The sequence below is a fragment of the Triticum aestivum genome, chromosome 1D (assembly GCF_018294505.1).
Source record: "Triticum aestivum cultivar Chinese Spring chromosome 1D, IWGSC CS RefSeq v2.1, whole genome shotgun sequence".
Classification (NCBI taxonomy): domain Eukaryota; kingdom Viridiplantae; phylum Streptophyta; class Magnoliopsida; order Poales; family Poaceae; genus Triticum; species Triticum aestivum.
This window is the reverse complement of record NC_057796.1, coordinates 496,452,678-496,524,766: the sequence shown is the minus strand read 5'-3', so window position 1 is coordinate 496,524,766 and position 72,089 is coordinate 496,452,678. Positions and strand designations below refer to the sequence as shown.

The following is a 72,089-nucleotide window of genomic DNA, read 5'->3' as shown; positions in this document are numbered from 1 at the left end:
TAGACATGCTTCGTTTATCTGAATTATGCAATGCCATCTTGTTTAGCCAGGCATCATATATGTGAATTTTGCAATGCCATCGTGCTTAGCCAGTCATCTTATATGTGAATTATATCAGGCCATCCTTTTTTCCGTTACGTATTACATTTGTCAACAATGTTAGTACATTGAACTACTCTTCGTGTGCATCAACCATTTGACACGGTGATGGAAATTTTAGAGTGAAAACAAGGTCTTCAGAGAAGACTATGCTATCTGACGAAGCGCATATCTCGCTGGTTACGGATAGCTCCTCAGAGGAGGATTCTGAGACAGATGACCAGTCCTATTTCCCCCCGAGGTGTATGCTCTAACTTGGCAGGGTTATGTTGCTCATATCGTGCGTATTGTGTCTTGCATTGCTATGTCATTTGATTAGTTTAGACATGCTTTGTGTGAACGTCACCTGTTTAGTGTCTAATTACCATATATATGAACTATGCATTGCCATCTTGTTGCAATACATTATATATGTGAATTATGCAATGCTATCTTGTTGCAAAGGCATTATATATGTGAATCATGCAATGCCATGCTATTGAGCCAATCATCATGTATGTGAATTATATCATGCTATCATTGTTTTGTATTACGTGTTCCATTTGTCGACAATGTTTGTATATTCAACTACTCTTCCTGTGCATCAGCCATTTGAAGCGGTGATGGAAGTATCTGGAGTGAAAACAAGGTATTCAGAGAAGACAATGCTACCTGCTGAAGCAGACATCTTGCTGGATACAGAGAGCTCCTCAAAGGAGGATTCAGAGACTGATGACCAATCCTATTTCCCCCATGAGGTCTATGCTCAAACTTGGCAGGGTTATATTACCCATGTCATGCATGTTGTCTTGCATTGCTTAGTTTTTACATCATATATGGATTGCCATCTGCTTACTTGCTTACTATATAAATCATATATTTGAATTATATAATGCATCATGTTTACATACACATCATCTATCTGAATTATGGCATGGCAACCCATTTAATAAAGACATCATATAGTTATATCATCTCATCCTGTTTAGTGTTTACAGTCATCATATTTTGAATTATGTCATTCTATCCGGGAATTATATCATGCTATCATGTTTCCATAGGCGGCATGTATGTGAATTATGGCATGCCAACCTATTTAATAAACACATTATATAGTTATATCATGTCATCTTGTTTACATAGTCATCATATTTTGAACTATGTCTTTCCATCTTTTTTAGTTAGCCATCATAATGTGAAATTGTGTCATGCTATCCTGTTTAGTTAGCCATCATATATGTGAAATTGTGTCATGCTATCCTGTTTGGTTAGACAACATAAATGTGAATTATTTCATGCCCTCTTTTATCCCCACTATCCATTGCACTTGTCTATCATACAATGTCTGTACATTCAATTACTTTTCTTGTTTATCAGCCATTTGAATTGGAGGTGGTGATGGCAGTATCTAAGGGAGTAACAACACGGTCTTCAGAAAAGATAGTGCTACCAGTTGATGCAGATAGAACCACGGTTGTACTTGCCCAAGAACCAGCCCCACCACACATAACCCAGACTCTTGCAGATTGTACCCCTACCCAGTTGGACAGAGAACCAGCTACACCCCTTCTAACCCCAACCCCAGCAGATAGTAACCCAGTTCCAGTTGACACAGCACCTTCTCCACCACAGAGCACCCAAACACGAGCAGTTAGTAAGGGAACTGCAGTGCCCAAAGCATGAGGACCACCACTCCGAATCCCAACTCAACGCTTAAAGGAGAAGAAGAATTGTTCTCAGGTTAGGTTCTGTAGCTATGGTTCATACTCCTTTGCTCTTGCATCACTGTATTTACTCAGACCAACTATTTTCAAAATTGAAGGATGGAATTGAAACTCCAATGGCGCAACAGGTATGTTTTAAACCTGTTTCTTTAACTGGTTTGCTGTTGTAACTTGCTCTATGTTGATTTCAGTTTCAATTGAATAAACAGTTATGTTCTTATGTCACGCACATTACAAGTGTTGTTATTGCTCTATAGTTTCCCACACTTATATTCTGTCTATTCTGCTTTGTCTTGAACAAATATTATTTGAACTATGTCTCTATCTTGATTTGGCAACAAAAACTAGAATGATATAGACCATAAAGTGACCATGGTAGATAGATATATGTTTGTTTCATGTTGTTATCATGTGCACTTTACTACTGAACTGATTTACCAAAATGAGTTTCGTATACAACATGGTAAACCTGTTATGTGTCTGCTTGTTTCTCTTTTAGAATGCGGACAAAATATTGGAGAACGGTACCCCGTTATGCAATGGTAAAGGAAGTAATGCAGATAAGGTTCAAGATAGTGAGACATCCCTGTTGGTCTCCAAGAAAGCTGATAAAAACTACCTTGACGACAGTGAGAGAACCCAAAAGTCCTGTCTTGATGTAGTGTTCGAGTTACTGGCCACTACTACTGGCACAAGCTCTTCGAACTTGCTGCCTGAATCAGTTCATCTTCTTGGGTCTCAGCTTCAAGTGGAAAGACATCGATCAGATGTGCCGCGACAGGAAGCTGAAGGACTGAGGAAGTCCCTGTAGAATTCAGATGCATACTTTCTGGTGCAACAACAAGCGCTGGAGGATTTAAGCGCCAAGCAAGAGAAAGTTAATAAGCGTGCTAAGCATCTTTCCAGCATTATGGGTACCCAGGATATTGTTTCTTGAGATCTTCTGAAGTGGTTTCAGTTCTGGACTTGTTTTGCTACGACGTTTATTTGCACTGGTCGCCAACTTTGACAACCAGTGTATATGATATGCTGCTTTGTTCCCTATATTTGCACTGGTGGCGAACTTTGATGCCCAGTGGATGTAATATGTGTAATAGCCATGATAGCCTAGCGTAAGTTGCTTGCTTATTTATTTCCTTGTTGTTTTGTTTATTTGTTTGCTTGTAGTCAATGTTGTTCTTTTTCCGCGGTTTGCTAGTGGCCGCAATAACCTATTTTTTAAAAGTAGGCCACAATAACCATGGGCTACATATTTACTGTAGTGATACTGGGCCTTCTACAGGCCGTAGAAACAATGGGCCTTCTACGGGGCGTAGAAACAATGGGCCTTCTACGGGCCGTATCATCAATGGGACTTCTACGGGCCGTATCATCAATGGGCCTTCTATGGGCCGTATGATCGATTGCCCAAACATGGGCCAATAACATACCACATTATGGCCGTAAACGGGCTAGAGTTGGAATCGTCCGTTCATGGGCCGACCATAACGGGCCATCGTTAATCAGCCATATTTGATGACGCTATGAATCCGATCCAACGTATTAACGGGCCACAGACAGGCCGACTGTAACCACGGTCAGAATTCGGCCCACAAGCAGAAAATGACAGTAACGGGTCGTAAGTAACTGAATGCTGGAAATGAGCCCAAGAATAAATGGGCCCTGAGAAGGCCAAAAGATAACATGGGCTGGAAACAGCCCAACGGTATAATGGGCCGCTAATGGGTATAAAGTGATACAGTGTTCATTACGGGCCAGTTTCACCACGGGCCGTTAATGGGCCAAGAGTTACAAAGGGCCTCATATGGGCCGACAGACTTCATGGGCTATACATGGGCCGGAAGTTAAAATGGGCTGGAATCATATTGGACGGCCCAGATGACGCTACTGGGCCTAACTCGGATAGGTCGTAACGGGCCCTGGGTTAGCGGGCTGTAAATGGCTATATGCGAACAGGCCATTAACAGGCTTTCCGTGGGCCGACCCGCCACCTTTTGACCAAGTCAAATGGGCTGGCCTTTTCACAGGAATGGGCCTCTGTTGGGCCGTGCCACGTGTCGATGTATCATAGGCGCCTTCGGTCCAACGAGTGGATGACATCTGTCCCAACGGTGAGCCGACACGTGTTTCCTCCAGCCAATGATGATTTTACACATGGAAAATCCCCATTGGTCAGGGCTGTTAACGGGTCATCGGATCCAAAACCAGACCTGATAGCGTAACGGCGAGCCGTTACGGTGGATGCCATGTGTCGGTCACCCTTGATGAAAGCACTTCTATGACGCGGGATTTATTGTCATGGAAGTGGACACTTCCGTGATGATATTTTTGCTAATGTCATGGAACACTTCTACGACAACACATGTATGACTATCTTGATTATTTCATAAAATCGTCATGGATGTACATGGATGACAGAAAACGTGACCTACTCTGACAAACACGTATCATCATGGAAGTATATTTTTTTGTAGTGAAATATGCCCTAGAGACAATAATAAAGTTGTTATTTTATATTTCCTTATTCATGATAAAAGTTTATTATTCATGCTAGAATTGTATTGATCGGAAACCTTAATACATGTGTGAATACATAAACAAACACCGTGTCCCTACTGAGCTTCTACTAGACTAGCTCATTGGTCAAAGATGGTTAAGGTTTCCTAACCATGGACATGAGTTGTCATTTGATAACGGGATCACATCATTAGGACAATGATGTGATGGACAGGACCCATCGGTTAGCTTACAATAATGATCGTTCAGTTTTATTGCTATTGCTTTCTTCATGTCAAATACATATTCCTTCGGCTATGAGATTATGCAACTCCCGGATACCGGAGGAATGCCATATGTGCTATCAAACGTCACAACGTAACTGGGTAATTATAAAGATGCTCTAGAGGTATCTCCGAAGGTGCTTGTTGAGTTGGCATAGATCGAGATTAGGATTTGTCACTCCGAGTATCGGAGAGGTATCTCTGGACCCTCTCGGTAATACACATCATCAGAAGCCTTGGAAGCAAAGTGACTAATGAATTATTTGCAGGATGATGTATTACGGAACAAGTAAAGAGACTTGCCGGTAACGAGATTGAACTAGGTATGAAGATACCGACGATCGAATCTCGGGCAAGTAACATACCGATGACAAAAGGAATAACAGATGTTGTCATAACGGTTCGACCGATAAAGATCTTTGTAGAATATGTTGGAGCCAATATGAGCATCCAGGTTCCGCTATTGGTTATTGACCGGAGAGGTGTCTCGGTCATGTCTACATAGTTCTCGAACCCGTAGGGTCCGCATGCTTAATGTTCGATGATGATTTAGTATTATATGAGTTATGTGATTTGGTGACGGAATGTTGTTCGGAGTCCTGGATGAGATCACAGACATGACGAGGAGTCTCGAAATAGTCGAGAGTAAAGATTTATATATAGGACGATGGTATTTGGACACCAGAAGTGTTCCGGAGGGTACCAGGTACATATCGGGTCACCGAAAGGGGTTCCGGGCACCCCCGGCAAAAGATATAGGCCTTATGGGCCAAGAGGGGAAACACAGCAGCACGAGGGGCTGCTGCGCCCCCCATATGGGCCACACCAGAGAAGGAAATAGGGGAAGGGAGAAGGAAGGGGGGGGATTCGGCCTCCCCCTTCCTTCCCTCCCCCCTCCTCTTTCCTTCCCCCTCCGTTAAATAAGGAAGGGGGGAGCGCTGGCCATAGGAAGGCCCCAAGTAGGATTTGGCCTACTTGGGCGCCTCCTTGGCTGCCTCCCCTCTCCCCCACCTATATATATGTGGGGGGCGCCTCTAGCACACCTCATACTATTGCATAGCCGTGTGCGGCGCCCCCCTCCACCGTTTACTCCCACGGTCATATCTTCGTAGTGCTTAGGCGAAGCCTTGCGCGGATTACTTCACCCTCACCGTCACCACGCCGTCGTGCTGACGGAACTCATCTGCTTCCTCGACATCTTGCTGGATCAAGAGGACGAGGGACGTCATCGAGCTGAATGTGTGCAGAACTCGAAGGTGCCGTACATTCGGTACTTGATCGGTCAGAGCTAGAAGAAGTTCGAGTACATCAACCGCGTTGTCAAATGCTTCCACTTACGGTCTACGAGGGTATGTAGACACACTCTCCCCCTCTCGTTGCTATGCATCTCCTAGATAGATCTTGCGTGAACGTAGGTTTTTTTTTTGAAATTGCATGCTACGTTTCCCAATCGTGGCATCCGAGCCAGGTCTATGCGTTGATGATATGCACGTGTAGAACACAAAGAGTTGTGGCCGGTGATAGTCATACTGCTTACCACCAACGTCTTATTTTGATTCAGCGGTATTGTTGGATGAAGCGCCCCGGACCAACCTTACATGACCACATTCATCAGACCGGTTCCATCGACAGACATGCAACTAGTTTTGCATAAAGGTGGCTGGCGGGTGTCTGTTTCTCCTACTTTAGTTGAATTGAATTTTACTGCGGCCGATCCTTGTTGAAGGTTAAAACAGCAAACTTGACGAAACACCGTTGTGGTTTTGATGCGTAAGTAAGAACCGTTCTTGCTAGAAGCCCGTAGCAGCCACATAAAACTTGCAACAACAAAGTAGAGGATGTCCAACTTGTTTTTGCAGGGCATGTTGTGATGTGATATGGTCAAGGCATGATGTGATATACGTTATTGTATGAGATGATCATGTTTTGTAAAAATCATCGGCAACCGGCAGGAGCCTTATGGTTGTCTCTTTATTGTATGAAATGCAAACGTCATGTAATTGCTTTACTTTATCACTATGCGTTAGCGATAGTTGTAGAAGCAATAGTTGGCAAGACAACCACGATGCTACGATGGAGATCAAGGTGTCGAGCCGGTGATGATGGAGATCATGACGATGCTTTGGAGATGGAGATCAAAAGCACAAGATGATGATGGCCATATCATGTCACATATTTTTATTGCATGTGATGTTTATCTTTTATGCATCTTATTTTGCTTAGTACAGCGGTAGCATTATAAGATGATCCCTTCACTAAATTTCAAGGTAAAAGTGTTCTCCCTGGATATCATAATCACTTGACTCAGCTGGGAGTTAAACTTCCAGAGGATAGTGTTATTGACAGAGTTCTCCAATCACTGCCACCAAGCTATAAAGGCTTCGTGATGAACTATAATATGCAAGGGATGGAGAAGACAATTCCCTAGCTCTTCGCAATGCTCAAAGCCGCGGAGGTAGAAATCAAGAAGGAGCATCAAGTGTTGATGGTTAACAAGACCACTAGTTTCAGGAAAAAGGGCAAGGCAAAGAAGGGAAACTTCAAGAAGAATGGCAAGCAAGTTGCCACCCCCGGGAAGAAACCCAAAGCTGGACCCAAGCCAGAAGGTGAGTGCTTCTACTGCAAAGGGACTGGTCACTGGAAGCGGAACTGCCCCAAGTATTTGGCGGATAAGAAGGATGGCAAAGTGAACAAAGGTATATTTGATACACATGTTATTGATGTGTACCTTACTAATGCTTGTAGTAGCGCCTGGGTATTTGATACTGGTTCGGTTGCTCATATTTGTAACTCGAAACAGGGGCTACGGATTAAACGAAGATTGGCTAAGGACGAGGTGACGATGCACGTCGGAAATGGTTCCAAGGTCGATGTGATCGCCGTCAGCACGCTACCTCTACATCTACCTTCGGGATTAGTTTTAGACCTGAATAATTGTTATTTGGTGCCAGCGTTGAGCATGAACATTATATCTAGATCTTGTTTGATGCGAGACGGTTATTCATTTAAATCAGAGCATAATGGTTGTTCTATTTATATGAGTAATATCTTTTATGGTCATGCACCCTTTAAGAGTGGTCTATTTTTGTTGAATCTCGATTGTTGTGATACACATATTCATAATATTGATGCCAAAAGATGAAAAGTTGATAATGATAGTGCAACATATTTGTTGCACTGCTGTTTAGGTCATATTGGTGTAAAATGCATGAAGAAACTCCATGCAGATGGACTTTTGGAATCACTTGATTATGAATCATTTGATACTTGCGAACCATGCCTCATGGGCAAAATGGCTAAAACTCCGTTCTCTGGAACAATGGAGCGAGCCAATGAGTTATTGGAAATAATACATACTGATGTATGTGGTCCGATGAGTGTTGAGACTTGCAACAGGTATCGTTATTTTCTAACCTTCACAGATGATTTGAGCAGATATGGGTATATCTACTTAATGAAACACAAGTCTAAAACATTTGAAAAGTTCAAAGAATTTCAGACTGAAGTGGAGAATCATCGTAACAAGAAAATAAAGTTTCTACGATCTGATCGCGGAGGCGAATATTTGAGTTACGAGTTTGGCCTTCATTTAAAACAATGTGGAATAGTTTGACAACTCACGCCACCTGGAATACCATAGCGTAATGGTGTGTCCGAATGTCGTAACCGCACTTTATTAGATATGGTGCGATCTATGATGTCCCTTATTGATTTACCACTATCGTTGTGGGGTTATGCATTAGAGACAGCCACATTCACGTTAAATAGGGCACCATCTAAATCCGTTGAGACGACACCGTATGAACTGTGGTTTGGCAAGAAACCTAAGCTCTCGTTTCTTAAAGTTTGGGGTTGCGACACTTATGTAAAAAGGCTTCAGCCTGATAAGATCGAACCCAAATCGGAGAAGTGTGTCTTCATTGGATACCCTAAAGAAACAATTGGGTACACGTTCTACCACAAATCCGAAGGTAAGATCTTTGTTGCCAAGACCGGAAACTTTCTAGAGAAGGAGTTTCTCTCAAAAGAAGTGAGTGGGAGGAAAGTAGAACTTGATGAGGTAATTGTACCTTCTCTCGAATTGGAAAGTAGGTCATCACAGAAAACCGTTCCAGTGATGCTACACCAACTATAGAGGAAGCTAATGATGATGATCATGAAACTTCAAATCAAGTTACTACTGAGCCTTGTAGGTCAACCAGAGCACGACCCGCACCAGAGTGGTACGACAATATTCCTGTTCTGGAAGTCATGTTACTAGACCATGGCGAAACTACAAACTATGAAGAAGCTATGATGAGCCCAGATTCCGCTAAATGGCTTGAGGCCATGAAATCTGAGATAGGATCCATGTATGAGAACAAATTGTGGACTTTGGTGGACTTGCCCGATGATTGGCAAGCCATAGAGAATAAATGGATCTTCAAGAAGAAGACTGACGCTAATGGTCTACAAAGCTCGACTTGTCGTGAAAGGTTTTCGACAAGTTCAAGGAGTTGACTACGATGAGACTTTCTCAACCATAGCGATGCTTAAGTCTGTCCGAATCATGTTAGCAATTGCCGCATTTTATGATTATGAAATCTGGCAAATGGACGTCAAAACTGCATTCCTTAATGGATATCTCAAAGAAGAGTTGTATATGATGCAACCAGAAGGTTTTGTCGATCCTAAAGGTGCTAACAAAGTGTGCAAGCTCCAAGCAATCCATCTATGGACTGGTGCAAGCATCTCGGAGTTGGAATGTATGCTTTGATGAGGTGATCAAAGCATATGGTTTTATACAGACTTTCGGCGAAGCCTGTATTTACAAGAAAGTGAGTGGGAGCTCTGTAGCATTTCTGATATTATATGTGGATGACATATTGTTGATTGGAAATTATATAGAATTTCTGGAGAGCATAATACGATACTTGAGTAAGAATTTTTCAATAAAAGACCTCGGTAAAGCAACTTATGTATTCGGCATCAAGATTTATAGAGATAGATCGAGACGCTTAATAGGACTTTCACAATGCACATACCTTGGCAAAGTTTTGAAGAAGTTCAAAATAGATTAGTCAAAGAAAGGGTTCTTGGCTGTGTTGCGAGGTGTCAAGTTGAGTAAGACTCAAAGCCTGACCACGGCAGAAGATAGAGAGAATGAAAGTCATTCCCTATGCCTCAGCCATAGGTTCTGTAAAGTATGCCAGGCTGTGTACCAAACCTGTTATGTACATTGCCATAAGTTTGGCAAGGGGTACAATAGTGATCCAGGAGTAGATCACTAGACAACGGTCAAAATTGTCCTTAGAGGAATAAGGAAATGTTTCTCGGTTATGGAGGTGATAAAGAGTTAATCGTAAAGGGTTACGTCGATGCAAGCTTTGACACCAATCCAGATGACTCTAAGTCTCAATCTGGATACATAATTGAAAGTGGGAGCAATTAGCTAGAGTAGCTCAATGTAGAGCATTATAGACATAGAAATTTGCAAAATACATACGGATCTGAATGAGACAGACCCGTTGACTAAACTTCTCTCAGAAGCAAAACATGACCACACCTTAGTACTCTTGGGTGTTAATCACATATCGATGTGAACTAGATTATTGAGTCTAGTAAACTCTTTGGGTCTTGGTCACATGGCAATGTGAACTATGGGTGTTAATCACATGGCGATGTGAACTAGATTATTAACTCTAGTGCAAGTGGGAGACTGAAGGAAATATGCCCTAGAGGCAATAATAAAGTTGTTATTTTATATTTCCTTATTCATGATGAAAGTTTATTATTCATGTTATAATTGTATTGATCGGAAACCTTAATACATGTGTGAATACATAAACAAACACCGTGTCCCTAGTGAGCCTCTACAAGACTAGCTCGTTGATAAAAGATGGTTAAGGTTTCCTAACCATAGACATGAGTTGTCATTTGATAACAGGATCACATCATTAGGAGAATGATGTGATGGACATGACCCATCCGTTAGCTTAGCGTAATGATCGTTCAGTTTTATTGCTATTGCTTTCTTCATGTCAAATAGATATCCTTCGACTATGAGATTATGCAACTCCCAGATACCAGAGGAATGCCCCGTGTGCTATCAAACATCACAAGGTAACTGGGTAATTATAAAGATGCTCTACAGGTATCTCCGAAGGTGTTTTTTGAGTTGGCATAGATCGAGATTAGGATTTGTCACTCCGAGTATCTGAGAGGTATCTCTGGGCCCTCTCGGTAATACACATCATAAGAAGCCTTGCAAGCAAAGTGACTAATGAGTTAGTTGCAAGATGATGTATTACGGAATGAGTAAAGAGACTTGCCGGTAACGAGATTGAACTAGGTATGAAGATACCGATGATCGAATCTCGAGCAAGTAACATATCGATGACAAAAGGAATAAAGTATGTTGTCATAACGGTTCGACCGATAAGGATCTTTGTAGAATATGTAGGAGCCAATATGAGCATAGAGGTTCTGCTATTGGTTATTGACCGGAGAGGTGTCTCGGTCATGTCTACATAGTTCTCGAACCCGTAGGGTCCGCACGCTTAACGTTCGACGACGATTTAGTATTATATGAGTTATGTGATTTGGTGACGGAATGTTGTTCGGAGTCCCGGATGAGATCATGGACATGACGAGGAGTCTCGAAATGGTCGAGAAGTTAAGATTTATATATAGGACGATGGTATTCGGACATCGGAAGTGTTCCGGAGGGTACTAGGTACATATCGGATCACCGGAAGGGGTTCCGGGCACACCCGGCAAAAGATATGGGCCTTATGGGACAAGAGGGGAAACACAGCAGCCACCAGCGGCAGCTGCGCCCCCCATATGGGCTGCACCAGTGGATAAGGAAAGATGGGAAGGGAGAAGGAAAGGGGGGGATTCGGCCTCCCCCTTCCTTCCCTCCTCCCTCCTCTTTCCTTCCTCCTCCGGTAAATAAAGAAGGGGGGCAGCCATAGGAAGGCCCCAAGTAGGATTCGGCCTACTTGGGCGCCTCCTTGGCTTCCTCCCCTCTCCTCCCACCAATATATATATGTGTGGGGCGCCTCTAGCACACCTCAGACTATTGCATAGCCGTGTGCGGCGCCCCCTCCACCATTTACTCCCACGGTCATATCTTCGTAGTGCTTAGGCGAAGCCCTGCGCGGATTACTTCACCATCACTGTCACCATGCCATTGTGCTGACGGAACTCATCTTCTTCCTCGACATCTTGCTGGATCAAGAGGACGAGGGACGTCATCGAGCTGAACGTGTGCAGAACTCGGAGGTGCCATACGTTTGGTACTTGATCGGTCGGAGCTAGAAGAAGTTCGACTACATCAACTACGTTGTCAAATGCTTCCGCTTACAGTCTACGAGGGTACGTAGAGACACTATCCTCCTCTTGTTGCTATGCATCTCCTAGATAGATCTTGCGTGAACGTAGGAATTTTTCTGAAATTGCATGCTACGTTTCCCAACACTTCATTATTAGAGCACTGTCCCATGTGAGGAAAGGATGATGGAGACTATGATTCCCCCACAAGTCGGGATGAGACTCCGGACGAAAAAAAGAGGCCAAAAAAAGAGAGAAGGCCCAAAATAAAAAAATGAGAGAAAAGAGAGAGAGGGCAACATTACTATCCTTTTACCACACTTGTGCTTCAAAGTAGCACCATGATCTTCATGATAGAGAGTCTCCTATGTTGTCACTTTCATATACTAGTGGGAATTTTTCATTATAGAACTTGGCTTGTATATTCCAATGATGGGCTTCCTCAAATTTCCCTAGGTCTTCATGAGCAAGCGAGTTGGATGCACACCCACTTAGTTTCTTTTTGAGCTTTCATAAACTTATAGCTCTAGTGCATCTGTTGCATGGCAATCCCTACTCACTCACATTGATATCTATTGATGGGCATCTCCATAGCCCATTGATACACCTAGTTGATGTGAGACTATCTCCTTCTTTTTGTCTTCTCCACAGCCACCATATTCTATTCCACCTATAGTGCTATGTCCATGGCTCACGCTCATGTATTGCGTGAAAGTTAAAAAAATTCGAGAACATCAAAAGTATGAAACAATTGCTTGGCTTGTCATCGGGGTTGTGCATGATTTGAATACTTTGTGTGATGAAGATGGAGCATAGCCAGACTATATGATTTTGTAGGGATAACTTTCTTTGGCCATGTTATTTTGAGAAGACATGATTGCTTAGTAGTATGCTTGAAGTATTATCGTTTTTATGTCAATATTAAACTTTTGTTTTGAATCTTATGGATCTGAAGATTCATGGCACAATGAATAAAATTACATTGATAAATATGTTAGGTAGCATTCCACATCAAAAATTCTGTTTTTATCATTTACCTACTCGAGGACGAGCGGGAATTAAGCTTGGGGATGCTTGATACGTCTCCAACGTATCTATAATTTTTTATTGTTCCATGCTATTATATTATCCATCTTGGATATTTTATATGCATTTATATGCTATTTTATATTGTTTTCGGAACTAACATATTAACCTAGAGCCCAGTGCCAGTTTCTGTTTTTTCCTTGTTTTTGAGTTTTACGGAAATGAATACCAAACGGAGTCCAAATGAGCTAAAAAATTACGACGATTTTTTATGGACCAAAAGAAGCCCACGGAGTATCGGAGATGGTCCAGAGGAGCCACGAGGCATCCACAAGGGTAGAGGGTGCCCCCCTAGGGCGCGCCCCTTGCCTTGTCGTCGCCTCGTGGGCCCCCTTGACTTGTCCCCGACGCCAACACCTCCTATAAATCCCAAAACCTCCAGAAATAAACCAAGATCGGGAGTTCCACCGCCGTGATACGTCTCCAACGTATCTATAATTTTTGATTGCTCCATGCTATATTATCTACTGTTTTGGACATTATTGGGCTATATTATTCATTTTTATATTATTTTTGGGACTAACCTATTAACCGGAGGCCCAGCCCAGAATTGTTGTTTTTGCCTATTTCAGAGTTTCGTAGAAAAGGAATATCAAACGGAGTCCAAACGGAATGAAACCTTCGGGAACGTGATTTTCATAACGAACAAGATCCAGGAGACTTGGACCCTACATCAAGAAATAAAGGAGGAGGCCACGAGGTAGGGGGTCGCATACCCCCCCCCCAGGGCGCGCCCTCCACCCTCTTGGGCCCCCTGTTGCTCCACCGACGTACTTCTTCCTCCTATATATACCTACGTACCCCAAACAATCAGATACAGAGCCAAAAACCTAATTCCACCGCCGCGACCTTCTGTACCCATGAGATCCCATCTTGGGGCCTGTTCCGGAGCTCCGCCGGAGGGGGCATCGATCATGGAGGGCTTCTACATCATCACCATAGCCCCTCCGATGAAGTGTGTGAGTAGTTTACCTTAGACCTTCGGGTCCATAGTTATTAGCTAGATGGCTTCTTCTCTCTTTTTGGATCTCAATACAATGTTCTCCCCCTCTCTCATGGAGATCTATTCGATGTAATCTTCTTTTGCGGTGTGTTTGTTGAGACTGATGAATTGTGGGTTTCTGATCAAGTTTACCTATGAACAATATCTGAATCTTCTCTGAATTCTTTTATGTATGATTGGTTATCTTTGCAAGTCTCTTCGAATTATCAGTTTGGTTTGGCCTACTAGATTGATCTTTCTTGCAATGGGAGAAGTGCTTAGCTTTGGGTTCAATCTTGCGGTGTCCTTTCCCAGTGACAGCAGGGGCAGCAAGGCACGTATTGTATTGTTGCCATCGAGGATAACAAGATGGGGTTTTTATCATATTGCATGAATTTATCCCTCTACATCATGTCATCTTGCTTAAGGCGTTACTCTGTTTTTATGAACTTAATACTCTAGATGCATGCTGGATAGCGGTCGATGAGTGGAGTAATAGTAGTAGATGCAGGCAGGAGTCGGTCTACTTGTCTCGGACGTGATGCCTATATACATGATCATACCTAGATATTCTCATAACTATGCTCAATTCTGTCAATTGCTCAACAGTAATTTGTTCACCCACCGTAAAATACTTATGCTCTCGAGAGAAGCCACTAGTGAAACCTATGGCCCCCGGGTCTATCTTCATCATATTAATCTTCCAATACTTAGTTATTTCCTTTGCTTTTTACTTTGCTTTTATTTTACTTTGCATCTTTATCACAAAAATACCAAAAATATTATCCTATCATATCTATCAGATCTCACTCTCGTAAGTGACCGTGTAGGGATTGACAACCCCTTATCGCGTTGGTTGCGAAGGATTTATTTGTTTTGTGTAGGTGCGAGGGACTCGCGCGTAGCCTCCTACTGGATTGATACCTTGGTTCTCAAAAACTGAGGGAAATACTTACGCTACTTTGCTGCATCACCCTCTCCTCTTCAAGGGAAAACCAACGCAGTGCTCAAGAGGTAGCAAGAAGGATTTCTGGCGCCGTTGCCGGGGAGGTCTACGCAAAAGTCAACATACCAAGTACCCATCACAAACCCTTATCTCCCGCACTACATTATTTTCCATTTGCCTCTCGTTTTCCTCTCCCCCACTTCACCCTTGCCATTTTATTCGCCCTCTCTTTTCCGTTCACCTTCTTCTCTTTTTTCCCCTCGCTCTTTCTGTCGTTATGTCTGAAATTGGGTAAATTATTGCCAATATGCACAATAATAATATCATGGAAAATTCTGATGCTCCTGCTGAAGAACCCCCTACCTTGCATACAAAAAAAATTCGAATTGGTAGTGGTAATATTATTGGAAAAGAGGTTATTCAAGATTTCTTTACTTGTGCCGGTGCTTTGCCTTCTATGGGCGGTTCTATTCTTCATAGAACTAGTAGTCTTGCGGACCCTATTGCCATGCTTATAGTTGAACTTGAAAGGCAATTTATGCACATGCACCCTTGCATACAAAGGATTTTCCTAGAATTTTCTAATATAGAGCACTCTTCTGTTAAGCGTGCCGCTACTATCTTTTTGGCTAATGAGTTCAGATTTATAATAAAAGAGGCCAAAGAAATCTTTGCGCATTATAGGGTGGACGCTGGCCATCCTCCCATAGAAGCTATCCTCTTTGATCAAGAAGAAATAATGCGTTTTCAATCTCTAGACTATGTTGCTTTCAATGAAAACCTTAGCAAAAAGGTCCCTACCAATGTTCTAGTTGATAGAATTTCTGAACTTAATGATGATTTGGCTATTCGAAATAATGAGCTAGGATATTCTCTCGAGTATAGGCTCACAAAGTTCTGTCAAAAGAATGTTATAATGATGAATTGGTTGTGCAATACGAAGGGCCGAAGGAGGAACGTATACCTCCTAAAATTGATCTTGGGGACTTTTCTCCCATTAAATTTAGCCCTTTTGATTACTTTTGCTTTCCTCAAAGAAAACTTGCTGCCGAACGTAGAGAGTATGAGATGAGTTTCACCGATCTATCCTATTACTATGGCACTACCTAGATCTATCCTTGTTTTTATGCCTAGCTAGGGGCGTTAAACGATAGCGCTTGTTGGGAGGCAACCCAATTTTATTTTTAGTTTTTTTGCTTTTTGCTTCTGTTTAGGAATAAATATTTGTTCTAGCCTCTGGTTAGATGTGTTTTTATGTTTTAATTAGTGGTTGTGCCAAGTTAAACCTATAGGATCTTCTTGGATGATAGTTATTTGATCTTGCTGTAATTTCCAGAAACTTTCTGTTCACGAAAATAATTGTTAAAAATCACCAGAACGTGATAAAATACTGATTCCAATTGCTGCTGATCAATAAACAAATTGTCTAGGTCGTCCTATTTTGGCTGATTTTTTGGAGTTCCAGAAGTTTGCGTTAGTTACAGATTACTACAGACTGTTCTGTTTTTGACAGATTCTGTTTTTCGTGTGTTGTTTGCTTATTTTGATGAATCTATGGCTAGTAAAATAGTTTATAAACCATAGAGAAGTTGGAATACAGTAGGTTTAACACCAATATAAATAAAAATGAGTTCATTACAGTACCTTGAAGTGGTCTTTTGTTTTCTTTCACTAACGGAGCTCACGAGATTTTCTGCTGAGTTTTGTGTTGTGAAGTTTTCAAGTTTTGGGTGAAAGATTTGATGGATTATGGAACAAGGAGTGGCAAGAGCCTAAGCTTGGGGATCCCCATGGCACCCCCAAGATAATCTAAGGACACCAAAAAGCCAAAGCTTGGGGATGCCCCGGAAGGCATCCCCTCTTTCGTCTATTTCCATCGGTAACTTTACTTGGAGCTATATTTTTATTCACCACATGATATGTGTTTTGCTTGGAGCGTCTTATATGATTTGAGTCTTTAGTTTACCACAATCATCCTTGCTGTACACACCTTTTGAGAGAGCCATACATGATTTGGAATTTGCTAGAATACTCTATGTGCTTCGCTTATATCTTTTGAGTTATATAGTTTTGCTCTAGTGCTTCACTTATATCTTTTAGAGCACGGTGGTGGATTTGTTTTATAGAAACTATTGATCTCTCATGCTTCACTTAGATTATTTTGAGAGTCTTAAATAGCATGGTAATTTGCTTAAATAATCCTAATATGCCTGGTATTCAAGATTAGTAAAAACTTTCTATGAGTGTGTTGAATACTAAGAAAAGTTTGATGCTTGATAATTGTTTTGAGATATAAAGATGGTGATATTAGAGTCATGCTAGTTGAGTAGTTGTGAACTTTAGAGATACTTGTGTTAAAGTTTTTGATTCCCGTAGCATGCACGTATGGTGAACCGTTATGTGATGAAGTCGGAGCATCATTTATTTATTGATTGTCTTCCTTATGAGTGGCGGTCGGGGACGAGCGATGGTCTTTTCCTACCAATATATCCCCCTAGGAGCATGCGCGTAATACTTTGGTTTGATAACTTGTAGATTTTTGCAATAAGTATATGAGTTCTTTATGACTAATGTTGAGTCCATGGATTATACGCACTCTTCTTCCTTCCACCATTGCTAGCCTCTCTAATACCGCGCACTTTTCGCCGGTATCATACACCCACCATAAACCTTCCTCAAAACAGCCACCATACCTACCTATCATGGAATTTCCATATCCATTCCGAGATATATTGCCATGCAACTTTCCACCGTTCCGTTTATTATGACACGCTCCATCATTGTCATATTGCTTTGCATGATCATGTAGTTGACATCGTATTTGTGGCAAAACCACCGTTCATAATTCTTTCATACATGTCACTCTTGATTCATTGCATATCCCGGTACACCGCCGGAGGCATTCATATAGAGTCATATTTTGTTCTAAGTATCGAGTTGTAATTGTTGAGTTGTAAGAAAATAAAAGTGTGATGATCTTCATTTTTAGAGCATTGCCCCAAGTGAGGAAAAGGATGATGGAGACTATGATTCCCCCACAAGTCGGGATGAGACTCCGGACGAAAAAAAAGAGGCCATAAAAAAAGGGAAAAGGCCCAAATAAAAAAATGAGAGAAAAAGAGAGAAGGGACAATGTTACTATCCTTTTACCACACTTGTGCTTCAAAGTAGCACCATGATCTTCATGATAGAGAGTCTCTCATTTTGTCACGTTCATATACTAGTGGGAATTTTTCATTATAGAACTTGGCTTGTATATTCCAATGATGGGCTTCCTCAAAAGCCCTAGGTCTTCGTGAGCAAGCGAGTTGGATGCACACCCACTTAGTTTCTTTTGTTGAGCTTTCATATACTTATAGCTCTAGTGCATCCGTTGCATGGCAATCCCTACTCACTCACATTGATATCTATTGATGGGCATCTCCATAGCCCGTTGATACGCCTAGTTGATGTGAGACTATCTTCTCCCTTTTTGTCTTCTCCACAACCACCATTCTATTCCACATATAGTGCTATGTCCATGGCTCACGCTCATGTATTGCGTGAAGATTGAAAAAGTTTGAGAATGTCAAAAGTATGAAACAATTGCTTGGCTTGTCATCGGGGTTGTGCATGATTTAAATACTTTGTGTGGTGAAGATAGAGCATAGCCAGACTATATGATTTTGTAGGGATAACTTTCTTTGGCCATGTTATTTTGAGAAGACATAATTGCTTTGTTAGTATGCTTGAAGTATTATTATTTTTATGTCAATATTAAACTTTTGTCTTGAATCTTTCGGATCTAAATATTCATACCACAATTAAGAAGAATTACATTGAAATTATGCCATGTAGCACTCCGCATCAAAAATTCTATTTTTATCATTACCTACTCGAGGACGAGCAGGAATTAAGCTTGGGGATGCTTGATACGTCTCCAACGTATCTATAATTTTTTATTGCTCCATGCTATATTATCTACTGTTTTGGACATTATTGGGCTTTATTATTCACTTTTATATTATTTTTGGGACTAAACTATTAACCGGTGGCCCAGCCCAGAATTGCTGTTTTTTGCCTATTTCAGAGTTTCGTAGAAAAGGAATATCAAACGGAGTCCAAACGGAATGAAACCTTCGGGAACGTGATTTTCAGAACGAATAAGATCCAGGAGACTTGGACCCTATGTCAAGAAATAAAGGAGGAGGCCACGAGGTAGGGGGCGCGCCTACCCCCCCAGGCGCGCCCTCCACCCTCGTGGGCCCCTTGTTGCTCCACCGACGTACTCCTTCCCCCTATATATACCTACGTACCCCCAAACGATCAGATATGGAGCCAAAAACCTAATTCCACCGCCGCAACCTTCTGTACCCACGAGATTCCATCTTGGGGCCTGTTCCGGAGCTCCGCCGGAGGGGGCACCGATCATGGAGGGCTTCTACATCATCACCATAGCCCCTCCGATGAAGTGTGAGTAGTTTACCTCAGACCTTCGGGTCCATAGTTATTAGCTAGATGGCTTCTTCTCTCTTTTTGGATCTCAATACAATGTTCTCCCCCTCTCTCGTGGAGATCTATTCGATGTAATCTCTTTTGCGGTGTGTTTGTTGAGACCGATGAATTGTGGGTTTATGATCAAGTTTATCTATGAACAATATTTGAATCTTCTCTGAATTCTTTTATGTATGATTGGTTATCTTTGCAAGTCTCTTCGAATTATCAGTTTGGTTTGGCCTACTAGATTGATCTTTCTTGCAATGGGAGAAGTGCTTAGCTTTGGGTTCAATCTTGCGGTGTCCTTTCCCAGTGACAGTAGGGGCAGCAAGGCACGTATTGTATTGTTGCCATCGAGGATAACAAGATGGGGTTTTTATCATATTGCATGAATTTATCCCTCTACATCATGTCATCTTACTTAAAGCGTTACTCTGTTCTTATGAACTTAATACTCTAGATGCATGCTGGATAGCGGTCGATGAGTGGAGTAATAGTAGTAGATGCAGGCAGGAGTCGGTCTACTTGTCTCGGACGTGATGCCTATATACATGATCATACCTAGATATTCTCATAACTATGCTCAATTCTGTCAATTGCTCAATAGTAATTTGTTCACCCACCGTAAAATACTTATGCTCTTGAGAGAAGCCACTAATGAAACCTATGGCCCCCGGGTCTATCTTCATCATATTAATCTTCCAATACTTAGTTATTTCCTTTGCTTTTTTACTTTGCTTTTATTTTACTTTGCATCTTTATCACAAAAATACCAAAAATATTATCCTATCATATCTATCAGATCTCACTCTCGTAAGTGACCGTGTAGGGATTGACAACCCCTTATCGCGTTGGTTGCGAGGATTTATTTGTTTTGTGTAGGTGCGAGGGACTCGCGCGTAGCCTCCTACTGGATTGATACCTTGGTTCTCAAAAACTGAGGGAAATACTTACGCTACTTTGCTGCATCACCCTTTCCTCTTCAAGGGAAAACCAAGGCAGTGCTCAAGAGGTAGCACGCCGCAAGCCTCTATAGCCACGAAGAACCAATCGGGAGCCCGTTCCGGCACCCTGCCGGAGGGGGAAACCATCACAGGTGGCCATCTTCATCATACCGTCGGTCTCCATGACGAGTAGGGAGTAGTTCACCCTTGGGGCTGAGGGTATGTATGTACCAGTAGCTATGTGTTTGATCTCTCTCTCTCTCTCTCTCTCTCTTGTGTTCTTGATTTGGCACGGTCTTGATGTACCGCGAGCTTTATTACTATAGTCGGATCATATGTTGTTTCTCCCCCTCTATCTCCTTGTGATGAATTGAGTCTTTTCCTTTGAGGTTTTGTTATGTCGGATTGAATATTTGGATGTGAGAGCACTTGATGTATGTCTTGCGATGGGATATCCGTGCTGACAATGGGATGTTCTGTTGATCCACTTGATGTATGTTTTGGTTATCAACTTGCGTATTCCCGTGGTGACATTGGGGTAATCTATGCATAGGGGTTGGTACGCATTTTCATATTCCTTTCTCCGATAGAAATCTTGGGATACTCTTGAAGTTCTTTGTGTTGGATTGAATATTATGAATCTGAGATTGTGTGATGCATATCGTATAATTGACCCACGGATACTTGTGGTGACATTGGAGTATCTACGTGACATTAGGGTTTGATTGATGTGTGTCATATGGTGTTATTTTACTAGAAACTCTAGGGCTGTTTGTGACACTTATAGGAATAGCTCAATGGATTGATCGGAAAGAACAACTTTGAGGTGGTTTCGTACCCTACAAGCAATTTCATCTCATGTTCTCCGTACGTTGAGGGATTGTTATATGATGCAATTATGTTATCATTGTTGAGAGAACTTGCACTAGTGAAAGTATGAACCCTAGGCCTTGTTTCGAAGCATTGCAATACCGTTTTCGCGCACTTTTATTACTTGCTACCTTGTTGTTTTATCTTTTCAGATTACAAAAACCTATATCTACCATCCATATTACACTTGTACAACCATCTCTTCGCCGAACTAGTGCACCTATACAATTTAGGGATTTTTATTTCTATGCCCCTGGTTCCTCAGCTCTACTCATTCATCCCCACTCTGTTAACTTTTGCTCACTTTTCCCCACTCCCTTGCCCGAAACCCTCATAACTGGTTATAACGGACGTTGCCATCGGGTCAATTCCTTTGACCGCTAGCTGACGAGTGGGGCCACGTATACGTGGGCGCATGCAAGACCGCAGTCGTGGGGTAGCACGTGTCCATGGACATGCCCGAAACGTCCCATCATATAAATAGGGCAACCACCTCCATCGCCCCTACCATTTTCCCCCAAATCCCCTCGCTGCTGCATCGTCTTCCTCTCCACGCCGTCGTCGTCTCGCTCTCCTCCACTGTCTCCACCGCACCGTCTCGCCCTCCCCCACCGCATCCTCTTCCTCACCTTCATCGCCTCCATCTGTCAGATGGCCGATGCTCGTGGCGACGCCGGCGCAGCGGCGGGAGATGTGGTGGAGCTGCAGGGTCAGGGCGCGGTGACCGCGGATGTCGGCGGCGTCCACGGTGGTGCGGGGAAACTCGCAACCGCTGCGGATGTGGCGGGCTCCGCCTCATCGCTGCAGAAGGTGACGGCGTCGAGCAGCGCAGTCCATCCCGATGCCCCCGTTGCGCTGCCTGCCGTGGAGGAGGTATTTGCACTTGCTTAGCTTGTAGAGTTAGTTTGATTGTGATTCATACAGTAGTTCAGATGGTTAGAGTAGTTGGTTTGACGGATGGGCCGGGGTTTTTTGGAGGTGTATGGGTTGGGGGGATGGGGGTTTTGGGACTAGGGTTTATTGGATAAATTGGTTGCAAAAATGCTAGCTAGATGTTGTGAACTATGATTTTAGGTGCTGCAATTATTGGGGTTTTTAGATTTGGACAAATTCATTGCAAAAATGCTAGATGTTGTGAACAGATTGGGGTTTTAAATGCTATGATGCTTATTAGATTTGTTTTTAGTGCTCACAGATTGGGTTTTTCAATGCTACTCAGATTCGTTGCCATAGATTGGGTCCTTGTTAGATTTGTTTTTGAATGCTACTCAGATTGGGGTTTTGAATCTCGTATGCCCAAATGGAATCCATTGATTAAGAAGTTATTTGATTCATTAGTATATAGATTATATGTAGTTATATTAGTTCTGTTCTTCAATGTGTGTGCATGACCAATGATCAATGTGTTATTTGAATGTCATATTGCGGTTTTTGATCAATGTGTGTACAAATATAATACATTGATATACTAGTGATGGATGTGGTTTTTGAATGCATAGAGCTTAGGGGCATAGAAATAAAAAACCCCACTTCTAAAACGTTTCTGATGGATGTAAATTTTCAAGGGATCCCAATTTTCAATGCATAGAGCTATGATCAATGTGTCATCTGTGCATATCTAAAGTTTCATTTGGCTTATCTTTTTACTAGTGATGGATGTAATTGTATATTCAGGAGGAGGATGGTGGGGGGAAGAGGAGGAAGATAGACTATACTTTCGACGACCCGTACGATCCAGCGTTGACGACGAAGAGTATGAGGTAAGCCTACTTGAAATTTAGATTGTTCATTTAGTTCGTTTGACATGGTGTATTCCCATGAATTTATAATGTACTAAGGTAATTCATTCGTGTGTGCAGTATGTCTCTGGGGAAGATGTGGATGTGGACCGCGGCAACTTTGCCTCCTTCAAATAGAAGGAAGAGGAGAAGATCAGGATCAAGGGCATGCATTACTACTACAAGAGCAAGACCAAAACTTGGCGGTGCCCCTACTGCACCACCAAGCCAAAGCCAAAGTCCGGCCGCTTCGTTCACCTTCTAGCTCATGCAGAAGATGTGGCCATCCACGGCGAGGACTACAAGATCATGGGGCAGCATACTGCCCTAGCCAAAAAGTCCTGTCTCCCCCCTTCCCTGATGTTATGATGCGTTTTAAATACATTAGTTGTTTGCTAAACAATGTGGGTGAACTATGTTTGTGAACAGGATGTGGGTTACCTTTTGGTGGTTGGATGAACTTTATATGCATGTGGCTATCTATGTTGGGTATTTTGTGTTTTTAAATTTATCTGCTATGATTTGTTTCAGTGTTTTGAAAGTTCAGGTGCTGCAATGATCACACATATGCTGCAAATCTTCATATGTGTGAAAATTTTCTCATGAAAATTTATCTGCTATGATTTGTTTCAGTGTTTTGATAGTTCAGGTGCTGCAAAGATCACACATATGCTGCAAATCTTCATAGTTCAAAACATGGAAACAAGATTTAGAGGAGGTCAAAGAAATTTGAACTCTATGAAATCTTGTAGGGGATAGCTCATATGTGTGAAGGTTTTCTCATGAAAATGACCATAGGACAAGTTTATGATTTTTGGTTGGTAACATGTCACATAAGACAACATTAATACAAAACTATAGACCAAGTTTATTATTTTTGAATTAATCTTCATAATTTTACGTTTTCTTTTGAAAACATATGCTTTAATATAAAAACTATTAAAAACACGTTTTGAAATATGAAAATGGAAAAACTAACTTCAGATCCTTCTTATTCACTTTAAAATAAAGCGTTAGTGATTTTTTGAATTTTTTTTTAATTTTTCAAAAACAGAAGGTAACACCACGTCCTCTCCTTGAACTTTATGAAATCATGTACATGATAGCTCATATGTGTGAAGGTTTTCTCATGAAAATGACCATAGAGCAAGTTTATGATTTTTGGTTGGTAACATGTCACATAAGACAACATTCTGAGCAGGTTTTATATTTTTTGATTTATTTTAAATTAATGGTGCTCATTTGACCTCGATCGTGCCAGCTAGGGTTTTTTCATGAAAATGACCATAGACCAAGTTTAATATTTTTCCTCGTTAGTTTGTCTTATAAAACGACGAACGGCGAAGGTTTCATATTTTGCCGATTTTTTTAAATTAGTTATGCTCAATCAAAGCCTTCGAAACCCCGTTGACTAGCTCAAAACCCCTCTAAACCCCGCGGGGTTTCGCCTAACCCTAGCTCCCAACGTCAGTCGTCCGATCATACCCTCGCGCCAAGCAACAGCCCTCAGATCTGGCCTTCTAGAAGGAACTAGGTGGGCTGGCTGTGTGCAGGCTCCACGCCGTTGGATCACAAGGACGGCTTTGCATCGTTGGATCATGGGGCGATCCACGAGAGGTGATCCTATTGGTTGTGCTCGGCTGCTCGCCCACCACTGACTCCGTGAAAAAAAACGTTGTTATTGGGCCCAAAAGGAAACCAAGCTCTGGTTGGGCCGTCGAATTGTGTTGTTTTTTGCATCGTTTGCTCTGTTTTTTGTGAACGTGCTGTCTCTGTATTTTTGCATCGTTTTTTGCATCGTTTGCTCTGTTTTTGCATCGTTCTTTTTGTTCTATACAAATGTAAAATGACCAAATTTATAAGGGCTAAATTTATTTTTATCATGTAAAATGGCCACAAACTATCAAAAAATGGGTCATTTTGCATTTGTATAATGGCCACAAGCCCTCTATCTCTTTTTATCATGCAAAATGACCAAATTTTTAAGGGCCAAATTATTTTTATCATTCAAAATGGCCACAAGCTCTTCAAAAATTGTCTCTTTTTGTTCATATAATATAGGGTTTGACCACATATTCCCACGCGTGCAATTAGCTTGTTTTTCTTCTTCTTTTCAAACCACCTTTCCCACGCGTGTACACTCCCGATGCTGCGGTGGGTTTGAAAACGGGCTACTAACTTCACATTTGACCCCGTTATTGCCCCGGCGAAATAACACGTAGCACTACGGCTATTTAAGCCACCCTCTGCCTCTACCATCCCTCATCCATCTGCCCTTCTTGCTCTTCGACCCCTTCTCCGTCTTCTGCACATCCCTTAGCCATGCAGTACACCGGACCAACCTACCACTTCCCACCCACCGTGTCGGAGAGGCTCTACCCTACCGGCGTGTACGTTGATCGCACACTACGTGTGTGGGCGATATCAAGGCTGAGGACCGCAAGGAACTTCACCGAGTTCTTCCTCGCGTCCGGCTACCACCACCCCCCGAGGGGATCTCCAACGATGTTCCGCATCGAGGAGGTCATCCAAAACCGGGTGGTGGTTGCTCTCCTTGCCCACTTCACCAACACATTCGACGCCTTCTACCTCCTCGGCCGGGTGTTTTGGTGTGGCTCCGAGTTCATTGCTTTCACCACCCACAACAGGTTCACGTAGTACAACAACATCTTCGCCACCGCAACGCGCATGCACACTCTTCCATACCCCATCGACAACGCCCCGGAGGAGCAGTGAAAAGGGCGCCCAGAGGAGGAGCGAGGTGGAGAAGGCGGCGGCTAGGGTTCTAAACCCTCTATCTTTTTTAGTCTATGTTATGTTAAGTTGTAATTGAACTATGTTGGAGTTGCTTTGGTCTTGTTGGCCCTTTTCTTAAATTCTATTATTAAGTTTTCTACCTATTCTATTATTAAGTTCTTCCTAGTTTGAGATATGTGATCGTGCTATGGGCTTGTTGGCCCTATCTACACACTGGGACTACATATTTGTTGATTATTTTCTTAGAGAGCTCGGCTTGTTAGTAGGGTTCCCTTGTTAGTAACCACCTAGTGCATGCAAGCAAGCTTTGTTAGTAGGGATGAATGAGTACAACGAAGCAAGGGAGTGGCTCATTTTTTACACAAGCCACAAATATGTAGCCACCTAGCTAGAAGAGAGGAACAAGCGGCAGTGACCGTCGCTGCATCCATGGAGGCTGGCGTGCAAAAAGCTGCTTGGTCAGTGCATCATGGCGGACGCATCGGCGCATGCAAGCTCGGTCGACGCATGCATGCTCGGTCGGCGCATCGTGGGATCGTGGCATCGGCGCATGCAGGCTCGATCGACGCATGCAGGCAGGGTTTGCTGGGTGCATGCAAAGCAGGCTTCTGTTCTAGCAGCGCGCGCAGACGTTTAATGCAAGGGACGGCCCAACGAAACCACGGCCCAACAGTCGAACAGCGACACCACCCAACGCGGCCCCACTTGTCAGGTCGAACGGACGACACAGTCCAGCATGGCCCCACTAGTCAGAGTTAACGGTCAAGCCTTTGACCCGACGACAACGTCCTTGTGCCCTGTATGAGGGTTTCTGGCAAGGGAGTGGGGAAAATTGAGCAAAAGTTAAGAGCGCGGGGATGAATGAGTAGAGCTAAGGAACCAGGGGCACAGATGTAAAAATCCCTACAATTTACCATTGTATTGGGTGTGTTGGGGACACAAGAGACTCTTTGTTATTTGGTTGCAGGGTTGTTTGAGAGACCATCTTCATCCTACGCCTCCCACGGATTGATAAACCTTAGGTCATCCACTTGAGGTAAATTTGCTATTGTCCTACAAAACTCTGCACTTGGAGGCCCAACAACGTCTACAAGAAGAAAAGTTGCATAGTAGACATCAACCACTTGGGAGGACCCCAAGTAGGATTCAGCCTACTTGGGGCGCCCTCCTGGCTGCGCCCTCCACCTCCCACCTATATATATGTGGGAAGGGGGCGCATAGCCATGTGCAGCGCACCCCTCTACCGTTTACACCTTCGGTCATATTTTCGTAGTGCTTAGGCAAAGCCCTGCGAGGATCACTTCACCATCACCGTCACCACGCCGTCGTGCTGACGAAACTCATCTACTACCTCGAAGTCTTGCTGGATCAAGAAGACGAGGGACGTCACCGAGCTGAACGTGTGCAGAACTCGGAGGTGCCGTGCGTTCGGTACTAGATTGGTTGAAGCGCGAAGAAGTTCGACTACATCAACCGCGTTGTGAAACGCTTCCGCTTACGGTCTACGAGGGTACGTAGACACACTCTCCCCCTCGTTGCTATGCATCTCCATAGATAGATCATTGCGTGTGCGTAGAAATTTTTGTTTTCTATGCAACGTTCCCCAACAAGTAACATATTGCCGGACAAAGGGAATTGCATATGGGATTAACCGAATCCTTGACATCGTGGTTCAACTGATAAAAGATATTCGTGAATATGTAGGAACCGATATGGGCATCAAGGTCCCACTATTGGTTATTGGCCGGAGAGGTGTCTCGGTCATGACTATATGATTCCCGAACCCATAGGGTCGCACGCTTAACGTTCGATGACGCTAGAGTAATATTGGGATATACATCTTGGTGACTGAATGTTGTTCGGAGTCCCGAGTGAGATCCCGGACATCACGAGGAGTCTCAGAATGGTCGAAAGGTAAAGATTAATATATGGAAAGTCATTTTTGGGATTCCCAAAAAGGTGCAGTTTTTTCGGTATTGTATCGGGAAGCTTCCAGAAGGTTCCGGGGGATTCCGAAGGGGTACAGAAGTCCACAAGTGGGTCCACCACATCCGAAGGGCTGACATGGGCTGAGGGGAGGCACCCTGGCCTTATTGGGCCAGGCGCACCAAGTCCTCAAAAGCCCATGCGGCTAGGGAAGTGAAAAAAGGGGAGTCGTAGTAGGAATAGGATTGGACCTGGAGTCCAAGTCCTTCCCCCCTTGGTGCCAACTCCAATTAGGGGTAGGGCTGGACTCCCATCCCTCCCATGCATATAAATATAGTGGAGGGGGTGCAGCAAGGCACCCCGACACATTGGCCTTGGCTGCTGCCTCGTCTCACCCTCCCGGCATAGTTCTCATCCACGGTTTTTCACTTAGCGAAGCCCTGCTGGTATTCCGACTCCACCATCACCATCACCACCACGCTGTCGTGCTAGTTGTGATCCCATCTACTTCTTTGCGTTCTCTTGCTGGATCAAGGAGGAGGAGACGTCATCGAGCTGCACGTGTGTTAAACTCGGAGATGTCATCCGTTCGGCACTAGATCGGTTGGATCGTGATCAGATCGCGAAGAGTACGACTACATCAACCGCGTTATATACGCTTCCGCTTTTGGTCTATGAGGGTACGTAGACACATTCTCCCTCTCGTTTCTATGCTTCTCCTAGATAGATCATGGGTGTTTATAGGATTTTTTTTAATTTTCATGTTTCGTTCCCCATCAGTGGCATGAGAGCTAGGTCTATGCGTAGATGTATATGCACGAGTAGAACACAAAGAGCTGTGGGCGTTGATGCTCAAGATTCTTACCTCTCTTGTCTTATTTGGATCCGGCGGTATTGTGGGATGAAGCGGCTCGGACCAACCTTACTTATCCACGCACAAGAGACTAGTTCCACCGACAGACATGCAACTTGTTTTGCATAAGGTGGCTAGCGGGTGTCTGTCTCTCCTACTTTAGTTGAATCTAATTTGACGCAGGCGGTCCTTGTAGAAGGTTAAAAGCCAACTTGATTATCATCGTTGGTTCTTGCTAGTTGCCCATAGCAGCCACGTAACATTTGTAACAACAAAGTAGAGGACGTCTAACTTGTTTTTGCAGAGCATGTTGTGATGTGGTATGGCCAAAACATGATGTGATATATGTTTATGTATAAGATGATCATGTTTTGTAATAGGTTCACAACTTGCATGTCGATGAGTACGACAACCGACAGGAGCCATAGGGTTGTCTTTAATTTATCATTCGTCATGTAATTGCTTTACTTTATCGCTATGCGTTAGCAATAGTTGTAGAAGCAATAGTTGGCAAGACGACCACGTGACGACACGATGATGGAGATCATGGTGTTATGCCGGTGACGATGGAGATCATGCCAGTGCTTTGGAGATGGAGATCAAATACACGAGATGATAATGGCCATATCATGTCACATATTGATTGCGTGTGATGTTTATCCTTTTATGCATCTTATTTTGCTTAGGACGACGGTAGCATTATAAGATGATCCCTTCACTTAATTTCAAGAAATTGTGTTCTCCCTAAGTATGCACCATTGCAGAAGTTCATCGTTTCAAAGCACCTCTGATGATCGGGTGTGATAGACTCTATGTTCGCATATAACGGGTGTAAGCCAGTTTTACACATGCAGAATACTTGGGTTAAACTTGACGAGCCTAGCATGTACAGACATGGCCTCAGAACACAGGGGACTGAAAGGTCGAACATGAGTCATATAGTAGATATGATCAACATGGAGATGTTAACCATTGATGACTACCCCATCTTACGTGATGATCGGACATGGGTTAGTTGATTTGGACAGCTTGAGGGATGTTGATTTAAGTGGGAGTTCAATAGTAATTTGATTAACTGAACTAATTATCATGAACATAGTCTAAATTGTCTTTGCAAATTATGTTGTAGATCAATAGCTCACGCTGTAGCTCCTTGTTTTTAATACGTTCCTAGAGAACTAAGTTGAAATATATTGTAAGCAATTATGCGGACTAGGTCCGTAGTCTGAGGATTGTCCTCACTGCTGCACTGAAGGCTTATGTCCTTGATGCACCGCCCGGTGTGCCAACCCCTCGAGCGTCGTCCGTGGATGTTGTGAACGTTTGGCAGGCACATTCTGATGACTACTCAATAGTTCAGTGCGCCATGTGCTTTACGGCTTAGAAATTAGGGCCTCAACGATGTTTTGAACACCACAGAGCATATGAGATGTTCCAAGAGATAAAATTGGTATTTCAGGCTCATGCCCGTGTTGAGAGGTATAAGACCTCTGACAAGTTATTTGCGTGCACAATGGAGGAGAACAACTCAGTTAGTGAGCATGTGCTCAGAGTGTCTGGGTGCTACAATCGCTTGAATCAAGTGGGAGTTAATCTTCCATATAAGACATCGGTTGACGAAGTTTTCCAGTCACTGCCACCAAGCCATAAGGATTTTGTGATAAACTATAATATGTAAGGAATGGAGAAAACGACCCCCGAGCTATTCGCGATGCTTAAAGGCCGCGGAGATACAAATCAAGAAAGAGCATCAAGTGTTGATGGTTAGTAAGACCACCAGTTCCAAGAAGAAAGGCAAGGGATAGAAAGGGAACTCAAGAAGAACGGAAAGCAAGTTGCTGCTCCCGTGAAGAAACCCAAGGCTGGAACCAAACTTGAGACTGAGTGTTTCTAGTGCAAGGGGAATGGTCACTGGAAGCAGAACTGCCCCAAGTACTTGGCATATAAGAAGGATGGCAACGTCAACAAAGGTATATTTGATATACATGTTATTGATGTGTACCTTACTAGTGCTCATAGTAGCGTTTGGGTATTTGATATTCAGTTGCTAATATTAGTAACTCAAAGCAGGAGTTGCGGAGTAACGAAGACTAGCTGAGGGCAAGGTGACGATGAGTGTTGGAAGTGTCTCCAAGGTTGATATGATCACCATCAGCCCACCCCTAATTCCTTTGGGATTAGTATTGAATCTAAATAATGGTTATTTGGTGCTTGCGTTGAGCATAAAACATTATATCTGGATATTGTTTACTGCAAGACGGCTATTCATTTAAGTCAGAGGATAATGGTTATTCTGTTTATATGAGTAATATCTTTCGTGATCATGCACCCAATATGAATGGTTTACTAAATCTCGATCGTAGTGATACACATGTTCATAATATTAATGCCAAAAGATGCAAAGTTAATGATGATAATACACATGTTCAGTATTAAGCTCGACGAGACCTTCGATGTTGAAATGGTACGCAACGACGACAAGTCTTTTTTCGTAATTAAGTATGACTTATGTTTTTAAACATGTGATTTTTGTCTTTTACAATTCAACTAGTTAACCCCCTGCCATGCAAGACGTTATGTCTTGGAGAAGCTGGATTTCAAAGATCATGACAATATGGAGACAAAGAGAGTTCACCTCAGGACCCATCATGGTTATGCTTTTGCCGTAAAGCTATACAATGCAGAGAGCTACACCCATTTTGGTTGGTCGAATTGGGAAGCACTGTGCAAGTCGTATGGTTTTAAGGAGGGTATGGATATTACCTTCGATCTTGGTGATCCTGAAGATGAGATCGACGAAGATAATATCGACATTTGGGTCGATGTTGATACGCTTCCACTTCTACCTCTATGTGAGTTTCTCAAACATATTTGTTAAGTAATTTATATGGTTTATTTAAAAATAGTTAACATCTTATTTCCATTGACAACTTATTTCCATTCTTCAAAAAATGTACGGAAATCAGTAGACAAAACCTACTACAGTTATGGGTCTGAGCTAACTCGCGAGGAGATAAATCATTTTGTTTCATGGATTAATGATGTTGAGACTTTTAAGACGAGTCATCGTATCCCTCCAAGTTATGGTCAATAGTGCCACTAGTGCACGTGTTGAACTACGGTAACATCCATCGAGATATCATGGTAAGATTTCTCCTATTATGTCACTAGTGTATTTTTTGCATATATGCTTCTTAAGCTAAACTACATTTTGCTAAGTATGTTATTATGATGTTCATCAACAGAAACTCCCGGCAGATTGTGTACCTCGTCTAATGGAAATGAAAGGTGACATGAACATTATAAGCTTACGGCCTAGTTGGCCTACACGTCACCTCAGTGCATACACGATTCATCGAAGTGATGGCATCCTCACAATCAAAGACTGGAGAAAAGTTCTGAATGATCGCAGAGCATTACTTGGGGGCAACATCAAGCGCAGCCCACAAATGGGAAACAGGTTCATTTGTATTCTCCATAATGGAGAATCAGGTGTTTACCTGTTTTATGCTATTTTACATTCGAGAGAGTAGCAGGTCTTAGGTACTTATGTGCTACATTGTGCTAGAATGATGAGCTAGTTCTCATATGACTATGATGATGAGTTGTTATCATGATGATGATGAGTTATGTGCTACATTGTGCTAGAATGATGAGCTAGTTCCTATATGATTATGATGATGAGTTGTTATTATAATGATGATGATGATGATGTATGAGTTCTTATATGAATATGATGATGAGTTATTATGATCATGTTGAGTTATTATATCATTAGGTGGAAGAGTTATTATATCATTAGGTGAAAGAAACACGGATTAGATTCACCTAATGATATAATAACTCAACATGATCATACGCACGCAGTCAACTGATCCATAAGTTTGAGAGAATGGACTGATATACTCTTCAACAGCAGGTCTAGGGTCTGCCACAAGCTTATTTTTTTTGAAGATAGTGGTTTTTCAGCTGCCGGGTGCCTAGGCACCCTCTATGAACAGTAAAAAAATTGAAAAAAAATAAAAAAATCTGAAACTTTGCAACATCAAAGATGATCAAATTTTGTAGGTGATTGCATGTTTTCATGCCAAAAAACCTTTCTAGGAGTTCTACACATGAAAAAGATTTCAGTGTTTGAAGTTTTGAGCAGTTTTAGCATTGAAATCTGAAAAATCGTTTGTACACCTTTCTCCACATGATATTTTGGCATGAAAACTTACAAGAACCTACAAAGTTCGACCATCTTTGATGTTACAAAGTTTCAGATTTTTTTGATTTTTTTCTATTTTTTTGAATTTACTGTTCATAGAGGGTGCCTAGGCACCCAGGACATGTTACACCTTTCTGTTTTTTGAAACGAGAGTCCGCCACAACTTAGGATTCTTCTCCTCGTCATACCGCCGAAAATCAACTGACGGTGGTTTGGTTTTCCATGCCCTGACGAAGAAGATGAACTACCCCTCTTCTCAAGGTGCAGCAGACCAGAGAAGGAAGAGATTGGGAGCTCCTTATGGTGATGCATGTGAGCCGCTACATTCGCTTGACAAAGCGTCACATAGATGGCCTTACCCTCCGGAGTGAGGTTCTCCATGAGCTCCTGCCATCGGTGCGCCGCTGCCAACCGCAACATGAGGTGGGTGGGAAATTTTGGCTCTGAGTACCAATTGTTTGTTAGGGACAGAATGGGGACTCGCCTCTCTGTTTGTCTTGCTGAATAGGTAAGGAAGGTTACAAGCTAACGTCACTCGGCCCTCTAATCTAAAACTAAAATGGTTAATTTGGTTTGCATTCCTTGAAGACGACGACTCTGGACTTTTGGCACAATGTTCATGGTCTGCGGGCGGTTGTCTCATGTAGCAAGGGCTATAGGGCATCCGTGTTGTGCGGCGTTGTCGCTCGTGTGCAAGCGGAGGTAGCTGGAAAGGCGGCTCCAAACTCAGGTGTGTGTGTGTGTGTTGGTGTGGCTTCATTGTGTCATGTGGGCGACAAGGCCTTGCTGCTCGTGCGGTTTTCGGTATAGTTTTCCTTACAAACCGGGCCGCAGTGTTTGGTTTTCGACTGATAGTCGTAGTACAGGATAGTCACTGAGTCAAAGCTGGCCTGCTGCAGCCCCTTGTTGATTCCGATGCATATGTAGTTAGTTCTGATGTAAGTCTTGCTGAGTACTTTTGTACTCACGGTTGCTTAATTTATGTTTTTGCAGAGGAGACTTCAGTCTCACTAATAGTTTCATGTCGACTTCGACAGTTAGCTTGGGAATCCCAGACAGAGGTCTGGTTCCTATGGAGGGTCTTGTAGATAGACACGCTTTCCAGCCTTGTTCTTTTCAGCTGTCTGTACTCAGACAGTTTTATGCTTCCGTTGCTTGTATGGCTTTGTATGTTGGGTCATGAGACCTATGTTTGTAATATCATGCTATTTGTTAGAATACAACTTGTATTAGGATTTAGACTCCTACTCGGTTTGTAATAAGGCTAAGTCAGGTGCGGCTTGGCTCTTATTTATACTTCTTGTACCGGCACAAATATTGCATCAACAATTATTCAATACAATTCTACATGGTATCAGACTTTCGATCCTAGGGTATTGCTAACCCGCCAGCCCCGCCACCGCTGCCGCCGCCCGGCTACTACGAGCGGCGCACCACCATCGTCGCCGCCAAGGTCGCCGCGGCGACGGCCTCCTCTACCTCTACTCTAGCTCTACCCCTTCCATCTCCTTCACCGACACTATCTCCGATATTAGCCCCTACATCCCCGTAACCCTAGACCTCACTGCTCACAACTACTACCATTGGCGTCACCTCTTCGACGTCCACCTTGGGCGATGCAACCTCCGCTCTCACGTTGTTGACGACTCTCTTCCTCAACTTCATGATCCGCAATGGGTCAAGGATGATCTCACCATTATTCAATGGATCTACATGCGAGTCTCCACAGAGATCTTCAATCTCGTCCACTGTGACGGTGCCTCCGCCGCCGATCTATGGGCGGCCCTTCGTCAGCTCTTCCAGGACAACGTCGACGCTCGCGCCAACAATCTCCACACCGAGCTTCGGAATACGGTGCAAGGTGATTCACCAGTCGGTGTCTACTGCCAACGCCTCAAGGCGATCACGGATGAAGTCCGCAAACTTGGTGATCCGATCGACGATCGCCAGCTCATCAACGTCCTCCTCGTCGGCCTCAGCGAGCGGTTCGAGAAGCAGGCCTCCTTCATCCCTATGATGCGTCCGTGTCCCTCCTTCGCCGAGGTTCGCTCGATGCTCCAATGGGCCGATCGTGCCCTAACTACGAAGGACTCCCATCCTCAAGTCTTCACTGCTTCTCCTTGCCCGCCTGCGTCGACGCCGCCACTGCCACCTCCACCAACAACACCTCCTCAACCATCCGGTTGGCGTCCAAGTCCCAACTACCAGGGCAAAAACCCTAGGCCGCCGCAGTTCCACACAGCGCCCGCTCCTGCTCCGCCCCCGGCTCCACCAACTGCACCACCACCGTCCCCGGCTTCATCAACTGCACCAACACCGCCGCCCGGATGGCGCCCATCTCCTAATCCATGGACAGGGCTAGTCCAGGCGTGGCCTATGCCCTAGTCCGCCCCTACGCCATATGGTGCCCCGCCTGCCTATACCGGTGGCTGGCAGCCCAGTGCCCGCCCTCACACCGGCGCGCCCGTCCTCGTGCCTCGAGAACCGACGGCCGCGTACCACGCTGCTCCCTCCTACGCGCCACCGATCTACAACACCAGTCCTTATGCATCCTATGGCGCTCCATCGTCCCCCTACCTGCAGCGGTACAATGATGGTGTCTCTCTCTTTACGCCGACGCCGGCCCTACTGCCGACGCCACCACACCCGCAAGCTCCCATGACTACAACGGCCTCTACTTCGACTCCGAGCTGGGACCAAGCTGCTTTTCTACAAGCCATAAACAATTTTGCTGCACAAGGGAACTCAGGTACGGATTGGATTTTTTATTCTGGTGCTTCTCGTCATATGTCTGCATCGAGTAATTTGCTTTGTTCTTGCATACCTTCATCTTTTCCATCTATTACTCTCGGTGATGGATCTTCTATCCCTATTTACTGTGTCGGTCAGGCTCAAATCCAATCCCCAACTAAGCCTTTGCTTCTTCGTGATGTTCTTGTAGCTCCTGCTCTTATTAAAAATCTGATTTCTGTTCGCCAAATCACCACTGATAATCATGTTTCCGTTGAGTTTGACCCATTTGGTTTGTCCGTGAAGGACTACCCGACCAAGGCCGAGATCGCTCGATTCAATAGCTCCGGTGATTTATATTCTCTCCATGATGCTCCGGTCGCTGCTCCTCCAACATCTATGGTGGCCTCTGTTGATTTGTGGCACCAACATCTCGGCCATCCCAATAAAAATGTGTTATCCACACTTCTTAGTGAATTTTCAATACCTTGTAATAGAGATTCTCATAATTCTTTTATGTGTCAGTCATGTCAATTGGGCAAACATGTTCGCCTTCCTTTTAGTTCCTCTCAATCCTCTAGTACTTTTCCTTTTGAATTACTTCATTGTGATCTCTAGACATCACCAATAGAAAGTGTATCTGGTTTTAAGTATTATCTCGTGATTCTTGATGATTTTACACATTATGTTTGGACTTTTCCTTTACGCAACAAATCCGACGTTCATAATATATTCCTTAACTTTCAGCGCTATGTCTCGGTCCACTTTTTCCTCCCTATAAGATTCATACAATGTGATAATGGTCGTGAATTTGACAACCTTAAAAATCGAAATTTCTTTCTACAATATGGAATTCTCTTGCGTTTCTCCTGTCCTTATACCTCCCCTCAAAATGGAAAAGCCGAGCGTTCTCTTCGTACTCTTAATGACATCATTCGCACTCTGATTGTTCAATCTTCTATGCCTCTGACGTTCTGGGCTGAGGCCCTTCACACGGCCACATATTTACTCAATATTCGTCCATCCAAAGTTAACCCACAAACTACTCCTTACTTATCTTTATTTCTCTCTCATCTAAATTACTCCGACATTCGCGTCTTCAGTTGTATTTGTTTCCCAAACTCCTACTCCACTTCTCCTAACAAACTTTCCCCGCGCTCTACCCCGTGTGTCCATCTAGGTTTTTCTGACGAGCACAAGGGTTATCGTTGTCTAGATCTTGTTAGTGGTCGTGTTCACGTGTCTCATCATGTAACATTCGCTGAAAATATTTTTCCCTTTTCCGAGCGTCAACAATTAGATCCCAACTCACCCATGTCGTCTACTAGTCCCTCTCATCGCAATCATCTTCCCTTCTTTCACCCGTCGACCTATCCAGCGAAACCAGCCGAATCCTCTGTCGCGGTAGCGGATCCTGCCGCGACCACTTCTGTCCTCACCTCTGTTCCGGCAGAGGAAAACCCATTACACTGTCGTGGACGACCTCCTGCCACCGCAATCTTCACCGCCATCTCCCGCATCCGCTTCCTTCGCTGCGCCGGACGCGTCCACCACATCTCTCCCCATCCCTCCTGCTCATGCTATTCCCGTTCCAGCTCCTACTAACGATCATACTATGTGCACACGTTCCAAGTCCGGGTTTCGTTTACCTGCAAAAGACCGTCTCAATCTTCATGCATCTCTATCTCCTTCCTCTCTACCCAAATCTTACAAATCAGATCTCCTAGATCCTAATTGGGCCGCAGCTATGAAATATGAATGATGCCCTTCTGCAAAATAACACGTGGCAGTTAGTTCCTCGTCCTTCCAATACAAATATCGTTTCGGGCAAATGGGTTTTTCGCCATAAATTTAATTCTGATGAGAGTCTTGCACGTTATAAGGCTCGATGGGTATGTCGTGGTTACTCTCAGCAACACGGCATCGATTATGATGAGACTTTCTCTCCAGTCGTCAAGCCCAGCACTATTCGCACTGTCCTTAGCATCGTCGTCTCTTCTTCCTGGTCAATTCATCAACTAGATGTCAAAAATGCTTTTCTTCATGGCTCTCTTCAAGAAACAGTCTATTGTCAACAACCTCTTGGCTTCGAACATTCCTCCTATCCTAATCATGTTTGTCTTCTTCAAAAATATCTTTATGGTCTTAAACAAGCACCACGTGCCTGGTTCCAACGCTTTTCTACTTATGCTCAAACCATCGGTTTTTCCCATTCCCGTTCTGACACTTCACTCTTCACCTTTCATCACAACAACAACACTGCTTACCTTCTTTTATATGTTGATGATATTATCCTCACAGCTTCCTCACAACAATTTTTAGATCATATTATCTCTCTTCTTCGCCATGAATTCTCTATGACAGATTTAGGTCTTCTTCACCACTTCTTAGGTATTGCTGTTATCCGTGACTCCTTTGGTCTTTTCTTGTCTCAACGCCAGTACACTGTGGATCTTCTTTCTCATGCTGGTATGCTTGATTGTCAAACTTTCCGTACCCCTGTTGATACAGGTTCCAAACTCTCTGCCGACGGTGATCCTTTCTCTGATCCTTCTCTATATCGTAGTCTTACCGGTGCACTTCAGTATCTTACTCTCACTCGTCCTGAAATTTCTTTTGCTGTCCAAAAAGCTTGTTTATACATGCATGATTCTCGTATTCCACACTACAATCATGTCAAACGTATTCTTCGGTATCTCAAAGGCACCCTAGACTTAGGTCTTCATATCAACAAATCCTCTCCCACCTCCTTGACAGCTTACTCTGATGCAGACTGGGCTGGTTTTCCAGATACTCGTAGCTCCACATCCAGATTTTGTGTTTTTCTTGGTAACAATTTGGTTTCTTGGTCTTCAAAAAGGCAGGTTACGGTCTCCCGCTCGTCTGCTGAAGCTGAGTACCGCGCTGTGGCTCATGCGGTTGCTGATACGGTTTGGTTGCGCCAGTTGCTGTCGGAGCTGCACCGTCCTATTGAGCAAGCTACCATTGTTTACTGTGATAATATTTCAGCTGTCTACATGTCAGGGAATCCGGCTCAACACCGTCGCACCAAGCATATTGAGATCGACATTCATTTTGTTCGAGAGAAGGTGGCTCTCGGTCAAGTTTGCGTTCTCCACGTGCCTACTTCTGCTCAGTTTGCTGATATCTTTACTAAAGGCCTGGCGACTACTCCGTTTCAAGACATTCGTTTCAGTCTCAACGTCGTCGAGCCTACCGTTGACACTGCGGGGGATGTTAGAATACAACTTGTATTAGGATTTAGACTCCTACTCGGTTTGTAATAAGGCTAGGTCAGGTGCGGCTTGGCTCTTATATATACTTCTTGTACCGGCACAATATTGCATCAACAATTATTCAATACAATTCTACACTATTTATGGCCCTTCGGAGCCTTCTAAATAAATACTTTGAGTCGCAGAGCTATGTTGTGGTACCATGTTGTATTTACACATATCGTGCATATTGTGCGTATGTTTTGAAATGCACTTGTATATGTGGGATTCGACAACTAGTCGTGTGCCTTTGGTAGCCTTTCCTATAGGGAAATGCCTCCTAGTGCTTCCACTGAGCCATAGTATTTCGCTACTGCTCTAGGACACAGGACAGCCAAGCAATTTATTTTGTAATTTAAATATTCAGACAGTGAGTCTTTTTTTTTGCGAGAAATTCAGACAGTGAGTCTTACCCCTGGCCATATAAGAAATCACCTCCAGGTAAGAAGGTGGGCAAGCAAGCAAGCAAAATTAGTTAGGAGTAGAATATTAGTAATTTGGCAACCTCCGGGTGCCTGCTTGGCCGTTGCTTCTTGATTTATGTCTGAGCTAACAAGAACAAAAACATGAATCATCTTATCTTAGAGGCAGGTAGGAGCTCAGAGCATACATACATACATACATACATACATACAAAAAGGAGAGACCAGACCAGACCCGACCATGTATATATGCTCTGCTGCTTTGCTTTGCCCATCATCCTCCTCCTAACATCACATTACATTGGTTTAGTTAGTTATTCAAAAGACCAGACAGACTCAATCTGAATCATCATCTCATCATCTTCATCTTCATCTTCTAGAGTTAGAGCAGACACACAGAAACAGCACATGTACATACACAACACATACATGGCTGGGAGCAGCAGCACACAAGAAGACATTTTGACTTTCATTTACAGCCAGCCAACCAACGCCTCATTTCATTTGGATTTCAACTTGAGCGGCTGGCTCACCAGCGCCTCCTTGATCCGGCTGAACACCACGCGCACCGGCACGCACGCCACCACCAGCTGCCCCGTCCCCGTCCCCGCCCCTGCCCCTGCCCCTGGCCCCTTACTCCTCCTCCTCGCCTCATCGCCCCCTCCTCGCTGGCTCGTTGCGCCCAGGGATGACAGCCTCCGCATCTTCCTTGGGGACGACACCGCCGCCGCCGGCAGCTTCTTGCTGTGCGGCCGCCACGACTCATCCTCCGATGCTGCCTTCCTGCGCACGCTCCTCCTCGCCCGCACCGGCCGCGGGGCCGCACCTACCTCCTCCTCCTTGCTGTGCGGCCGCCACAGCTCGTCCTCCGAGGCCTTCCGGCGGGTGCGCCTCGCCCGCGCCCTCTGCGCCGACGCCGGCACAGCACGCTGCGGGGCTTCCTCGTCCACCTCCTCCTTCACCTTCACTAGCCTGTGGGCGCCGCTGCTCGTGGAGGGAGGGTGGTCGACGCCGCCGACGCCCGGGGCGGGAGGGTGGCGCCGCGCGGCGTCCCGTACCCCACCAACGCTCGGGGCGGGAGGGTGACGGCGCGCGGCGTCCGGCACCCCGTTGACGCTTGGGGCAGGTGGGTGGCCGCATGTGGCGTCCAGCACCCCGGCGACGCTCGGGGCAGGAGGGTGGCAGCGCACGGCGTCCCGTACACCGTCGACGCTCGGGGCAGGAGGGTGGCAGCGCACGGCGTCCCGTACACCGTCGACGCTAGGGGCAGGAGGGTGGCAGCGGGCGGCATCCAGCACCTCCACGGACATCGGGTACCCAACCACGGGCCTCCTGCTCGACCTGCTCATCAGGGACACGAGGGGCACGTACCGCCCCTTGCTGCCCCCGCTGCATCCCGGCCCGCTGCTTATTTCCACGTCGTACAGGGACGGGTTCAGCTGCAGGGTCTTGGTTGGCTTCACAGCAACATGGCACCTCAGATCTCTGCGCTGGGGCGGCGCCGGCTCCGACACCACAGGTGGCACTGAACCGGTCTTGCCGTTTGAATGATGCCTGCCAATAGTTCCAGAGGGCTCTTCAGGCTCGCACTTGATTTCAGACCGCTGCCGCAGAGCCGCATGGACGAGAGCGTCAGAAAGCATCACAACAAGGCTTTTATCATCCTCATCAGGTGTGGCGGCACTCTTCGCCGTCCTTCTCTTCAAAAGGATAACCTCGTTGATTGGCGCTGCTTTGTGCTTCGCTGTCCTTCCCTTCCTGGTCCTGCCGCCGCCCTCATGGCCAGCAGAGCTCGTGGTTTTCTTCTTTGGATTTCTGCTGTCACATTGCGAAGACATGCCATCTTTGCTGCAGTTCGGAGCCCGCTTGGTGCATTCCCAGGTAGGAGGAGCCTTCGTTGGGGCACATGGTTGGTGGGCGTGCAAATGATCTGGCAAAAATTTAGCTGGTAAGTAATGCATTCCTCAAAAGTGCAAAAAAGGGGTGGAAAGAGAAACATTGCAGGATGTGAAGCAGTAGCTAGGAACCCATAAAACAATCAGTACCACATTTTAATTTATTTATTCCTGTAACAGATAGATTGTTCATCTATTCCAAATAAGTTGTTACACATTCATGACTATATGTCAGCCGTACTGTGAGCACCACGGTTTTATTTATTTATTTTCTGTAATGGATAGATAGTTCATCTATTCCAAATAAGTTATTGTACATTCAAGACTATATGTCAGGCGTACTGTGAGAACTCTATATTCTTCTCAACACATGCATGAAACATCCATTAGCAGATGGCAGTGTTGGGTCATCCATTACAATCGTCAGCAAATAAGTTTGATTTTTCTGTAAAAGATAGATACTTCATCTATTCCAAATAAACTTCAACTATTCCAAATAAGTTGTTGCGCATTCAATGAATATATGTCAGGCATTCCGTGAGCGTCCTATACTTGTCAACAGATACACGAACCAGAACCATTTATAATGATGAGCAGATGGCCAGCATTGGGTCAGAATTGCTAGCTTCAAGTTTAATTGATATAAAGTTGAGGGTCATGGCCTGTTCATACAAAAGAAGCACCATGCTTCCTTGGTCACACAACATTGGTGTAACTATATATCTATTGCTGCACAGCGATTCAAGACTAACACCGTAGTTGCTCTGAAACAACTAATGAAACAGTCTTTCCATAGATAGCTATATATAAGTAGTGAGTTAAGTGGCGACGGGCATTGTTGCCCACAAAGGACTAGATAAGAATTTGCAGCGCATCAATCAAGATAATAGCAAAAACAGAGAGGAAATGGCTAGTTTACCGGCTTTCAAGATGCTTGCGGCGGCGGCGATGGGGGCATCGACAGGTTGATCCCCAGGACCACGGGCGAACGCATGGTCGAGTGGCCTCGGGGCGCAGGAGGCTCCGTTGACACCATTTGTTTGCTCCGGCTTGAACTTATCCAGCGAAGTATCCAAGCCATTGCTGGGCTTGACCCCATTGCAGAGCTCTGAGAGCGGGCGGGACCTGTCCTTCTTCCTCAAGGCCCCGCAGGGCAGGTTGTTGTCCACCTGGTCCACGGTAGGAGGCACCTTGCTCCTCTTGGCGGCAGCGGCGGCGGCGGCATCGTGGTGGGCCTGCCTGCTCCTTGTCATCTGGCCGGTGGTGGGCTTCGGGGGGGATCCGATGTCGGTGAGGTCCCTCATGCGCCTGGCGGCGGGCGCGTCGTCCTCGGAGTCGTTGGGCGTCTTGCGCTTCCTGGGCGGCGGCGGCGGCGGGCAGGAGGCGGTGGGGGGCGGTGGCCTGGGGCGGAGGCGGAGGCGGGCCCGCTCGATGTCGAGGGCCTGGAGCACGGCGTCCTCCTTGCGGGCGTTCCTGGCGGCGCTGGCCCTGCGGCGGCGCGCCGCCTGCTCCTCGGCCCTGCGGATGAGGTCGTCCAGGTCCGCCTCCCCGCATCGGAAGGGCTTCACGCGCTTGCTCCTCTCCAGGTTGCACCACTCGCTGCAAGGAAGGAAGGAACGGTGAGGCGGAGAGCGGAGGAGGAAGAAGGGAGGGAGGGAGGAGGGCGGCGTACACGAAGGCGGGGCCGTCGCGGCGGCCGAGGAGCAGGATGGGGGTGGCCGGCGAGCGGGGCGGCGCGGGGCAGCCGTCGGGGAGCTCCAGGCGCGAGGCCACCCTGCCGGGCCACCACGACCCGTTGGGGCGGCGCACCCACACCAGCGCCCCCACCGCCGACACATCCGCGTCGACGGCGACGCCGACGCCGTTCGCCTTCCCCATCTGCCGGCCAATTCGGTCGATCTCCCTTCCGCGGAGCGAGCGGAGCGGGCACGGGCACGCGCGGCGGGTGCCTCCGGCGCCGGCGCCGGCGACGGCGACGGCGAGGTGGGGGGAGGAGGGGGGAGGCGCCGCGAGGGAGAAGAGGGGGGAGGAGTCGGCTCCAGTCCACCACACTGGCTTTACTCTCTTCTTGCTGGGCCTGCGTGGGCCTTCAAGCCCACCCACCACGCATCTATCTATCTCTCCCAGTCCACGCCAGCCCGACGAGGCCCATCAATTAATGCAAATCTGCCAAGCTCATAAAGGAGTCGTCCAAAGCCCGTTATCAACACATTTTGTTTGTCACGAGGTTCATAGCAGAATTGGAATGCGATAACGGCTCCAAATGTGCAAGTAGGAACGATCAAAATAAATGTTGATTCGGGCAATTAATATCAATTGATCATGACGTGGGTGCAGCAGCTGCTATTTGCCGGGATCGCGATGGAAGCTATCTGGGCTTATCTATTCCCGTTATCCACGGACTGCTTGATCCTGCTACGGTGGAAGCAGTGGCATGTAGGTAGACTTGGCAGAGTACATGCCCTCATCACCAGCAAACGATCAAGTGAATTTGTCAGCAGCGAGGGGGTCGCGCTGCATCGTAGCTATGGCGTGTCTCAGGTGCATAATCTGGATGTGTGTCATGAAGGAGATGTCACCGTGCACATCCTGAAGCCACCGCTCGCCGGTAGTCACTTGATCCACCGTTCTGTGGTTGATGGCGCATGTGTAAATCATGGCATTGAGGTAGAGAAGCCGTGGATCCATCGATCACGCCAAAACATGACAGTGTCTCCGCGGCCCACCGATATGCTGACAAGGCTGTCGAAAAAGCTCGGGCTTTGGTATCAATCATGAGTGCAAGAGCCCTTGCCAAGGCCTCCCGCGATCAGTTCTTCTGAGCCATTCCCAACGAACCCTCAATGCTAGGGCTTGGAATTTCAAGTTCTTGACACCTGGTCCACCGTAGCACGTAGGCTTACAAATCATTTTCCATGCAACGAGACACTGTCAGCTGTTTGTCTTCTCTTTGCCAGCCTAGAAGAAGGAGCGCATCCATGCATTGATCTCGTCGAACACCCAATCAGGCGCATCTAAAACCAGCAGTTGATGAACTGGTCTATCGAGATAACCGTTTTGACCAGCACTAATCTCCCAGGCCTATGAATGAAACCTCTCTGCCATGCAGGGACAAATTTCCTCACCATATCGATCAAGGGCTGCCAATCAGACCTCATCAACTTCTTTATAGCAAGCTGAAGACCAAGGTAGTGTCAAGGGAACTCTTTCAGTGTGCATTGAAGCAGCTCAGCCACCTTGTCCTTGTCCTCATGCTCTCCTTTGATCAAAGTGGCCGGCGATTTTTATGTAGTCCACTTTCAGACCGGAAGCTTCCCCAAAAAGCATTCAGAGCCTCTCTAACAAAGTGGAGATCCAGGCGGGTGGGTCGTATGAAGAAGGCTACATCATCCGTATAGATGGAAATACGCTGAGCTGCCGATATGCCTCTAAAATCGCTGAGCACACCGACCTCCAGAGCTTTCCCGACGAGCGTTGTCAAAGATTCCATGGCTATGACAAATACTAACAGCGAAATTGGGTCTCCTTGGCGCAATCCTTGAGCATGATTCTGTTGGGGAACGCAGTAATTTCAAAAATTTCCTACGCACACGCAAGATCCATCTAGGTGATGCATAGCAATGAGCGGGGAGAGTGTGTCCACGTACCCTCGTAGAACGAAAGCGGAAGCGTTTAGTAACGTGGTTGATGTAGTCGAACGTCTTCGCGATCCAACCGATCCAAGTATCGAACGTACGGCACCTCCGCGATCTGCACACGTTCAGCTTGGTGACGTCCCTCGTACTCTTGATCCAGTTGAGGCCGAGGGAGAGTTTCATCAGCACGATGGCGTGGTGACGGTGATGATGAAGTTACCGACGCAGGGTTTCGCCTAAGCTCTACAACGATATGACCGAGGTGGAAATCTGTGGAGGGGGGCACCGCACACGGCTAAGACAACTGTCAACTTGTGTGTACTAGGGTGCCCCCCTGCCCCGGTATATAAAGGAGCAAGGGGGAGGTCGGCCGGCCCTCATGGGGGGCGCCCCAAGTAGGATTCCTACTAGGAATCCTATCCCTAGTAGGTTTCCAACAAGGGAAGAAAGAGAGGGAAGGAAGGAGAGAGAGAGAGGGAGGGAAAGAGGGGGCGCCGCCCCCTCCTTGTCCAATTTGGACTCCTCAAGGGGGGGGGGCAGCCCTAAGGGCCCCTCCTCTCTCTCTCACACAAGGCCCATGTTGGCCCATTAGTTCCCCCGGGGGTTCTGATAACCTCCCGGCACTCCGATATTTATCCGGTGACCCCCGAAATTCATCCGGTGTCCAAATAACATCGTCCAATATATCAATCTTTATGTCTCGACCATTTCGAGACTCCTCGTCATGTCCGTGATCACATCCGGGACTCCGAACTACCTTCGGTACATCAAAACACATAAACTCATAATAGCGATCGTCATCGAACGTTAAGCGTGCGGACCCTACGAGTTCGAGAACTATGTAGACATGACTGAGACTCATCTCCGGTCAATAACCAATAGCGGAACCTAGATGTTCATATTGGCTCCTACATATTCTACGAAGATCTTTATCGGTCAAACCGCATAACAACATACGTTGTTCCCTTTGTCATCAGTATGTTACTTGCCCGAGATTCGATCGTCGGTACCATCATACCTAGTTCAATCTCGTTACCAGCAAGTCTCTTTACTCGTTCCGTAATGCATCATCCCGTAACTAACCCATTATTCACATTGCTTGCAAGGCTTATAGTGATGTGCATTACCGAGAGGGCCCAGAGATACCTCTCCGACAATCGGAGTGACAAATCCTAATCTCGATCTATGCCAACTCAACAAACACCATTGGAGACACCTGTAGAGCATCTTTATAATCACCCAGTTACGTTGTGATGTTTGATAGCACACAAGGTGCTCCTTCGGTATTCGGGAGTTGCATAATCTCATAGTCAAAGGAACATGTATAAGTCATGAAGAAAGCAATAGCAATAAAACTCAACGATCATAATGCTAAGCTAACGGATGGGTCTTGTCCATCACATCATTCTCTAATGATGTGATCCCGTTCATCAAATGACAACACATGTCTATGGTCAGGAAACATAACCATCTTTGATTAACGAGGTAGTCAAGTAGATGCACACTAGGGACACTCTGTTTTGTCTATGTATTCACACATGTACTAAGTTTATGGTTAATACAATTCTAGCATGAATAATAAACAATTATCATGATATAAGGAAATATAAATAACAACTTTATTATTGCCTCTAGGGCATATTTCCTCCAGATTCTCCTTCTAGGCATACCATTGTAGAATTCTTGTGGAGGCATATTGAAGGAGTATGGCCAGCCAATTGAGCCACCTCAAGCCGAACCCTTTGACTCCGAGTACTTCGAAAAAAACGGCCAGGATAAAGAGTCAAATGCGTGAGAGATGTCAAGCTTGGGGAAAACACCTTTGTACTTCCTCTCGGAGATCTTCCTAGCAACTTGGCGCATCAAGAGAAAATTGCCATGCAAGCTTCATTCTTTGATAAATGCAGACAGATTGAAGGCCACTAAGTTCTTCATGTGTCTCGCTCTAGTCACCATCGACTTGGCAAACAGTTTCGACATGCTATGTGGCAAGCTGATGGGTCGCAAGGCGCCCACATTCTCCGCATCCGCTTTTTTTAGGGGTTAAACCAAGCTTTATTGATCAAAGTTCACATGTTGTGGAATACAAAATGGGTCATGGGGCTCAACAAACCATATATGTCGACCCTAATCCAAGGAGTGTGAAAACTTGGCTAACCTATCGGCATCACCATTAGTAGCTCTGCTTTTTTTTGCGAAAAACCTCTAATCTATTCTTCTTCAATTATAGTAGTACAATGAACACCAGAAATAATAAAAAATACATCCAGATTCGAAGACCACCTAGGGACGACTACAAGCACTGAAGCGAGCCGAAGGCGTGCCGCTGTCATCGCCCCTCCATCCCCGGAGTCGGACAAAACTTGTTGTAGTAGACAGTCGGGAAGTCGTCGTACTAAGGCCCCATAGGACCAACGCACCAGAACAGCAACCGCCGCTGTTGAAGAGTAGCGTAGATCGGAAGGATCCAACCTGAAAACACACGAACGTAGATGAACTACGACTAGATCCGAACAAATCCACCAAGGACAGATCCGCCGGAGACACATCTTCACACGCGCACCGACGATACTAGACGCACCACCAGAACGGGGACTAGGCGAGAAGAACCTTATTTCATCTTCAGGGAGCCGCCGCCGTCTCGTCTTGCTGAGTAAAACACAAACCCTAAACAGACAAAAAAAACAACTAAAAATGGAGCGGGAGCCTTCAAACTTCAAAAAAGGTTCAACAAAGAGCTCTTTGTTTAATCTCGGAAATAATAGCACCTGAGCCACCTCGGTTAGAACATGAGATATCGTTGATAGCTTGCTTGAAATCTGATGCGATGACAATGTTGTGTAGCATTAGATCTTCAGCCAAAAACCAGACCCCCTCGGCAAGCTATAGTCTCGAGCGTCGCAACATCTGTAATGCCCATAATCACCAAGGTAGAACTTCCCAAGAAATTCCCTTGCACAATCAGGGCGCGATTGGGCCAGTGAAGATTTAGTTCAAGCTTGATTGGGGCCATACATAAATAAACGGAACGTCGGGATTTTACGATCCCTGCCCGAACGTGTTTTGTACCCTTGGATCATTAGCACGAGTCTTGGAGCAAGGTGATTAGCCACGTCAGACCCTTTTTCCGTTCGGGAAATACGCACTCCGCTGTCTTTCTTCCTTCTCCCCCACTCCCCCCATTCTTCTCTCCCCACCGCCTGGAACTACCATCAATTCCTCCATCCCCCCTCCATTTCCAACGGGGAGGCACTGGTGGAGATTCCCAGCGCCGCCCCTATGGCGCGGCGTGGAGACGGAGGCTCGCGCGGGTCATGCGGCAAGCGGATCTCGGGCTGCGACCATGTCAACGACGGCAGAGAAGGGCCCACGCGCGTGGTGGTATGGTGATTCCGGCGGGCCGGAGTTGCCGGAGAGATGGAAGGTAGGTGATGGCGCTTATAGAGGAGGCTGGACGCGGATGGGGGTGGAGCAGAGTTGTCCCCGCGCGTTCTCGAGGAGGCAACTTTCTTATTAAGATGGCAAATGTTTGGAGTGGTGGGTCGTGAGATGGTAGTTTTAGTGTGGGAAACACGGCAATTTTTAGTACACAATTGTAGCTTCATAAAACGAGCATAGCAGTAATTTTTGCCATGCTCAAAGATTGTGTCATGTACAAAGTTGCCATGCTGATTTTTAGACAGATAAAAACAGTCAAACATTTTTAGATACAAATTTGCCATGCTATTTTACAGAACACACAAATATATGCAGCCTTGATATATAACTGAATATTTGTACAGTAAGCTCAGTTCTCATTTGTAGCTATCACAACGTTTTTTGTCACCAGTAGTGTTCCTCAAGCAGGGGGGTTAGGGGGTTGTTCAACGCGTGATGAGGCAGGGGTGTTCAACGCCGATCCCTTATGGCTTTGCCGACCTCGCTTCCACCTTCCGCGGTGTCGCCCAGGGCCAGGCCGGCTCCCGACGTGTCTTCCTCTGCCTCATCGCCGCCTCCTGCTCGGCAGGCTCTCCTGCGACCCCCCCCCCCTCTCCCCCTGCTCTAGATCTCTTCTTTGTTGTGCATTTTGTTGTCTGAATTTTTCTATCTTTAGATAGCACATGGCAATTTATATTCAGATGATATGGCTACTTCGTGTTGGGGAGAAATTTAAGAGTGGAGAGCATATTAAGTTACCATCAGTTTTTGACGTATCAGATTGATGTTGGAACCATATGCATTGGTAATGTTAATTGCCATGGCAAAAATACTTTTCAATAAAGTTGCCATCAGTTTTTTATTCAGTGAATGATGGACATAGCAACTATGCATTATTCTGTAGGAAGTTCATCGAATTCATTCATAACTTGGCAAATTTATATATAGTTTGTATGGCAAATTCACTTACACATTATGTTTCCACAACATGGCAAATTTTGTATATTTCAATCCTCGTAATATCCACATGGTGATGGGCAGGTGTAATGGGCTGCACCGATTCAGATGACCGTGAGAGGGAGGCTACCTGGACGGCTGCGCGGCGACGACCAATTGAATGGCACGTCGCACGGCCTCTAGGTGTGCCTTCTGTGATGGCTGGCCGTGCGGCCTTGCAGCAGAGCGGGGATTGAGCGGGCTACTAGCTCATCGTTTCTGTTGTGCTGCGTCCCCATTTTTTCTGGTACTAGTATCTGTTAAGGCATATCTCTCTAGATGTAGTTTTGGTGATTGATGACAACATGTCTGCGGACTAATCGTGTGCTTTGAGCATTTCAGAGATTCATCCTTTGGCACGAGACGATTTCTTTCCCCTCGGAGTGTCATTCAAGACGGTGTAGCTCTTTCGCTTCTTTTTGGTGGACTAGTTTCGTAGGAGTCACCGTACTATCAAGAGGGGGTCCGCTTTGGTAAGGCTAGGGTGGAATCAACACGTACACATCCTTTTCACACCCTCTGAGCCTTTCCGCTTCAATGGAGAACTCTTTCCCCTTTCTTTGGGCTTTGTCTGGTCCCAGCGGTAGTACCGCGGTACCCAGCGGTAGTACCGCTTAGGGGTCACAGGCGGCAGTACCGCTCCGCAGCGGTAGTACCGCCGGTGGGTCCTCAGCCGTAGTACCGCTGCGATACCAGGCCCCTACCGCGTCGACTCGAGGGGTCGTTTCTCGTGTCGGCTTGTGCGGTACTTTGCAGCGGCAGTAGAGCGGCAGTGCCGCTCATGAGCGGTAGTACCGCCCTACCACCGCGGCAGTACCGCTCGGGCCTGTCTCTCTCCTGCCCTCCAAACTTCACGGTAGTACCGCCTGGGGGAGCGGTAGTACCCTTGTGCTCAGCGGTAGTACCGCTGCCTCCTGCGGTAGTACCGACCTCTGCGGGGCTTTTTTGGGGGGTAACAGTTGGATTGTTCCCCCACTATATAAGGAGGTCTTCTTCCCCAAAGTTGACCTACCTCTTTCCCCAAAAGCTCCATTGTTGCTCCAAGCTCCATTTTCACCCGATCTCTCTCCCTACCAATCAAACTTGTTGATTTGCTCGGGATTGGTTGAGAAGGCCCCGATCTACACTTCCACCAAGAGAAATTTCATTCCCCCCACTAATCCCTAGCGGATCTTGTTACTCTTGGGTGTTTGAGCACCCTAGACGGTTGAGGTCACCGCGGAGCCATAGTCCATTGTGGTGAAGCTTTGTGGTGTCGTTGGGAGCCTCCAATTAAGTTGTGGAGATTGCCCCAACCTTGTTTGTAAAGGTTCGGTTGCCGCCTTCAAGGGCACCAATAGTGGAATCACGGCATCTCGCATTGTGTGAGGGCGTGAGGAGAATACGGTGGCCCTAGTGGCTTCTTGGGGAGCATTGTTCCTCCACACTGCTCCAACGGAGACGTACTTCCCCTCAAAAGGAAGGAACTTCGGTAACACATCCCCGTCTTCACCAGCTCCACTCTTGGTTATCTCGTCCCTTTACTTTCGCAAGCTTACTTGTGTTAAATCCCTTGCTTGCTTGTTTGCTTGTTGTCATTGCATCATATAGGTTGCTCACTTAGTTTCATATCTAGACAACTTACTTTGATGCAAAGTTTAAATTGGTAAAGAAAAGCTAAAAATTGTTAGTTGCCTATTCACCCCCCCCTCTAGTCAACTATATTGATCCTTTCAATTGGTATCAGAGCCTCATCTCTTTATTAAGGAATTTACCGTCCGATGAGTATGGTTGACGTCGTAGATGGTGTGGAGGAGCACTCCGATGTGAATCCGGTCTCGTCTACGGGAGATGGGGGAACCGCGGTCTCTCGTGAGGAATTCAATGTGGTGTTGGACACATTGAAAACCTCCATGACGACCGAGGTCGAAAGCATGTTTAATAAATTCTTAGAAGGGCTTAAACTTTCCACCGCACCGTTGAAAGTGGGTGATCCCGCCAACAAGGTGACGGATGCTACCTCCAACAAGGGGGAAGCTACTGGCGAGAAAGCTCCTTCTTCTAGTGGTAAAAATGGCACCGACATCTTTGCCCATGTGAAACCTCCACTTGTCTATGGTGGACCGCTTCCTTCCACTCATTTGAATCATGCCGGCCCGGCCCCTAAGATTGAGAAGAATGTAGAATTTGATTCTTGGGTCTATCGTTTTAAGCGTCATTTAAATCATGTGAACACTAATCTTTGGAGAATCATTGAAGAAGGTTTCTATCCGCATGACCTAAGTAACTTCACTCCTAGAGAAGTCGTGGATCATCAATTCAATGAGAATGCTCTCTTCATCATCCAAGAAGCAATCCCACCCTAAGATCTTCCTCATCTCTGGCCCTACACCGTGGCCAAAGATGCTTGGCTCCAAGTGGTTTCCCTCTATCGCGGAAGCGCAAGCATTCAACGCTCCAACTATGAAGTGGTGCAAGATGAAGCCGATGAGTTTGCAATGAAAGAAGATGAAGAACCTCATGAGCTTTATCGGAGAGTAACCAAACTCGCAGTCTCTCTCTGAGATCATGGAAGTAAGGACACGGATGACAATTGGATCAAGCGCAAATTCCTCAAGGCAATGATGCCCTACCACAAAGCCATGTCCTCCGTCATCCGTCAAAGGACGGACTTCCACACCTTGTCCTCAAGTGAAGTGTTGGATGAGTTCGTTGCTATGAGCATCTTGGACCATTCTTTGTAGTGATGGGCATGTTTATGCCAAATTTGTTGGTTCTCCTCATGAGTATATTGAATGGTCCATTTGGGTTCCTAAGACCCTTGTTACTAACATCAAAGGACCCATTACAAAATGGGTACCTAAAACCAAGCATTGATCTCTTGTAGGTGTTTGCTTCCGGTGGGGGATCATGGTTGCTCGATAGTGGAGCTACAAATCATATGACCGGAAGCAAGGACTTGGTGGTGGACGTGCACAAGATTCCATCTATGCCCACCAATGTCGAGTGGGGTGATGCCTCGTCTTCTAAGGTATTGGGACTCGGCAAAGTTGTCATTTCTCATGATCTCACGATCGAGAAAGTCATGCTTGTTGAGTCCCTTGCATACAATTTACTTTCCATTTGTCAACTTGCAATCATGGGTTTTGCCACCTTCTTTGATATTGATACCGTGGCCCTCTTGTGGAGCAAGACTCTTAAATTAGCCTTTGTTGGGCATGTCGAGAATGGTCTCTATGTGATTAACTTTTCGGAGCGACCCACTAAGACCGTGACATGCCTAATGGCTAAAGTTGACGTGGGATGGCTTTGGCATCGCCGTTTAGCCCATGTCAATATGAGATCTTTGCAAAGTCTTCTCAAGGGGGACCATGTCCGTGGACTAACGAACGTTATTTTTTCTAAAGATCATGCTTGCAGTGCTTGTATCGAAGGAAAGTTTCATGAGAAGGCTCACCCTCCCACGACTCTCATTTACTCGAAGAGGCCTTTGGAGCTCCTTCATTTGGATCTCTTTGGGCCTCCATCCTTTGATAGTCTTGGGGGTAGGAAGTATTGCTTGGTGATTGTGGATGACTATTCAAGATACACTTGGGTGTATTTCTTCAAGAGGAAGAGTGAGACCCAACAAACCGTCATTGACTTTGCAAATGAAGCCCAACATCAACACAATGCAAAGATCTTGACAATAAGAAGTGACAACGGCACCGAGTTCAAGAACTACACCTTGGATGAGTTTCTTAGTGATGAGGGGATCAAGCATCAATATTCCGCACCTTACACCCCTCAACAAAACGGTTTTGCGGAGAGGAAGAACCGGACGTTGATGGATGCCACAAGGACCATGATGGCAGAGTTCAAGTCTCCATACAACTTTTGGGCCGAAGCCATCAACACTGCGTGTCATGCATCCAATCGGCTCTACCTCCGCAATGGCTTGAACAAGACTCCATATGAGATACTCACCGGTAACAAGCCCAACCTCAAGTACTTTCGGGTGTTCGGGTGTAAGTGTTTCATTCTCAAGAAAGGTGTTCGGTTGTCTAAATTTGAGGCTAGAGCTTATGAGGGCATATTTGTTGGTTATGCTACAAACTCTCATGCTTACCGTGTCCTCAATAAATCTAGGGACTTATTGAGGAGACGTGTAACGTGGAGTTCGATGAGAATAACGGCTCCCAAGTGGAGCAAAGTGGCACTTGTGATGTAGGTGATGAAATTCCTCCTCAAGCCATAAGAAGAATGGGTGTTGGTTTTATCCTACCCATTGAGGAACCCCTTGTGGCTGAAGGAGAAGGACAATGCTCCACTCAAGTGGAGCCATCACCAACCCAAGGCCCACATGCTTCCGAAGAACAAAGTGAAGGCCCTCAACCTCATGAACAAGACCAAGGGCAAGATCATGCTCAAGACGGTGCTGACACACCAAGTGATGCCCAAGGTCAAGTTCTCTCCTCCGAGCAAGTTCAAGATCAAGAACAAGCTCAAGACGGCGCTCAAGATGACCAAGTGACCGCTCCTCAACTCACCACCGAGGAGGAATTGGATCGTCGTGCCGCCAAGATTGCATCCAAGCTCTCCTCCAAGGGTCATCTCATGAAGAATGTGCTTGGAAGCATTCAAAAGGGGGTAAGCACTCGTAGACAATTGGCAAACTATTGTGAACATCACGCGTTTGTCTCTTGTGTGGAACCCCAAAAGGTATATGAAGCACTCGAAGATCCGGATTGGCTTAATGCCATGCATGAAGAACTCAACAACTTCAAGTACAACAAGGTGTGGAGATTAGTGCCAAGGCCAACGGGGAACCACAATGTCATTGGAACCAAGTGGATATTCAAGAACAAGCAAGATGCTCATGGGACCATCATCCGCAACAAGGCACGATTGGTGGCACAAGGCTACTCCCAAGTCGAGGGTATCGACTACGGTGAAACCTTTGCTCCCGTTGCTCGCCTTGAATCTATTCGTTTGTTGATTGCTTATGCTTCTCATCACAACTTTAAGTTGCAACAAATGGATATGAAGAGTGCTTTTCTTAATGGTCCTATTAATGAGTTGGTTTATGTCAAGCAACCCCCCGGGTTCGAGGATCCCTACTTTCCCGATCATGTGTATCAACTCGATAAGACACTCTATGGCCTTAAACAAGCCCCACGTGCGTGGTATGACCACCTTACCGAGTTGTTACAAGATCGTGGGTTTGAAGTTGGGCTAATCGACCCCACTCTTTTTACTAAGAAGGTCAAAGGGGAGTTGTTTGTGTGCCAACTATATGTTGATGACATTATCTTTGGTTTCCCTAACAAAGCTTTCAATGAGGAATTTGCCGCACTCATGACCTCAAAGTTCAAGATGTCTTCCATGGGAGAGTTGAAGTTCTTCCTCGGGTTCGAAGTGAAGCAAAGAAGAGAAGGAACCTTCATCAACCAAGCTAAATACACTCAAGACATGCTTAAGAGATTCAAGCTAAATGATGTCAAGCCGGCTTCCACTCCAATGCCCACCAAGTGCCAACTTGACATTGATCCCAATGGTAAAGCGGTGGATCAAAAGGTATATCGCTCCATGATTGGCTCCTTGCTTTACCTTTGTGCATCTAGACCGGATATCATGTTGAGTGTGGGAATTTGTGCATGGTTTCAAGCTGCACCTAAGGAAAGCCACTTTGTGGCGGTCAAGCGAATCTTTCAATATTTGGCTCATACCCCAAACTTTGGCTTATGGTACCCCAGAGGAGCAAACTTCAAGCTAGTAGGATATTCGGACTCCGATTGGGCGGGAGACAAAGTGGATAGGAAGTCCACGTCCGGAGGGTGCCAATTCCTTGGTTGCTCTTTGGTGAGTTGGTCTTCCAAGAAGCAAAGTTGTGTGTCTCTCTCGTCCACCGAAGCGGAGTATGTGGCGGCCGGTAGTTGTTGTGCACAACTCTTATGGATGAGGCAAACTTTAAAGGATTACGGTGTCATTTGTGACAAAGTGCCTCTTTGGTGTGACAATGAAAGTGCCATCAAGATTTCTCTCAACCCGGTGCAACACTTCAAGACGAAGCATATTGAGATTCGGTATTACTTCATCCGGGATCATATTAGGCGAGGGGAGATCGAGCTCAACTATGTCAACACTCATGATAACCTTGCAGATATTTTCACGAAGCCTTTGGATGAAGCAAGATTTCGCGAGTTAAGGCATGAGCTAAATATCATTGATTCGAGCAATGTTGCTTGAACACTTGCACTCCCCACTAGCCATTTTTGATGGTACTTGTGCTTCAAAGACGAGTTTTGGTCATGGGCCCAAGGATAATTCTTCGCGGTGCCATACCAATTGACTCAAACATAGGTGGCTCCGGCCACCGCCCTCTCCTTGGAGAGGTTGTGTCTTGTGGTTGGTCCTCGTTGTCTCTTGCCTTTCTTTCTCCCTGCCTTGTCTTAGTCTCCTCTTCTTGCTGTTTGTTTTTCCGTTCCTTGTTGAGCCAAGCCTTCTTGTCTAGTAGTTGCATCTCGCTGGGCGGTACTACCGCTGGTGGTGCGCGGTACTACCGCTTATGTTGACAAGCGGTACTACCGCCCACCTGAGCGGTACTACCGTTGGGGGGCGGGACCAGGGGGTTATGTCGGGGCAGGGGAGGTTTCTCCTCTCCCATACCCATTCGCACCGCCCCCTCGTTCCTCTTCTTCTCTCCAGCGTCGCCTGGCCGCGGGAGGGCTCCGGCGGGCCGCCGTCTCTGGGCCATCCCTCTCCATTCCCTTTGGTGGAGTCGATCCCCACCTCGTCCTCTTGCCATGGATGCCAGTATTGCCCTCGTTCCTCCTCTCTTTTTGTCTAGTTCTCAAATCTAGCGTCTTTGGGGCAATAGTGGTTGCATCTCTCGATTTTTGGCTAAATCTCGGCTTGAGTAGTTTGGAGAAGGCGTCTAGACTGTGTGGATTAAGTTTTGGTAGGAGTATTTTTGAATTTGGCAGTCCGGTAGTGCCGGATCTGACCACGACAGTAGGAACCGCCGTTTCCCAGTCTTGACCCGTACTACCGCTCCCACTGGAGCGGTACTACCGCTTGTGCGGTACTGCCGCCTATGGCCAGCGGCACTACCGCTGCTTGCCCGATTCCATCATTTTCCTACCACTGTTTGATCCATGTTGTTTTATTTGGAGGCTTATGCTCTTTCTTTCATGTTGGTTCTTCTGTTTGTGTGTTCGGTTCCAGGTGATGAACATCCTGAGCAGCAAGTCGCCGTGTCAACCCCAGACGTGCAACATCAAAGCGCTACCGCACCTCTGAGTCAGCAGGTGCTTCCTCAAGTGCGCCACCTCCGCCTCAACTCCAGAAGAAACCTGCCAACAGGCCGAAGCCAAGGGGCAAGACTGTGACTGAGTTGACTACCAAGGAGTTCTAGGAAAGGCGTCGCCGCAACCCCTATGCGGAAGCCAAAGAACCCAATTTGGTCAACCGCACGTTCTGGAACCGCTTTCAGTTTGCCATCTACTTTGATGTGATAAAGGCCAAGAAGAATCTGTATGTTGATGTTCACTCCATCGACACGGATGCCATGGAAAAGGGTCCTGAGTACTTTGGTGAAGCTCTTCAGATGTGTTCTCAGCTGAACATTCTCAGAATCATGCAGTTCAACAAGGACTTTGATGCAGATTTGGTGGCTCAATTCTATGCTACTGTCCATCTTGGAACTGATGAAGAAAGGACTCTGACCTGGATGACAAATGGCAAGTTGTTGTCTGTCAAGTGGAAGGCCTTCATGGAGTTACTTGAGGTGGAAGATCACGGGCTTGAGACTCCTATCGGTTTTCGCCCTCACCGCAATGCCAACTCCACTCACAAGCAAGCCCTCTGGCCCTACTGCACTGTGAAGGTTAACCCTGTGACTAAGAAGGAAACCTATGAGTTGTCTACCTTTCTGGACATCCTTCATCGTGTCTTTCGCGAGACCCTCTTCCCTCGCATCGGGAATCTGGATATGGTCCACTCCTATCTCGTGGATATGCTTCTCTTCTGCCAGCATGAGAAGGAAGCAAACACTGGCGAGTCCCTGGACATTTCTCATGTTATGTGGTCTGAACTTCTTACTGCCGTTTCTGAGCGCAAGTGCCCGATCTATGGTCCGTTCATCATGCTGCTCATTGAGAAGGCCTGGGCACGTGTCTATCCCAAGGTTATGCTAGAAACTGGAGAATTGGTTTCTCATGAGATCAAGCGTCTGAGGAAGAAGGACAACTGGGGCACCCCAGCCCCTAAATCCTGGGGTCCATCTACTGCTGCTGACATGGAGACCGAGGACGGGGCTGAGGCCGATGATAACGATGAGGACTATGAGCCTTCTGGGACAGAGCCCTACCTCTTCCCCCAAAAGCTCCATTGTTGCTCCAAGCTCCATTTTCGCCCGATCTCTCTCCCTAGCCAATCAAACTTGTTGATTTGCTCGGGATTGGTTGAGAAGGCCCCGATCTACACTTCCACCAAGAGAAATTTGATTCCCCCCACTAATCCCTAGCGGATCTTGTTACTCTTGGGTGTTTGAGCACCCTAGACGGTTGAGGTCACCGCGGAGCCATAGTCCATTGTGGTGAAGCTTTGTGGTGTCGTTGGGAGCCTCCAATTAAGTTGTGGAGATTGCCCCAACCTTGTTTGTAAAGGTCCGGTCGCTGCCTTCAAGGGCACCAATAGTGGAATCACGGCATCTAGCATTGTGTGAGGGCGTGAGGAGAATACGGTGGGCCTAGTGGCTTCTTGGGGAGCATTGTGCCTCCACACCGCTCCAACGGAGACGTACGTACTTCCCCTCAAAAGGAAGGAACTTCGGTAACACATCCTCGTCTTCACCGGCTCCACTCTTGGTTATCTCGTCCCTTTACTTTCGCAAGCTTACTTGTGTTAAATCCCTTGCTTGCTTGTGTGCTTGTTGTCATTGCATCATATAGGTTGCTCACTTAGTTGCATATCTAGACAACCTACTTTGATGCAAAGTTTAAATTGGTAAAGAAAAACTAAAAATTGTTAGTTGCCTATTCACCCCCTCTAGTCAACTATATCGATCCTTTCAATATCTTTCATGCTTCTTCAGTTGTATTGCTTGCTAGTACTCTGTTATCTCCAAGTTTGAGTTTATTTTAGCTAGAGGAACCATCTTTTTCGTAATTCCTTTTTCTGTGATGGCAACTTAAGATGTTTTTCCCATGGCAATTATTTGGTCATGTTTTTAGATAGTTCTATTCCAGTAGTAATGGCATTATAGTGATGATTTGCGTGATGTGATGGAAATTTTCATCCATTTTCACATTCTCCAAAATTGCCATGGCAACTTTTAGTACAAATTCTTTTCCTACAAATCATACGATTCGGTAGATGATGTGAAGCTCTGGAGAGCCATGGATGTGCGTGGAGGGCCATTTTTTCTGCTACTAGTATCTTTCGTGTTTCTTCAGTCGTATTGCTTGCTAGTACTCTGTTATCTCCAAGTTTGGGTTTATTTTAGCTAGAGGAACCATGTTTTTTGTAATTCCTTTTTCTGTGATGGCAACTTAAGATGTTTTCCCATGCAATTATTTGGTCATATTTTTAGATAGTTCTGTTCCACTAGTGATGGCAATTATTTTTGCCATAGATTGTTTCTTGTTCTGGTGAGATCGTAAGATTGCTATCAGTACCTAATTTTTCAGAATGATTTTTTCTGAGACAACCCGTTTTTCGTTTCTGTATTTTTGTTAGAATGATTTTTCTGAATTGAGGCTCAGTTCAACACAACCGCAACTTAACTTGTGTTCACATGGCAAATTTGCCATGGCAAATTCATATGGTCCCATAAAAGCATATTTTTCAAGGAAAAAGTGTTCATGGCATTTGTTTTAGTTTTTTCTTACCATGGCAAATTTAGTTTAGTGCTCTTGTAAAATTTGGAGTACTATTTTTCGACCATGGCAAATTCAATAATTGAGCATGGAAAATTTAGTTTATTGATGATGGCAAGTTTTATTAATTGACCGTGGCAAATTTTTAAGTTCTTTTTCGACCATGGCAAATTTAGTTTATTGACCATGGCAAGTTTTATTAATCGGCCATGGAAAATTGTAAGTCCGACCATGGCAAGTTTAGTAATTGACCATGGCGAATTTAGTTTATTGACCGTGGCAAGTTTTATTAATTGACCATGGCAAATTTTAAGTCCTTTCTCGATCATGGAAAATTTAGTAATTGACCATGGCAAAAAAAATTAGTAGATCATGGCAAGTTTAGTACTCCCTCCGTAAACTAATATAAGAGCGTTTAGAATACTAAAGTAGTGATCTAAACGCTCTTATATTAGTTTACAGATGGAGTAATTGTTAAGAACATCCACATCTTCTGTCATGCCCTTTTTTCGGCAAATTTTATTCCATTCTTTGCCATGGCGAAAATACATCTATTCACATGGCCAACTTTAGTGTAAGCCATGGAAATTTTTAGTTTAAGTTGCGGCAAATTTATTGTAAAGATCATAGCAAGTTTTGTTTTAAAAACGATGGCAAATTTACATTTTCTAGAACATGGCAATTTTAACTATGTAGCAGGGTAAATATATTTGTATAGTCATGGCATTTTAAATTTGTTTCCATGGCAAAAGTACTCCATTTTTTCCATGGAAATAATTAATCCATTTTTTGACATGGCGAATTTAACTCCATTTTTACCATGCCAAAAATACTTTTTATTTTCGCATGGCAAATTTTTAGTTTAAGTTGCCATTGCAAATTTTATTTTTAGTTGCCATGGCAAATTTATTGTAAGGAGCATGGCAATTTAAATTTAAATATTATGGCAAATGTACATTTTATAGAACATGGCAAATTTTACTATGTAGCATCTTAAATATACTTGTGTAGCCATGGCATTTTTGAATTTATTTCCATGGCAAAAGTACTACATTTTTGCCATGGCAAATTATCTAGATTTCTGTGTGATATTTATTGTAAAGTTTTTTTTTCAGTTTCTTAGTTGGTTTCATATTTTTGATGGTTTTTTTATTTACCTAAATGGGCCTATTTTGGCCTGCCAGCATAAGTGACATGAGGATTTTAATCTTTTTTGCCATGGAAATTTTTACTTTTAATGGCATGGCAATTTTTACTTTCTTTGCCATGGCATTTTTTACTTCTAATATAATCTGATGCATGAAATAAATCTCTAGATGAACTTCTCTTAGCTGCCATGGGAACATGGCATAGTTTGTAGAAAATGTTGAAGATGGTAAATTTGAGTATAACATAACATACATTTTTTGTGCAGAACATGGCAAATTGTTGAACAGCCTTTTAGTAGATTTCCCATACTATTTCCCATGTATTTTATTTGGCAGTATATATTCTCAACACTTTTAGATATACCCCCAATTCCTTTATATAAGGAAAAAGCTTATAAGGTTTATTTGTTTTTTAGTAAAATCCCACAATGTAAGGTGCATTCTTTCTAATTTCTCGTAATTTCATTTTTTTGAAAGGAACACTGATGCATTCCATTACATAAGGTTGCTGGACAAATCTCCAGCTACAAAGTCATTTACAAAATCCGAGAACTGACCAAGCGAGCACTCCAAAGTGCCTACATTCATGACTCTGCCATAACCAACAAGGGTGTGCGCAGCTTGGTTACATGACCCTGAAACATGTTTAATAGATACATCAGATACGCCAACCTTTTTTTTTGGAAAAGGAGGTTAAGACCCCGTCCTCTGCATCAGTCGACGCATATGGTCATTTTTATTTATCATTCAATATAGGTCTAACAAGAACATACATCAAGCCACCTGAAGCCACCACTCACACCTACAAAACTTGATAATGTGGAGTGCTCTCACTCCCCATATCTAAAACCGGTGCCATCGCCGATCCATCCACATAACGTATCGGAACGCACAACCGGTGCAACAGACCTAAAGCGTACACCACATGCACACATTTTAGACCCCGCCATCATCATCGAACTGCTGATCCATCTTCAGGAGAGATCTGCATCATCCTTGCCAGTCCGTACATCCGTCGACGGCACCATGCTGCCCAACGGCGCCACCGCCCCGCGCTCGTCCGTCCAGACGCGAAGATTCTGAAAGATCTGTCGTGCGTAGCACCTGCCGACCAGGCATGACACAGCGTAGCACCTGTCGGTCTGACATGACTTGACATCTCCACCGAAAGCTCTGTGCAAGACGAAGTCACTCCACCTCCTGCCTCTGTCTTCCAACTTTGCTCCACAAACGATGCTCCCAAGAGAAAAAATGACACCGCAGTACCGCCATCGTCCGATCTAGAAGACCAGATTCTAGGGTTTTCCTCGAAGCAACAAGAGTGGGTCGACAGTAGTTACACGACGATCCTTCATCAAGGTAACGACGCAGAACGCCGCCATCGCCTGCCATCGGCTCGGTTTTCACCGGCAACTATGCCTTCCTGACTCGCAGCCGGAACTAGATGGCAGATCTCGAGATCTGACCATCCAGCCTCAGGCCGACCACCTTCGACGGAGGAGACGACCACCACCGCCAGTAGCACCGGCCAGATCACATCTGACGGGAGGCGCCGCCGACCATGTCACCCATGACCACATCCCCTCCCGATCCGTCCTCCCCACAAAGCTACCGAAGCAGCGCCAAACCGCCGGGAAAGACGAAGACCGAAGGGCGATCTCGCGCCGCCGGTCCCTCCAGATCGCGAGGCTGCATCCTAGATCCTCGCCATCCCCATCACCGGCGGTGCCCGGCTTAGCCGACGCACGTCTCTGGGGACGACGAGGTGGAGGAGAGGGGGCAGGGGACGGCGGCCGGGGCGATCAGATAGGCCAACTTGTAACTGAAATTTGATCTCGCTAAACACAACACCTAAGGCAGAGAGATTATAATCTTCAGATGTGATAGCCTACTTCAACACCAACGAATCAGTTTCAAAAATCACTCAATCACATCTCAGCTGAATTGTTGCGTTTACAGCATGGAGCATCACCAGTGCTTTTGAATGTAGAGGCTCAGTCACATGTTCCAAATTACCTGTTCCTGCTGCCAAAAGCTGGCCTTTGTTGTTCCTTATAGTGAACCCCCCGCCTCCTAAATGAAACTCTTATAATTTCATTTTTAGCCCTCCATAAGAAGGAAAGTATCTCTTTTCTGATTGTATGTATCTCTCATTGTACCAAAAGAATGAAAGAATCTCTATCTCGATTGCCTGTATCTCTTACTTTCCTGGACTTACCGATTTACTTACCACAAACACACAAATTTGCTAGGATAATTTCATCCTAACATGTCTATAAATTATGTGTCTTGGTCACCATGCCGAAAATAATACTACACCTTACAAAAGTATAATGGTGTCACCAATTTTGGTTGTGGTGCAAACGAAAAATAAATAGTAAAATAGTGAGATGTTAATATAATTATTTTGTATTTCTAATATCTAAAAGATTTTAGACAAAGTATACTTACAAAAACTCTCTATGTACTACTCCCTCCGTCCAGGAATACTTGTCGTAGAAATGGTTATATCTAGACTTGTTTTAGTTATAGATACATCCATTTTATCCATTTTTAGAACAAGTATTTCCGGACGGAGGGAGTATAATATTATAAAATGCTATTCCTAGATATAAACGTGGAACCTACTAGTATTTCAGATATGGCAAGTGAAGATTTAGTTCAAGCTCGACCGGGGCCATGCATAAAAAAAAGGGCTCGGTTTTTATTTTTATTTTTGAGAATCAAAAGGACTCGATTAGGACAGCTCTCCGATTCGAACCCAGCCGAAAGCCCTGGCAACCAATATACGTTTGGCAAGTTTGCTTTATTTTTTTTCTTTGGTCACGTACGTACTCCTGGTAGCGTCGATATTCTACTACTCCTTCCCGTATATTACCGTATCTATGAGTCCGGGTCGTGTTGGAGTTGGAACGCTGGCCGGAGTCGGTCGGTCTATCTATGATCTATATCTATCCTATATATATAAACAAGGACAGCATCAATCAAATCAAATCAAACAATAATACAAGTCGGCCATCAATGGCGCCGTGGTCTGAACTCCCAGAGGACCTCCTAGCCCTGGTCTTTGCGCGCATCTTTTTCCCCGTCGACCGTGCTCGCTTTCAGGCCGTGTGCCGTTCTTGGCGCTCTGCAGCGCCCGCCCCTGCGCGGCAGCTTCCGTGGATCGTGTTCCCGAATGGCGGGGTCATGACCCCCTTTGACCGTGTTGTGCATCGCATCGGCTCCTACCCCAAAGCCATAACGACCGTGCTTGGCACCAGCTTGTCTCCTTGCCCAAGACGACGACATGCATTGGCTCTACCGATGGTTGGATCGCCATCGACGACCGTGTGGGCAAGATGCATAGAAACTACTTGTTGCACAACATGTTTTCTGGCACGACATTGTCTCTCCCCGAGCTGGACGCTGCCATCGGCCATGTTTCCAAGCTTTTCAACATACGCAAGGTGTTGTTGCGGTCCACCCCGGATGACGTCATTGCTCTCATGACCAACCATCGCAGTTGCCCCATCATCTTAACCCGGGTTGGGAAGGGCGTGTGGTTGCCCGAGTCTTATGCAGCTCCCCTCGTCAGCATCATCGATGTTGCTTTTCTTGGAGACAGGCTTTACGGGGTCACGAAGGATGAGGATCTCGTCTTCCTTGACATCGCCTTCAATGATAGCGGCGTACCCATGGTTACCGGTGGCAAGTGTGTCATCGGAGAAGGTTTTGACTATGATGATTACGGCGACCATGACACAGAGGATGATGACTTGACCAAGATGAGGAAGAAGGATATGGTTCCTCAAGGATTCCGATATATTATTGTAGACGAGACCATGCAGCATGACATCAAAACCATGTGGTACCTGATCGAGTCGCGTGGGAAGCTGCTCATGGTTAGGCGACAAGTGGTATCGCCCTTTGAGTTCACTCACATGATAGAGGTTTTTGAGGCCGACATGAGTGCAGCCATGTGGGTGCCGGTGGAGGCGGGGCTAGAGGACCAGGCGCTTTTCATCAGCAGACGATTCAGCAAGTCTGTCTCTGCTGCTTTCAGCACGGCGATACAAAAAGATGCTATTTATTTTGCTGACACGGAAGATGTATTCGACATGAGATCCCAAACAGTGAGTGCCCAAGGGGATGATTTCGATAGCTACAACGCATGCCTAAGGTCAGGGAACTCGAGGCAGCTAATGTGGGTCTTTCCTCCGGAGCTAGTAGCTTAATTAGTTATTATTACTCCCTTGTTACATTTTTTTGTCGTCAATAATTGTATGATTAGCGCGACTGCATGCATGCAATAAAATGTGTTGACATTTACAGGGGAAAAATATGTATATCTCGATGCTGTACGTGCAACTAACGACCCAAACTGTTGTACTCCCTCGGTAAAGAAATACCTCTGGGGTAGTATATCTGAGTTGAGCGAGAACCATAGGCGTGATGGTCGTCTCCTGCATAAACAGAGTGGTTGTACGATTACATCGGGTCACACTAATCAATCACATCACATCACATCCTTCCACAACGAAGCAGCTAATCTTCCTTTCTCACCAAACAAGTCCTGCTACTCAGAAGCTAGCCGATATGTTGGTAGCAGCGCGTTTGACACTTAACTTGAATCATCGGACAGTCTTGAATATCTTGGTCAAGAATTTTGCCTTAGGGCAATATGTGCTTTCACGCCCTCTGATTGCGACTGCCGACGGTCGCGCGCTGGTGAATGGCAGCGTGCGCGGAGGTGGCGTGCTGTGACGTCGTGCGTGCGGCGAGCGTGGAGGCGCTGCGCGGTGGTGCAGAGCCCGCGGAGGGCGACACGGTGCAGTGGCGCGGAGGTGCTGCACGGCAGCATGGAAACCACGGCGGCCGATGACCGTGTTGGTGCAGTCACGCGTTGAGACGCTCGGTGGCGTTGGCCTACTATATCCAGTGCCACCAAGGCTGCTACGGGCCGGCCCGATAGGTCCAAGCATCAAGCGAAGCCCAACCTGCGAGTGACTGGATCGAGCTGGACCAAGTGATGAGCGAGTGGGAATCTAATACATACACGAGACTGTGGAAGTGAGTGGGCCGGAAAGTACTGAACCCTAGATCGGCCACCGCATGGCGTGTATCTTCCCTCCCATACCCTTGCTCTCATCTCCGATCCCTCCCCTTTATTGCTGATTCGAACTAAATCAAGTCGTACCTCTGATCCTTAAGCTTATCGAGAGACCTATAGTAAGATCCATGTCATTTGGTATATAGAACGAGAAACTCCCCCCCCCCCCCCCCCCCACCCCACACCCTCAGTCTCGCACAAGTCATGGCGGGCTTGGATTTGCGGAAGCAGATGGAGGACGCGGCTGTGGAGCGCAGCAACATCGCCACGGCCCTTCTCAGGATCCAGAAGAGCTTGGACCAGATCGTGCCATCTGTCGCGAAGATGGAGCAGGCGGTATTGTAGCCATGCGCCCCTCGACCAGGCTATCGTCATCACGGGCAAGGCTACAGTGCGGCCTTGTCCTCCTGGCCCGCAGGCGGCGGGCCCTAGCTGTCGGCCGAGATCACGGCAGTCGGCGGGGCCCACCAGGCGGCAAACCACTACTAGGGAAATGCTTGTACATAGGAGCTCAGTAGTAGCGTTTTTAAAAAGCAAGCGCTGCTGCTAAGTAGCAGTAGCGCTCGGGAAGCACAAGCGCTGCTAATATGAGCATAGAAGTAGTGCTGAATCTGTAAAACTCGCTACTACTAAAACTGACAGACCGTTCCAGGTATGCTAGGGATACTAGTAGCGCACATTCTTAGAAAGCGCTACTACAATAGATCTTAGCAATAGCGCTTTTACCATAACCAGCGCTACTGATAAATTTAGTCCCCTCCTAATAAGATCAAAGTTTAGTCCCACCTCGCTCCGCGAACAGAATTTTTACCACCTTAAATATGGTGCTTCTCAAACCATCACAACCACTTGGTCTTCATTAAACTCTATGTGTAGGATCTGTGGCCGCAAACCGATGAAGATTCCTATTGACAATTTAGATCCTACACAAAAAGGTCATTGATGACCAATGTATTTTTGAATTATTTTTACATTCTTAGCATTATCAGTAGCGCATTTTTACAAAGAGCGCTACTGCTACAGATTTTAGCAGTAGCGCTTTTTGTGGACAAGCGCTACCACTATGGGCCCTTATCCAAACCGGCCCGCGCTCGTCCTCTCACTCTCCCCCTCACTCTCTCATCGCCTCTGTCGCCTTCATCGCCGTCACCGCCATCCTCCTCCGTCGCCGCCGTCCTCCTCCATATCGTCGCCATCCTCCTTCCCCCCAAGGTCCCTCCCTCCTCCTCCCTCCTCCTCCTCACACTCTCTCATCGCCTCCGTCGCCGTGGCCGCGGTCGCTGACGTCGTCCTCCCTCCGTCCCTTCTCCTCCATCGTCGTCATCCTCCTGCCCCCATGGTCCCTCCCTCCTCCTCCCCCTCCTCCTCCCTCTCAGCCGGCGGCCCCCTCCCTCCTCCTCCCCCTCCTACTCTCTCCTCCTCCCCCTCAAATTTGAATAAGTAATTTGAATATAATAAAATATGAAATTGAAAAGAATAAGTAAATGTAGGTATTTTGAATAGAATACGATTTTTTTAGTAAATGTAGGTTTTTGTTTATATTTTGATTTAGGGTTTTCACTAAGTCCTAAGATGACGATAATAATGTTTTTGTTTATATTTTGTTTTTGCAGAAATAAAGGAACCCCTGCATCATCCCCGCCGTCGTCCCCGTCACCGACCACCTCCGACCTCGAGGTGAGACCAGCCACCCCATGTTGTTAATTTAATTTAGGTATTTTAGGTGTTTAATCTTAGAATAATGTAGTATGAACCCTAGTTATGATCGAATCATGTTCAAAATGTAGGTTTTTAACTAGGTGTAGTTAATAGAATTTAGGTGTTACAGGTGTATTTAACTAAGTGTAGTTAATAGAATTTGTTGTTATTTTTTTAGTTAAATCATTTATTCCCGCATCAACGTCGATGATGCCTATCCCGCATCCTCGCTGTTGACTCGGTGGAGGACACCTGCTTGATCAGAGGGGCCATGTCCGGGACTGGGCTCCGCCAGGCTGGTACTGGGAGGTGCTACCTTCCGGGGGGCAGCTTGGTGAGGAGCCAGCCCGTCGTTGACCCGAACCTTCTTTGGTGGCGGTCGCGTGGGCCAGTGACGGTGCAGAGGCTTGAGGACCCAACGGAGGTGGTACGTCACCGTGTGAGCGAGGAGGACGAGCACGTCCGTCGCTACATGTTTCGTTGGAGGGCAGGTTCTCCAGTACCTGGCAGGTTCTTCAGGGATCTCACTAGAGCTATGATCCTGTGATGGTTCCTTCTCTTTGGGTGTCCACCGTCCGCGCCGATACCCGTCGTTCGCTAGGGTTTAGCTATATTAGTGATGTTATATGTATGATACTATTCAAGATGTATTAGTGATAATATTCGATGATGTATGGACGAAAGAGATGATTTAGTTTTGCTTATTGAATGCATGCTAATTCGAATACTAATTTATTTTACGATTTGGTTTTGCTTATTGAATGCTCAATTTGGAAAACTACTCCTACTTTGAATGCTCATATGATGTAGATATAAATATGTATATCTTGTGTTGCTCAAATAGGATATGTGCTTGCCCAAGTGGCCCGCCATGTTTGCAGGTTACACCTTCGAGTGGCCTATGTTTTGCTGGAGTGTTGATTAATTTCCATTCTGGCAAATTTCAGGCGCTCGACATGTCCTTTTTTAGCAAAGGTCATGCCGGATTTTTCCATGAATTCTGACATGACTTGTGATAGAATATGTAGGAAATATCGAGTGGCCTAGATTTTCTATAAAGATAATTAAACGACATTTCGGGTTGACTTTAAGTTGTCGAGGCTCCATACATGACAATCAAAAAATGAGTGAGGGAGAAAGTCTGCACCATATATGAGAGAGGAAGAATCCTGCCTATTGTCGTGGGGGCCGTTTCTCCTTCTTCTCCTCGTGCTAGACCTTTGTTATGCACTAGGGGAAGGAGGAGTAACGACCATCACCGACGGTCGAAAAATCAATGAGGGAGTGTGTCCACCATATATCAGAGAAGAATAATGCCGACTGTTGTCGTGGGGGTCGCTTCTCCTTCATTCCCGTGTGCTAAACATTTTGGTTGAATGCACTCGGGGATGAAGGGAGGAGCGACCATCACCAACAGTGGAATATATACTCCACGTGAGCTGAGAGTTTTCAAAAAAAGACTCGACGGACCGATAGTCAACCCGTGCTGAATAATAATGATCTAATTTAGTTTTTGTAGTACATATATAGAATTGTACAAGTTTGATATTTTAATTATGAACCTAGGAAATGTCGTTATCGGACGATGAAAGTCTCTCGGGGGAGTGCTCCTGGTGCAACGACGACCGGGGTCTGTGCGACAGGGCGCCTCGGCTGGACGAAGGTCGGCGCTTCAGCATTAAGCTCCAGGAGACCTTCGATGTTGAAAAGGTACGCAACGACGACAAGTGTTTTTTCGTAATTAAGCACGACTTCAACTATTTCAACGTGTAATTTTCATCTTTTACAATTCGAGTAGCTTATCCCATGCCATGCAAGACGCTATGTCTTGGAGAGGATGGATTTTGAAGACCATGAAAATTTTGAAACAAAGAAAATTCACCTAAGGACCCATCATGGTATGGATTTTAAAGTAAATCTGTACAATGCTGAGAGCGTAACCCATTTTGGTTGCACAAATTGGGAAGCACTTTGCAAGATTTATGGTTTTTATGAGGGTATGCTTATCACCATGGATCTTGGTGATCCTGACATCGGCCAAGACAATATGGATATTTGGGTCCTTGTTGATATGCTTCCAATTCTACCGCTATGTGAGTTTCTCAAACATAGTTATTAACTAATTTATATTGTTTATTTCAAAATAGTTGACAGCTTATTTCCATTGACAGCTTATTTTTATTCTTCAAACAATGTGCGGAAGATGGTAGACAGAACCTACTACACCGATGTCTTTGAGTTAACTTATCAGGAGAAAAATCATCTGAACGCATTTTGTACTGATCTTGAGAATTATAATATCTATTATCAAACTCCTCCACATTATGGTCAATACGTGCCACTAGTGCACGTGTTGAACTACGGTAACATCCATGGAGATGCCATGGTAAGATACTTTACTATTACGACATCCGTGCATCTTTCGCATAAATTCTTCTAAAATTGAACTACATTGCTAACTACGAAGTTATTACCATGTTTTTCAACAGAAAATCCACAATGATTGTGTGCCTCATCTGATGTATCAGAATGGTCGCCATGATGTTTTGAACATACAACCAGGTCATCCTACGAATCACACCTGTCCATATCGGATTTCTAAAACCAGTGAAGACATGATAATCAAAGAATGGAAAAAATGTATGGTCAGTCGTAGGGAGGTTCTTGAAAGCAACATTTTGCAAAAGGCAAGAATTGGAGACAGGATAATCTCCATTCTCCATAATGGAGAGTCAGGGCCTATCTTGTTTTTGTTGGGAACGTAGTAATTTCAAAAAATTTCCTACGCACACGCAAGATCATGGTGATGCATAGCAACGAGAGGGGAGAGTGTTGTCCACGTACCCTCGTAGACCGAAAGCGGAAGCGTTAGCACAACGCGGTTGATGTAGTCGTACGTCTTCACGATCCGACCGATCAAGTACCGAATGCACGGCACCTCCGAGTTCAGCACACGTTCAGCCCGATGACGTCCCTCGAACTCCGATCCAGCCGAGTGTTGAGGGAGAGTTTCGTCAGCACGATGGCGTGGTGACGATGATGATGTTCTACCGACGCAGGGCTTCGCCTAAGCACCGCTACAGTATTATCAAGGTGGAGTATGGTGGAGGGGGGCACCGCACACGGCTAAGAGATCTCAAGGATCAATTGTTGTGTCTCTAGGGTGCCCCCTGCCCCCGTATATAAAGGAGCAAGGGGGTGCGGCCGGCCAGGAGAGACGGCGCGCCACGAGGAGTCCTACTCCCACCGGGAGTAGGACTCCCCCCCTTTCCTAGTTGGATTAGGACTTGGGAGGGGGAAAGAGGAGGAGAAGAAGAAGGAAGGGGGGGGGGCGCCGCCCCCCTCTCCTTGTCCTATTCGGACTAGGGGGGAGGGGACCGCCGCGGCCCATGCCCTGGCTGCCTCTCCTCTCTTCCACCTAGGCCCACTAAGGCCCATCAAGTTCCCGGGGGGTCCCGGTAACCTCCCGGTACTCCGATAAAATCCCGATTTCACCCGGAACACTTCCGACATCCAAACATAGGCTTCCAATATATCAATCTTCATGTCTCGACCATTTCGAGACTCCTCGTCATGTCCGTGATCACATCCGGGACTCCGAACAACCTTCGGTACATCAAACATATAAACTCATAATATAGCTGTCATCGAAACGTTAAGCGTGCGGACCCTACGGGTTCGAGAACTATGTAGACATGACCGAGACACGTCTCCGGTCAATAACCAATAGCGGAACCTGGATGCTCATATTGGCTCCCACATATTCTACGAAGATCTTTATCGGCCAGACCGCATAACAACATACGTTGTTCCCTTTGTCATCGGTATGTTACTTGCCCGAGATTCGATCGTCGGTATCTCAATACCTAATTCAATCCCGTTACCGGCAAGTCTCTTTACTCGTTCCGTAATACATCATCCTGCAACTAACTCATTAGTTGCAATGCTTGCAAGGCTTAAGTGATGTGTATTACCGAGAGGGCCCAGAGATACCTCTCCGACAATCGGAGTGACAAATCCTAATCTCAAAATACGCCAACCCAATAAGTACCTTCAGAGACACCTGTAGAGCACCTTTATAATCACCCAGTTACGTTGTGAAGTTTGGTAGCACACAAAGTGTTCCTCCGGTAAACGGGAGTTGCATAATCTCATAGTCATAGGAACATGTATAAGTCATGAAGAAAGCAATATCAACATACTAAACGATCGAGTGCTAAGCTAACGGAATGGGTCATGTCAATCACATCATTCTCCTAATGATGTGATCCCATTAATCAAATGACAACTCATGTCTATGGCTAGGAAACATAACCATCTTTGATCAACGAGCTAGTCAAGTAGAGGCATACTAGTGACACTCTGTTTGTCTATGTATTCACACAAGTATTATGTTTCGGTTAATACAATTCTAGCATGAATAATAAACATTTATCATGATATAAGGAAATAAATAATAACTTTATTATTGCCTCTAGGGCATATTTCCTTCAGTCTCCCACTTGCACTAGAGTCAATAATCTAGATTACACAGTAATGATCCTAACACCCATGGAGTCTTGGTGCTGATCATGTTTTGCTCGTGGAAGAGGCTTAGTCAACGGGTCTGCAACATTCAGATCCGTATGTATCTTGCATATTTCTATGTCTCCCACCTGGACTAGATCCCGGATGGAATTGAAGCGTCTCTTGATGTGTTTGGTTCTCTTGTGAAATCTGGATTCTTTCGCTAAGGCAATTGCTCCAGTATTGTCACAAAAGATTTTCATTGGACCCGATGCACTAGGTATGACACCTAGTTCGGATATGAACTCCTTCATCCAGACTCCTTCATTTGCTGCTTCCGAAGCAGCTATGTACTCCGCTTCACATGTAGATCCCGCCACGACGCTTTGTTTAGAACTGCACCAACTAACAGCTCCACCGTTCAATGTAAACACGTATCCGGTTTGCGATTTAGAATCGTCCGGATCAGTGTCAAAGCTTGCATCAACGTAACCATTTACAATGAGATCTTTGTCACCTCCATAAACGAGAAACATATCCTTCGTCCTTTTCAGGTATTTCAGGATGTTCTTGACCGCTGTCCAGTGATCCACTCCTGGATTACTTTGGTACCTCCCTGCTAGACTTATAGCAAGGCACACATCAGGTCTGGTACACAGCATTGCATACATGATAGAGCCTATGGCTGAAGCATAGGGAACATCTTTCATCT

General features: G+C 45.5%; 1 protein-coding gene across 1 annotated transcript; it reads right to left on the bottom strand.

Annotated features, from left to right (window-relative positions):
- Positions 1-39,395: 39,395 nt before the first annotated feature.
- On the bottom strand, positions 39,396-43,112 carry LOC123183420 (serine/arginine repetitive matrix protein 1). Its single transcript, XM_044596232.1, has 3 exons — positions 42,719-43,112; positions 41,966-42,645; positions 39,396-41,081 (listed from the first exon to the last, which is right to left on the bottom strand). The coding sequence occupies exons 1-3, from the start codon at positions 42,922-42,924 to the stop codon at positions 39,652-39,654; spliced, it is 2,316 nt and encodes a 771-aa protein (XP_044452167.1). The 5' UTR covers positions 42,925-43,112; the 3' UTR covers positions 39,396-39,651.
- Between the last annotated feature and the right edge of the window lie 28,977 nt (positions 43,113-72,089).

Excerpts from the sequence above, each read along its gene's own strand:
- LOC123183420 (XM_044596232.1), bottom strand. The coding sequence starts at position 42,924 with ATGGGGAAGGCGAACGGCGTCGGCGTCGCCGTCGACGCGGATGTGTCG. Across the intron at positions 42,646-42,718 it reads CGCGACGGCCCCGCCTTCGT|CGAGTGGTGCAACCTGGAGA; the intron begins GTACGCCGCCCT and ends CCTTCCTTGCAG. Across the intron at positions 41,082-41,965 it reads CGCAAGCATCTTGAAAGCCG|ATCATTTGCACGCCCACCAA; the intron begins GTAAACTAGCCA and ends AATTTTTGCCAG.